Genomic DNA, 62,798 nt, shown 5'->3' with positions numbered 1-62,798 from the left:
GGGACACCTCACACTAAACCATGTCACCCAAGGCTTCGTCCAACCTGGCCTTGAACACTGCCAGGGATGGAACATTCACAACATCCTTGGGCAACCCATTCCAGTGCCTCACCACCCTAATGGGAAAGAATTTCCTTCTTACATCCAGTCTAAACTTCCCCTGTTTTAAGTTTTAATCCTTGTCCTATCACTACAGTTCTTAATGAAGAGTCCCTCCCCAGCATCCCTATAGGCCCTCTTCAGATACTGGAAGGCTGCTATGAGGTCTCCATGCAGCCTTCTCCAGGCTGAACAACCCCAACTTTCTCAGCCTGTCTTCATATGGGAGGTGCTCCAGTCCCCTATCATGCTTGTGGCCCTCCTCTGGACTTGTTCCAACAGTTCCGTGTCCTTTTTATGTTGAGGACACCAGAACTGCACACAATACTCCAAGTGAGGTCTCACAAGAGCAGAGTAGAGGGGCAGGATCACCTCCTTCGACCTGCTGGTCACACTCCTTTTGATGCAGCCCAGGATACGGTTGGCTTTCTGGGCTGCGAGCGCACACTGAAGCCGGCTCATGTTCATTTTCTCATCGACCAGCACCCCCAAGTCCTTCTCTGCAGGGCTGCTCTGAATCTCTTTTCTGCTCAACCTGTAGCTGTGCCTGGGATTGCTCCGACCCAGGTGTGGGACCTTGCACTTGTCATGGTTAAACTTGATGAGGTTGGCATCAGCCCACCTCACAAGCGTGTCGAGGTCCCTCTGGATGGCATTCCTTCCCTCCAGGGTATCAACCGAACCACACAGCTTGGTGTCATCGGCAAACTTGCTGAGGGCGCACTCAATCCCACTGTCCACGTCAGCGACGAAGATGTTAAACAAGACCGGTCCCAACACTGATCCCTGAGGGACGCCACTTGTTACTGGTCTCCAGCTGGAAATTTTCGAGCCATTGACCACAACTCTTTGTGTGCGGCCATCCAGCCAGTTCTTTATCCATCGAGTGGTCCATCCATCAAATTGATGTCTCTCCAATTAAGAGACAAGGATGTTGTGTGGGACAGTGTCGAACGCTTTGCACAAGTCCTGGTAGATGACTTCAACTGCTCTACCCTTGTCCGTCAGTTCTGTAGCCCCATCAGAAGGCCACCAAATGGGTCAGGCAGGATTTCCCCTTAGTGAAGCCATGCTGGCTGTCACCAAGCACCTTGTTAATTTTCATGTGCCTTAGCATGCCTCCCAGGAGAATCTGCTCCAAGATTTCACCAGGCACAGAGGTGAGACTGACTGGTCTGTAGTGCCCTGGGTCATCCATTTTCCCCTTCTTGAAAATGCGGGTTATATTTCCCCTTTTCCAGTCGTGGAGAACTTCACCTGACTGCCATGATTTCTCAAATATGATGGCCAGTGGCTTAGCAACTTCATTTGCCAGCTCCTTCATGACCCATGGATGGATTTCATCAGGTCCCATGGTCTTGTGTACATTCAAGTTCTTAAGATGGTCTCGAATCAGATCCTCTCCTACAGTGGGCTCAAGGTCTTCATTCTCACAGTCCTTGTGTCTGCCTTCCAAGACTTGGGTGGTGTGGTCGGAGCACTTGCTGATGAAGACCGAGGCAAAGAAGTCATTCAGAACCTCAGCCTTCTCCAAATCCTGTGTAGGTAGTTCTTCCGAGAGCTTCCTGAGGGGGCCTACATTCTCCCTAGTCTTTTATTCGCTATGTACCTATAGAATCCCTTCCTGTTATCCTCAACATCCCTAGCCAAGTTTAATTCTAACTGGGCTTTAGCTTTCCTAACTTGGTCCCTAGCTTCCCGGACAACATCCCTGTACTCCTCCCAGGCCGCCTATCCTTGCTTCCACCTTTTGTAAGCCTCTTTTTTCATTTGAATTTTCCTCAGGAGCTCCTTATCCATCCAAGGAGGTCTCCTGGCCCTCCTGCTGCACTTCCTTCTGGTTGGGAGGCAACACTCCTGAGCTTGCAGCAGGTGATCCTTGAATATCAACCAACAGTCTTGGGTCCCTCTGCCCTCTAGGGCTGTATCCCATGGAACCTTACTAAGCAGGTTCCTGAAGAGGCCAAAGTCTGCTCTTTTGAAGTCCAGCGCAGTGAGCTTGCTGCACGCTCTTCTCACTGTCCTGAGGGTCTCGAACTCGAGCATCTCATGATCGCTGCAACCAAGGCTGCCCTGGAGCGCCACATTTCCAACGAGCCCTTCCCTGTTGGTAAGCACGAGGTCAAGCATGGCACCTCTCCTTGTCGGCTCCTCTATTACTTGCAGAAGGAAGTTGTCTTCCACACAACCGGGGAACCTCCTGGATTGCTTGTGCCAGGCTGTACCGTCGTGCCAACAGATGTCAGGGTGGTTGAAGTTGCCCATGAGAGCAAGGTCCTGTGAACGTGAGGCTTTTCCTGTCTGTCTGTAGTGTGCTTCATCCGCAGGTTCTCCTTGATCAGGCGGACTGTAACAGATCCCCACAGTAATTTCTCCCATCGCTGTTCTCCCTTTAACCCTGACCCACAAACTCTCTGTGGACTGCTCACCTGTCCCCAGACAGAGTTCCATGCTCTCCAGCCTATCCCTAACATAAAGAGCAACTCCCCCTCCCCACCTGCTGGGCCTGTCTTTTCTAAAGAGCCTGTAACCTTCCATTCCAACACTCCAGTCATAGGACCCATCCCACCATGTTTCTGTGATGCCTATTATACCATACCCCTGTAGATGTGCACACACCTCTAATTCCTCTTGTTTGTTCCCCGTGCTACGGGCGTTTGTATAGAGGCATCTGAGCCGAGCTCCAACTGAAGCCGGCTCATTGGCTGGAGCAGCTGGGATATCTCTACATTGCTCCGAGCATTTATTATAGGTGCTGGCAACTGACTGGGTGTGTTGGGATGGAATGATGCCCCCTCCCCCAACACATCTAGTTTAAAGCCTCCTTGACCAGCCTGGCAAGCCTCCTCCCAAAACAGCTCCACCAGCCCCTACTAGACCTGGCCTACAAGCTTGGGTCCCATGTTCAAGACACCCAAACCCCTGACTATGACACCACCCTTTTCTAACCAGTTATTAACCTGGCTGATCATCCTAGCTTTTTTTAGGTCCTCCCCTGTACCCTGGAGAATTGATGAAAAGACTATCTGAGCTCCAGAGCCCCTAACCACCTCTCACAGGGCTCTGTAGTCCTTCTTTATGTTCCTCAGGCTACTACTATCTATATCCCTAGCACCCACATGTATCACTAGAAGTGGTGATACTAGAAGTGGTGATGTCACACATCTCTATTCTTCTTCTGGCACTTACAAGTAGTTCTGAAAGAATTTTATTTAACTTTTTTTTTAATCTAACATAGGTGGCAACTTGATACCAAGACCTTATTCTTACAATGAATCACTGAATGGTTTGGGTTGGAAAAGACCTTAATATCATCTAATTCCAACACCCTGCCATGGGCAGGGATGCCTTACACTAGACTGTGTCACCCAGGGCCCTGTCCAACCTGGCCTTGAACACTGTTTAAGGAAACTTAGTTTCAGAAGAAGATCTTTCAGAGTGCAAAACCTTCTTTTTATGTGTATTTATCTCCTGATCTGCAATTTCTTTATTGAAATTTGGAAGAGTTACTGTTAAGTGATAGGTTTTTTTTCCTTCACTGTTTCTCCTGACAGATTATCCAAAATACTGAAAAGAATTATGTAGTCCGGAAAAAAAAAAAAAAGTGATGCTGATTAGCTGAAATACAGCTTTTAATCTAATGACTTTTCATGGTCTTGAAACTGAGAGCTGATCCAATAAGCAACCATATTGGAAGTATTTTAGTGGTTTCTGAAAGAGCTGGATTTTGGCTCAGTAACATTCTCTGAAAACAGGGGGAGTGAGGCTGACCTCTACATGAGTTAAACAAACTAAATACTCCAGCCAAAGACATCTCAGTACAAAATTGCTAACACCCAAATACTCAACCAGCTGTACTCTGCAGAAGTTATGAACCTTACAAAATGATGGCAGTTGCTCAGTTTTAGTTTTGTCCTAGCTTTGCAGTGTGGATGTTTTATTTTTTTCTCATGGTAAAAACGAATTACATGAATGTCTGTTTTGCTAAACTTGTTAAACTGGTGTAGGAAGCTCTGCTTTCAGACTTGCAGCCTTGTTCAAAGCAGGGCAAAATGCGCTAAAGTGACTACAAGGGTTAGCAGCTTTCTAGTGCCTTAACTTTTGAAGATCTATGTGTTTGCTGTGGATGGAAATGGTCCAGTATCCTCCACATACAGGACCAGGCATACAATTTACCTGCTTCATATTCCCATTTTTGTGTAGCAGTAGAATGGTCCCTCAGGCTTTTTAGTTTATGAAAATTGCTATCACTTGATGTTCAGCGAAGTGGCTCCCATTTGTAACTTCGAGTTTCTGTACCTGTGTAATACCATGCATTGTTACACATGAACAAGACTAAGAATGTATTCAGACACACTTGAGAAATGTGATACTTTTCTCATCTATAAAACTGCCAAAGCAAGCTGGAGTATTGGTTTTGACCAATTGGCATTGTCCTAATTTATGAGACTGAAGAGATAGTTTCAAATGCTGTGCCAGCGAGAAACAGCTGAAAGTAAAGAGGGTGTCAGTCGGTGTGCTACTACCCTGTGCCCCTTCAGCTCCTGCACCATGAACTGTGACAGCCACTTCCCTCCTCTGTAGGGAGTAGGGGCAAAAGCATAAACACCTTTACATTATGAGAAGTCGGAGGTGGTAACACCCATTAAACATGGAAGGGATCGCTGGGGGAAGCAACAGTTTTCATTAGTGATTGTGAAAGGCTCCTGGAACCGGCTTTAGCCATATTAATTTGATAGATGGACCACTTGGACAAACAAATGGCTGGGAGGCCGCACACAGAGAGTTGTGGTCAGTGGCTCAATGTCCAGCTGGAGACGAGCAACAAGTGGTGTCCCTCAGGGATCAGTGTTGGGACCGGTCTTGTTCAACATCTTTGTCTGTGACCTGGACAGTGGGATTGAGTGCACCCTCAGCAAGTTTGCCGATGACACCAAGCTGTGTGGTTCGGTTGATACCCTGGAGGGAAGGAATGCCATCCAGAGGGACCTTGACACACTTGTGAGGTGGGCTGATGCCAACCTCATGAAGTTTAACCATGACAAGTGCAAGGTCCTACAGCTGGGTCAGAGCAATCCCAGGCACAGCTACAGGTTGGGCAGAGAAGAGATTCAGAGCAGCCCTGCAGAGAAGGACTTGGGGGTGATGGTTGATGAGAAAATGAACATGAGCCGGCTTCAGTGTGCGCTCGCAGCCCAGAAAGCCAACCGTATCCTGGGCTGCATCAAAAGGAGCGTGACCAGCAGGTCAAAGGAGGTGATCCTGCCCCTCTACTCTGCTCTTGTGAGACCTCACTTGGAGTATTGTGTGCAGTTCTGGTGTCCTCAACATAAAAAGGACATGGAACTGTTGGAACAAGTCCAGAGAAGGGCCACAAGGACGATCAGGGGACTGGAGCACCTCCCGTATGAAGACAGGCTGAGAAAGTTGGGGCTGTTCAGCCTGGAGAAGAGAAGGCTGCGTGGAGACCTCATAGCAGCCTTCCAGTGTCTGGAGGGGGCCTATAGGGATGCTGGGGAGGGACTCTTCATTAAGGACTGTAGTGATAGGACAAGGGCTAATGGGTTAAAACTTAAACAGGGGAAGTTTAGATTGCATATAAGGAAGAAGTTCTTTACTGTAAGGGTGGTGAGGCACTGGAATGGGTTGCCCAGGCAGGTTGTGAATGCTCCATCCCTGGCAGTGTTCAAGGCCAGGTTGGACGAAGCCTTGGGTGACATGGTTTAGTGTGAGGTGTCCCTGCCCATGGCGGGGGGGTGGAACTTGATGATCTTAAGGTCCTTTCCAACCCTAACTATTCTGTGATTCTATAACATGCCCTGGAGTTTCCACATAAGATTAAGCATTTGTAAGGTTGGGTGTTATTCCTTTGTGGAAAATGCTCCCACAATGGAAGCAGTAGTTGAAGGTACCAGACACGACGTTTTTTGATGAATATGAGGCAAAGACATGGAAAGGTGCAAAACATGAACAGCATGAACATACGCCACAGTACCAAAGAGCAAGTGTAACAGACTTCCTGGCTAATGAGTGTTCTCCACAGAAACACAAGATTATATCCTGAAAAGGGCGTCATGCTTCCATTTTTGCTTCATGCCTCTTATTTTCTCTCAATTGAATATGCCTTCTTAGTTTTTGCTAGCTTATGTTGAGCTTCAGAAGAGTAACGTGCTGGCTGCATGGATGCTGTAGTGGGCCAGTAAGAGTAAAATGAAGATCTAAAAAAGAAAAATTTTTAAAAGCCAAATACAGACTTTCCTTCTCAAAAAGGGAGTTACTCTAGACTGAACAAATAAAGCCATGAAACCAAATTGTGCCTTCTAGAAATAGAATAATAAAGGTTTTTCCCTTATGCTCTTCTCCTATTACATCAAATGATGATGGCAGCATCAGGAAGAAGAAAACTGGATGATTCTTCCTGTGCTGCTCCCTTCTGTTTCCCTTCTTGTTCAAGCTGCACAACAAACCTCTGCAGAACCATATGCTCTTCTGGTCCCTTGGATCCTGTAAGGCTTCAAGACCCAGCCTAGGGGCTTAATGAGGAAGCAAGTCAGGGCTTAAGCCAAGAATTAACTAACAAGGTAAGTGTAGGCTGCACTGCTCAAGTACACAGATCTCTGCTATTTCTCAATGGCTTGAATCATGCAAGATGTCACATGGCAAGTAGCAGTATATGCTGCATTCTCCAGCTGATCTGCGTGTGTGTGTTAAGTCCCATGGACCTCACTGTAACTCCTCTCATCCTTTCAAGTGTGTGTGGATACTGTTAGAAACATTAAAATGAAATTTCCCAACAGCAAAAAAATTAACCACTCTCGGTAATAGACTAATAAGTATGTAATGGTGTATATATATATATATATATATATATATATATATAGTAAGAATATAATACATTTTACTTCTCATTCGCTGGAGAGCTACATCATGTGTCCTGGTAGAAAGTAAAATAGAAATGAAAACCCTTCAAAATGATCATCCTAAAAGTGAGTTATATGTAACAAAGTAAGCTCAGCATGTCACTGTTAATTACTAAAGAGCACGGTAAAAGAAGGAATGCATGCCTTTAATTAGAAATTATTTGGTAGACCTAGAAACTGTCCTTCCGGTTAATAAGTTACTACTTTTAAAGTATGTATTTGTGAAGTTATATACTTTACATACAAGTCAATACACTTATACACAAATGAGGTAAAGATACATCATCTTGCTAAGAAATTAAGGATTACTGTGAAAGTAATTTTTAAGATAAAAAGATTCGATATTCTAGTAACAGATGCAAGACCTTTATCCCCTTTTAGCCTCAGTTAATTTCCAAAGTGTATCCAGCTCAACTGAAATTTTTACAGGAGTTGCACTTTGTTGTGATGGGCTCTTAAGAGCATCAAAAAGGTGTTTAGTGTTCTCACTGCTACTCGTGGCATACGTCTGTGCTTTAGAGGGTGATTGCTACACTGTACATTAGCTGACACCTCTGTTGGTAGTATCAACAACTTGTTAATAGAAAAATCACTTGTCTGTGCTGGAAGGGAGTAATTGACAAATGTGGACCTAGAGCTACTGATGGCTGCAGTGAGAAGTCAAGGTTTTGAGTTAAGGAAGGAACGTTTGTGTGTTTAACCATGGTGATATCAAAAGTAAAACTATGAGCAGTTGGATTACACTGGGTTTTTGCATGATATGTTTCTCTTTTCTACTTGTCCCTTGTCTTAGAATATAGGATCCTTATGTGGAAAGCACTGAGTATATTTTGAATGCTGTCAGAACATGACAAAGCTGACGAGACAGCTGGTTTATCCCAGATGTGAATGCAGTAATGCCTTTGCTGCAGTTAAAGGTAGGCAGTGGGAAAGCACAAAGAACTCTACAGTGGTATCTGTCCTTAACATTCAGTTTGTTTTCTGAATGTAGGACTTCAGATCTCATAGCTGCCAAAATAGCACCTCTGACAAATGCTGAAAAATGACCCATCTGAAATATGAAAAGCAAAAGCAGAAGGTAAGTTTCACTCCAAATAAAACAGTATTGACAAATACAAAAATCTGTTCAAACCCCTTCCCCCTCTTTGTTTTTTCAAGTTGCAAAGTGAATAAATTAGAAAGAAAGAGTATTGTTATGAATGCGAGCTACACTTCCTTCATAAAGGCACTGGGAAAGTTCCATCCTCATGACCCCTTTAAAAGCCACTTAAATTAGTTGTTTAACAAATACATGCTAAAAGTGACAGGAACATGAGATACAGATTGTGTGCTTTGGACACCAACCTAGGAAAGCTATATACCTGCCTGACATGTCTCTTCCAGCTGTGCTTTGTGCAGAGCATTTAGCAAGGCAGGCTCACAGTGGTAGATGAAGCTGCTTAACAACTGAACGTTGAGTTTTCCCAAGCCTTTGTCATTGTGTATTTTCTATTATTTCTATTGTGTATTTCTACATATTTTCAAAAGAACTTGGAGAGGTCTGCCAAACAGCATTATTTTAACTTAAAACATAACACAAAACCCTTCAAGAGGCAGAAAAGCAGTTTATTTTATGAAGACCTCAAAAATAAATTCCAAACAGGCTGACAAAACCACAGTGGCAAGTTCTGGTATTTAAAAATTAATTTATTTTAGTGAATAAAAGGTGCATGGACAAACCATGTTGGGTTTTGGTTTATTGTTTGGTTTTTGGTTTGTTTTTTTTTAATATACAGCAAGTTTATCATGAAGGAGAACATCAAAATAATCCATCCTTTCAGAATTGTGTTTTCCAATGATCAGTGTGAGTGGGTAACTGCACAGATATTTAATGGGCAGATGTTACAAAGTCATGTTAACAGGTATGTGCAACAAATACCTTTTTTTCCTACTGTACTTACAAATGTGTGGCAAGTAACTGTCATTGTATTACTAGTAAAGGGCTGTTCTTGTTTTCCTAACAAAAAAAAGCAAACCTCAACTGTAAATAAGAAATGTAATATGACATTGTGAAAGCTCAGACTGTAATGGTTAAGGCAGAGGATTAGAGATCAAGTTTCTTAAACTGTATTTCTGCACAGGCTGGTGTAGTTTATGAACTGTGGCAACATTTTCAAGCTTCTCTGAGCTGCCTCTCTAATGGAAATATTTATTTCACAAGTGTGTAGAAAAGCCAAATACCAAGGGAACGAAAAACACTGGCATGCAAAATGAAGCTGAAACTTGGTATAGGTTCTTACATGAGGAACAGCCAGGAGCTGATCATGCCAAAGCTCTTGATGCTCTGGCCTCAGCAGCAGAAACTTCAGCTCCTTTTTAAGCCTTTCTGACAATGTTTTGGAATGTGCATAATCCACTATGGCATGTATTATTGTTGTTCCAGGGAGATTTTGCAGAGGCAACCTTCTCCAGCAGTTATTCCTGCCACCAGGGTACACAGGGCTTTCAACCAGATTACTGGTAGGCTGTAAGAGAACAATACAACTACAGGAAAGAGAATATATTTGTGTTGTTCTTCTCTATAAAGGTTTTCCCATTCATTTTAATCAGTCAGATCAATCACTTCAAAGATTGAAGAAAAAAAATGCACTGAAGATGCTGGAGCAGATAAAATTGTTTGGTTAAAAAACCCAAAACCAACCATCTGTTCTTAAGGTATTTACATCTGTATTACATAATTGTATCAATAATTGTGCTGTCACCAAATATAAACTGATCACAAAAATATGTATTTATAATATATGCACCATTGTATGTCCATAAACAATTGGAATTTTCTTTACTGTTCTTGTACCAAACTTAAAAAGAGAATGCACTTGAAATTTTCTTACATCTCTCCTCTGTAAAATTGGGGAACAACTGGCTCCAGCCACAGCCTGGGACTTCACTTTGGTTGAGAACTAACAAGAGCAGGCAGCATTATTCACCTCAGTGCCATCACTCCTCTCATTGCTTTCCTGTCATTTTGAGCTTTGAAAATGTTCTTTCTCTAACTCCTTGAGGATGAATAAAATGTATCACAAAATGTGACTGCTTTGAAACTGTGTGGTCACTCTCCGCAATCTCACAAAACTACCATAAAATACTGCAAAATTGGCTTTCTACAACTATTTGCTGCACACTGGTTGCTTGTTTTCCACAGATACAGCTGACTGTGCAAAGCATAACGCAGTGAAGAAAGAGGCCCATTAGCATGATTCACCTATTGGTCACATGCATTTTAGATATAAATATTCCTCTCTGAAGAGGGAATCTTCATAACCAAATCTGTAATAAAATATCGTTATCATCTGTTATCCTGTAGTTTGGGTATTGAAGCTTGTCTGGTGCCATTTGTTCATGGTATTTCTGATATTCCATTAACTTGCAAGGATCAGCTGCTGCCTGTGAAATACAGCAGGAAAATGCAACAAAGCTTTAAAAAGGAAAGGCACAAACCTGAAGTCATCTTACTTTATCTCAAATTGATCCTGACAATAAGCCACTGTGCCAGCAAACAAGAAGGACTGTCTGCTGACTTTACAGACAGCTTGTTGAGAAGCATCACCCAATACTGCAATGCAGTGGTTAAACATCCCCATTAGTCTAGAAAGTACTTGTTCCTGTTAATGCTGGTTCTATCAGGTCTATAAAGAGACTTCAATAAAGAAATGTAGGATTTTTCTTTATGAGAGAACAGAAAAAGTCATCACAAAGAAAATTTAAGATGGTAAGAGGGTGCATACCTCGTCTGTCTTCCTACAGTACCCTTCCTGATGAACTGTTTGCTACCGTATTCCTCATGTGCTTTACCTTTTATGTAAAAATTCTCTTTTATAACATTTTCCAGCACTAATAGCATGCTATGCTTCATATTCTAAAATCAGTATTAACTGTTTTAAATTACTGTAATATTTTGGGGACTTGAAAAAAAATCATAAATAGAGGATTCATGTTATTTTCTTGGTGTTCTTATGTGTCTAAACCAGGAGCGTAGGCTTCTCTCTCAGCGGTAGGGAGGAGGTGAGAGTGCACTTCAAAGCAGAATTGGGGTGCAGTGAACCCACCAGTGCAGCCTGTGTCCAGTTCATCCCAAGGCAGCAGAGGCTTGGTTTCTAAAGGCTGTGAGGTTTCAGAAGTTGGGCAGCCTGAATCACCCCTTCAGCCCCACTCCTGATGGAGTGGCCCCCCAGCAGAACCAGGGTGTCTAGTGTATGGCACAGTGTATGGAGCCCACATTTTCCACACATTACAGTTAATGTGAACAGAAAATACAGACTAATGCTTTCAAGTGTTGCTGTACTAAGCTTCAAGGTAATTTTTTCACTGCTACTGAAAAATGAACGTTATTCAGCAAAAGCAAGGCACTTGTTTGCATTTGAAATGCGGTGTTACATGACCAAAATTTAAGTATGAGGATAAATATCTTTAACAATGTTAAAAAGAAAGATCCCAGTAACTGATCAGAAAGTTATGACACATGAATTAATTCACTTAATTTGATGGATTTACTGTTCTTTTTCCACATTTGCTGCATTGGCCCTGGGTGCTGAGAAAGATCTTAAAACACAAAAAAAGGTGGAAATTCCTGACCAGCAAATAAAAAAAAAAAAAAAAATAAGCAGTTTATTAACTGACATCATGGGAACAGATCTCCTGGGATTTAAATCGAAATGCAGTATTACCTTGGCCTGTTTTATCTGACAGGAACTTAGTACTTGTCATTTCTGATGTTCTAATACTGCCAGGTAACAAGCTGGACAGCGTGGGGATAGGCACAGCAGATGCAAGTGTAAACACTTGCTCTTGTCCAACTTGCTCCAGTGAGCTGGGAGATGCCACATCCTCAGCTGCAGAAACCAGGTAGCATTGAGACACAGAAAAAAGGGTAGTAGTGGTGGGTTTTAATTGATCTTTTTGAGATTAGAAAGGCAGGGAACCCCATCTTGGTCTCCATGCTCTAGCCCCGTCCGAATTCTGCTGGCACTGAGACATCTCTGAATATCTGAACATCATAGAACGGTTTGTGTTGAAAGGGACCTTAAAACTCATCCAGTTCCAATCCCCCTGCCATGGGCAGGGACACCTTTCACTAGACCAGATTGCTCAAAGCCCCGTCCAACCTGGCCTTTAACACTGCCAGGGATGGGGCAGCCACAGCTTCTCTGGGCAACCTGTGCCAGTGCCTCATCACGCTCACAGTGAAGAATTTTTTCCTAACATCTAATCTAAATCTACCCTTACTCAGTTTAAAGCTGTTCTTCCTTGTCCTATCCCACTACGTGCCCTTGTCAAAAGTCCCTCCAGCTTGCTTGTAACCCCTTTTAGGTACTGGAAGCTGCTCTAAGGTCTCCCCAGAGCCTTCTCCAGGTTGAACAAGCCCAACTCTCTCAACCTGTCTCCATAGGAGAGGTCCTTTATTAAGGCCACCATTCCTCAGACCCGCTCCTACACTTTTATCCCCACTCTTTCCCCACTCGGCAGCCGCTGCCGGCGCTGAGGGGCGGCCCCCCTACCCCGCGCCACATGGCCCCGCCCCCTCAGTGTTGCCAGGTTACTGCGCCGCCGGTGGGCGGGGCCGAGCCGGCTGCCTGGTCTCATTCAAGCGGTCCCGCCTCTCCCGTGGGTTCCTTTCCTTCGACGTCATAGTCCAGCGACGTGGCTGGTGGTTACCGCCCGCTCGGCGCCGCCATGTTCAAGGTGAGGAAACCGTTGCCCTCGTCGCAGTCCGTTGCTGTTCCTCGCCCGTTCGTCCGCCTCCCCCCTCCACAGGCGGGGCTCCCCGCCGCCCGGCCCTGCCCCGGTGGAGGCAAGCAGCGGCCTCTTCCTTCAGGCCTCGGCGCCTCCTCGGCCTCGGGCCTTGCGGCCGGACATGCCAGTTGCCGCGGCGGCGATGAGGTAGAGGCGATGCCGTCAGGCTATGGCTCTGGAGGTGGCCTTGCCTGGCGTGGCGAGGCGAAGAGAGGCCGGCAGGGGGCGATGCGGGAGCGCGGCCGGAGGTCCCGCGCTGAGGCGGCATCCGGGGCGTGGGGGGCTCCGGCCCGGAGGAACCCTTGTTCCTCCTGCCGCCCGCTTTAAGGCGGGTTTTGGTCACTCGGTTGGCGAATTGTTTCGCGTTCTGTCTAAAACCGTCCTAAAATCCATATTATCAGGCGGCAGCCGTGCCCCGGGTGTTTTGTGTGTGACTTCCACAAGCGATTGGATTTACTCGTGGCAGCTACAGGGTCTCTCATTTTAACATTTCAAAACTGCGTACCCCGGCCCTGTTGCACAAAAAGGCACACATGGAGGCCTCATTTCGTTATTTAAAGTTAATTCTCGGATATGGCGGCATGGAGCTGTAGTTAATGTTACTGGATTCGTAACAGCTGTGACTGGCTTCAAAGTCTCTGAAGTGAGGGTTGTTAGCTACATCTGTGGAAAGGAGTAAGGTGGCTGCCCTGGATTTAAGTCAGGTAGTTGTCTCAAAAATCTTTGTCTCTGGTGAGAGCAGCCTGAGATCTCCCCTCAGGGTAAAAGCAAGGTGTATTTTTAAGTCATATTGAAACTGATGATGCTTGATTCTTGGAATTAATTCCTTTTTTTTTTTTTTTTTGGCGGATATTGATAATATGTCAGTGTATTGATATGTTGAGCAGTCTTTTGCCACAACTTAATCTTTTTATATATATTAATGTTGCGACAATTGCTGAATGTACGTAGGGATTTTATCTCAGAGTTGATAATTCCATAAGCAATACTGAATTGTCATTAAAGGCATTATGTGTGAACCTGTGGATTTAGGTACTGAGTATAATATTACTGCTTTTATACAGCCATTGAGGTTAAGCAGATTTCAGTGTTTCAGGCCAACCTGTTTTTTTACCTCTAAAGCAAAAGGGGAAGGAGGCTTCTTGTCCTTGATAACTGTCCTTAAGGGAACAGGAGGGATCAAGAGTCTGAGTTCTGGGATTTTGTTATTTTAGTTGGGGTTGAGAGAAGGAAGAAAAGAAAAAGAGAAAAATGAAGCAGCTTCATACATTAGGACAAATATCAGCCTTCACAGAAGTGTGATTAGGGACTTGTTTTCCTTTTGTTCTTCCTTTCTCTGGTTTTGACAGGGTGACAGTAACAGTAACAAGTGAACTGAGAAGCCACAGGCAAGAGGGAAAAAGACAAGTTCTGGTTAATCTTTAGCTCTCCATTCCCATTTGTATTGACAATAAATATGGGATTTCTTCTTCCCAGAGGCATTTTTTAGTTAAGAATCAAGAAATTTGAGGAAGACAGTGAAGCAAAACAATAGAAGATGAAATACGATAGTCTTTTTCCCTCCAACCTTCAGATTTTGCTTACAAGTGATCTGATGTCTACAGATGAAGGTGAATTCTTCAACTAGAGAAAGGAACAAATTCCTTATCTTTATTAAAGTAAATGAAGAATATTGCCTAGAGAAAGGAAAGTCAGCTCTTTTTTGGTACAGCTGCACAGCTGTAAGACGGGCAGACTCAGGCAAGGTTTTTTACTGAACCAGTGTGTTTAGTAATGCATGGTTAAGATGGAACTAAGAAATGAGATCCCAAAGTGAGTCTTGGAAACGAAAAGCAGAACAGTTAATCTTTACTACCAAATACTACCAATACTACCAAATAAATCTTTCAGTGTGTGCATTTATGTAGTGCTTTTGTAGTGGTTCTATCTGTCCTTAACTTAGCTGATGCAGCGGACCAGTGCAACATAGCTTAAACAGAACATTAAGGAGAGATTCATCTTGCACTTTTAGTGGTTAATTTTCTTTTGTTTAAAATGTAAATATGGAACCTTGGGAAAATGTCTTTGCATCAGTATTTTGGTAGTATGAACAGTTGATGTGTTTGGTCCAAGTTGTTCTGTGATCACTGATTTGTTTGTGAAACCAAGGTGCTTCTGTTCTTCAGCTCTGCTGTTTGCATCTTTTATGTAAATATCTCAAATATTTAAAGCATTTGGATTTACTTTTTCTGCTGGTGGCATGTAGCACTGTTTACACTGTTTGAAAATATTTTTCAGAATGAAAATGCATTTAGATTTCTGCGTTTTCAGTTTTGCACTGGAAAAAAAAAGAAAGATTGAGGAAATAGATTCTACAGCTATTAATGGTTAGTGGTGTTCATGTTTTTATCTTGGTAATAAAAGTATGTGAAAAGTCTTTGTTTAAGCAAACACTATTAAAGATCATTCATGTCTTTCTTGGCTGTGAAACAGCTGATCTTGTCATTGTGATGTTTCATTGTGGTGTTGTAATAATGAGTCCATAAATTCAAATAAGGAAAAACTTCAATTTTAAGCAAGTTTTTCTGTACCTTCTGATCCATCAGATTCCTTATGTCTTTCTGAAAAGCAACCCTATGACCTAGTTCTTGTGTGCTGTTTCACCACACATAAATGAAGATTTTCAGGAAGTTTGACAATTGTAGTCTAATTTTGAGTTTGAGGAGTGTCTTGGTTATGTTTAATAAATATTCCATCTGCAAAGCAGTGGAAGAAATTAAAGCTACAAGTACTGATCTGTACAGAATAAGCAGTCTGGATAACTTTAAAGCTATTTTGTAACAGTTCTGCAGTGGACAGAAACAAAATTTATGAGTAATTGTCCTGTGGATAGGTCAGTAATCATCATAACAGCATGAAGGATGTATTGGTTTGACCAAGGATTCAGTTTCACAAGCGGCTAGGTCAATGTAATGTACCCTTACTATTTCTGAAAAGGAAGAGGGCTTGCTGCCTTCTCCTTTTTCATCCCCTTTCCTGGCCACACAGTTCCTCTGGTGCTTGTCAGCCTCTTTCATGTGTGAGTTCAATTACTAAGCCCACAGAAAGCTCTCTGCTTCTCTTTCAGGATTAATCTTTTGCCAAATTGGTGAGGTGAATTGCCTCGTGGTGGAAGTGTCCAGCCACCAGAGCTAGGGCAGGATGAGCAGCAGGACTTCTGGGAACTGAGGCCACCAGCACAGCCACACTGCTCCACTTTGGTGGCCACAGGCTGTTAAAACTCGTGCTGTATCCTGTAGACCTCATGTCGGATACTCATGCCGTAAGCTGACACAACAAAACACAGGCTGTTGTGACTCCACGCTTTGTCTGAGCAGTAACAGAAATGAGAGATTTAAAGGTTACCCATTTGAGCTGCTGTTTCTTGAGTTAAACACTGCTGTTAATAAGGATGTGTGTGTGTTGGAAGATGCTTTCTGTACATTCTTGATTCACTACACAGCTAAGATTTTTATCTTTTGTTTTTTAAGTTAAAACAGTCTCTCTTGTTAAGAAACACAATTTGGCGTAAGCCCTGAGTACTGGAAGAATGATATCCACCTTACTCATGCTGGCTATGTTGTGTGACTGGATTGAATCTGTTGTGTTCAAAAGCAGTGAAGCATCTGTCACGATGAACTGTAGTTCATCTTTTTCACAGAAAAGTAGAAGACATTCCTAAAATTCCTAGAGAACAGTAATTATGTTCTGATAGTTTCAAGTGTAAGTCTCATTTATTTCCTAACTCTAGATGCTGCACTTCTGGGTTCCAACTATGGACATTCACAATGTTGCTTAAATTATGAATATAACGTTGTTAGTATCTATACAGAGAAAGCTGATGAAAATCATATTTCAAGTGAGACAAGACAGAAGATGTTTCTGTGAGATGAAAACTGATGAGATTAGCTTTCGTATCTGCTGTCTCCTTTAGCTTTAGGCTTTTACAAGTACCATTCGAGCAATTTAGGTGTTATCACTTGGGTGCCCTGAAGGCATTAAGGTTGTGTACCACAGACTCCCATTTCTCTGAACTCCTAAGCATCTTAATATATCACTTATTACCATATGTGGGAACATGAACGTTGTCTAAATTGATGTGTTCAAACATGTTGCCATTTTGTTTGAATTTAATTATTTTCATGTCTTCCTGTAATGTTTCCAGATAATTCGGCTGGGGGCTACCCCTGTTGGCCTGAGCTTGTTCTCTATCCAGGTTTATGCTGCTGCTTCAGAGAAAGAGACTTCCAAAAAGGAGTTGCTGAAAACTGAGGAGGTAAGAGCCAGGAGGTTAGAGCCCCAGTGCTCTCTTCTGTCTCTATGGAAATATCAGTGGAGTTTTGAAAGATGTTGTATTTTGATGTGTGAAAGCATTTGGGTGCAGCTCTTCACCTTTTGTACTCTTGCCTTTAAAACAGCTTCTCAGTTTTTGGTATTGGAGATGTCTATAGAGTTTTGCTTCTTTTACCTGAGGGTTGCATTTCATGCCCTCTGTTTGATAGCATCAGGCTTGTTTGTGTGCAAGATATTTTTTCATATCTTTTTTTTTTTAGTGTAAAGATATTTACATTAAAGATTTCTGTTCTTCATGCCAAAATTGCCTTTTGATGTTTGTAGATTTACTTGTGGTCTTATTTCACATCCACAGGGGTTTTTTTGTTTGGTTGGCTTTTTTATCCAGGTTAACACCATATATTTTTTTTTATTACAAGTACTGTTGGCACATTCTAATAAAACTTCATATATGTTCTCCTGTAAAACTGAAAATCACAAGGTTTTAGGTTTTATTTCTAAAAAATTCTTGTTTGGCTGTGCTTTGAATCAGATATAGTAGCCTAAGGTTTTCTTTCTTTACAGCATTCAAACCTAAGCAACAACAAATACAATAAGTAGTGATAATAAAACCCTGTTACTTTATTATTTCTCTAAGATGTTACAAATATCTTGGCTATATCGCAACTGGAACTTTATAGCACCCTGTCAAACTAGAGACTCAGCATTGTTGCATAGGCTTTTAACAGTCTCCAACATTAAACAATACAATAAATATTGTAGTTCATAACTAAATACAGCTGTATATCTATGAGAGTCTGCAGTTTTTTAAAAATTTTAAGTACTTCAACCCAAGCTGAAGTGTTGTTACATGAGCAGTGAAACTGAATGTACACTCAGGTCTTTGGGATGTGTCTGAATGGTCAGTTCAGTGGCCTAATATGACAGGATCAGTAGTTGAAGCGGTCTCTTGGCTTCACCCCAGTGAAGTAAGCTTAGGTAGGGCTGTCGCGTGCCTATACCACCACTGGCATGAGTCAGTAGTGAGGCAACAGTTTCAAGTTACATATGTGCTGAATAATTGGCTTGTCCATCAACTTCAGCAAAGCAGAATGTGCAAGCCCTGGAGTTTTGGCTGCCTTTCTTACCATTCACAGACTATGTGAGTTTGGATCTCTGTCAGCGGTCTAGTTTCATAAAATATATGGGAATTTCCTTATCTCTGATGCTTCTGTCTTCATGCCAGACATGGCTTTTATGTTGTGTAACAGGATCAAAGTTAAACTGATTGTGAATATAATTGCCAGGGATGACCGGATTTCCTAGGGAAGTGAGAATTAAAGTGCCTGTTGTTCAAAATAGCATGGGAAATCCAGCTGCACGAGCTATGAAATTATTTGACAGATTCTCTGTCATATATTTTGTTATGATTAGCAGCTTTTTTAATTGTGACAGAGGTACAGATGTTTTCCAGCTTACCCTGGAAAGAGGGCTAGCCACACTTCGATGCAACTATATGGGTAAACAATCAGTTTATAATAAACTACTAAATGTGGTATAAAATACAAGCTCTTTATGCTAAACATCAGTATAGCAGCCTTCAAGTTCCTAAAGAGGGCCTGCAAAAAAGCTGGAAAGGGCCTTTTAGTAAGGGCATGTAGGGACAGGAGAAGGGGGAATAGCTTTAAACTGACAGAGGAAATTTAGATTAGATATCAGGAAAAAATTCGTTACTATGAGGGTGGAACAAGCTGCCCAGAGAAGCTGTGGATGGGGCTTTGAGCAACCTGGTCTAGTGGAAGGTGTCCCCCTGCCCATGAGCTTTAAGGTCCCTTCCAACATAAACCATTCTGTGATAAACTGCTAGGAATTTTAACCGGTTTTGTTTTGATCCAAACTTTGCTGTTGATCTTCAACAGTATAGACTTTGGTCTATTTTTAAATGCAATACAATTTTAAATATATTTAGGTAACTGTAATAAATACGTTGTTACGCTAAACCCTAAATATGGTGGTTTAGTATTTATTATGTGAAGATGCCCATTGGTCTTCGGGTGGATGTCACAGTTCCTATTCGTTTAGCCCCATGGTGCTATTAATGCTGTCAGTTGCTGATGTGGTTAATGACTGCAGCATTAGGATGTCCTACCATTTTCCTGCTCAGTAACAAACAGGCAGATTTATATCGGATGTTACCTTTGTTAGAAGCTACTTAAACTCCTTAATGATGGCTTGTGCAAATATAGAAAATGATCGATTGCGATTTCTAGTACATTTAGCATGTTAACTGAAAACCCAGAAGTGCTGATGAAGACCAGAAGCATTTTTCACAATTATGTTTTGTGTTCTTATTAAACTCGTTTAATATTAATTTATAACCTGTGACTTGGATCATACAGCAGCCGTGGATGAATTGCATAGCAGTTAGAAGTCATCTTCATCATAGTATATAATTAAACTTTGCTCATAATGGTTGTCTCACAGCTGTGCCCGAATTTTTATTGTGCATTGTTTATGTAGTAAGCGCTGTGTTAGGTGTTTTCTGGTTAGACTGTTTATGCCCTGAAGACCTACTTATACAATTACACCTTTGTTTTTTAACCTCTTGTTTGCTAATATTTACAGCTGTCACTCTACTCCTCTCCAGCTTGTGAGACTAAATATGTGGAGAATCCACAAACCCAATTGGAAGAGGGGGTTTCACATTTACGGCATGTTATGGAGCCATATACAGCCTGGTGTCAGGTATAATGGGTTTATATCACTTCTGGTAGTGGTTCAGTTCAGGGTAAGAGTTCAGATGGGATTTATTTTTTTTTTTTTTTCTTAGCAACAGAATTAATTTTCTAAAATGCTGCATTACTTAAAAGTTTCCAGAGTTTGGGTCATAATATTTAGCCCCTCCTCACACAAACCCAGTTATTTCTTTCCACTGATTTGCTGAACTGAACCTGTGCTTTTTGTATCTTGTATCCAAAAGAATTAAAATTAACTAAAGGTTAGAATTGTTATCTGAAATAAACTTCAAGCTTAAAGATATCTAGGAATATCTGGAGTTAGGTACTGGCCTGCCACTCAGGAAGACAAGAGAGTGATTAAATTTGCATTTTCCATGGTCAAAGAGAAGGCCTTAAATTATCAGGCAGTGTGTTTTGGAGCAGTAGTACCGAGTTGTCCTTGCTACAACTGTAACAAAACACAGTTTTGCAGAAAATAAATCAATATTTGCTGAACTGGAATGTTGAGGGAAGGAATATGGCTCTCTGGAAGAGAGAAAATCCCAGGTCACTAGTAGTGGCAAACCTAGCTCCCAGACCTTACCCCAGAACTTTCTTACATATTTTATTAGGTACCGTGTTTATTCTCAGAAGTCACAAAATACTAAAATAGTCTCTGGAGCAGAGAGAAAAATCAAGATCTTTGTAATCAGGGTCTAAATTACTGGTATTATATTGCAGACTCGCATGATGGCTTTCTTGTTTCTTTGCTGACCCAGCAGATATTGAGGCCTACTTTTGAAACAAGGGCATCCTTGCTGTTGTGAGTTGTTTTCTTCAGCTGCAAGCTGGTTTTCCAGTTCTCCGTAAAAAAACTAAGCTGTTCAGATCAGGGTGGTGTTCTGCCTAGAAAAGTAGAAAGGGTCTGTGTTGTAGTACTAACTTCTAACAGTACTGAAACATTTTATCAGAAAACCCAGGGTTACTCAGCATAGCCATGTGTCTCTGAAGTGCCACCAGCAGGAGCAGTAACTTCAGTTTTGAAGCGGAAGGGGGATTTTTCCATAGAATAGTTAGAGCTCTCATTTCCTAAATGCGTGGGCTCTCCTTGGTCGCCTGCGGTAACTGTAACTGGGAATGAAATTTGAGTCAGTGTTAGTTGCCCAGTTGGACTGGCTGCAGGTAAGCTTTGAACAGTGCTTTGTCTCTCGCTGGCCTGTTGTCTTCTTATTTGCTTAATTTTTTGTCTGTGTGGTGATCATTTACATAAGATGTGCTCTTCTGCCTCACACACAACAAACCATTTCCTGGCAGTGGTTTACTGACTCATTTTATGAAGTGGGCATGTAAACTTTATGGGTTTGGGGTCATCTTTCTTGCTTAGCTCTAGTCAGAGGTAGTTTTGGCTTAACACCAACCCTGCCCCCTGCTGTATTAAAGAAAATAATATTTTAGGTGCATCTTGGTTATCTTTAAAATTAAAAACATAACCCAGGATAATGTGAATAAAATTGGTTATGTTAGTATGTCCATTTTATTTTTTCAAAATTGCTTTCTTAGCTGTAGTGGAAAGTCAGCTCAAAACGCAGGTGTAGAAATGAGCCAGTCATGTGTGAGCTGTGACAGATCATCAGACTCAGTCTCTGGGGTCTTTAGACCATGTTCCTTTTTCATTGCCCAGCATCCATCTAGAGTTATATTATGCCACATGCTAGCTTTTTTTTTTTTTTGACTCTGAGTCACTCTTGCCAGTGAAGAAATGAAAGTTCTACAGATGATATCCCCATGCAGTATCCTGAACAAATGCTTTCATTTCTCCACAGATACAGCTCAACTTGTGTAGTAAGATCATTCTCCACTTTAGCTTTGGGCATACAGCCTTATGAATTTGTTCCCTGACTGACACAGTCTTACAGTATCTTTTTGAAGGATTGTCAGCATAATGAGAATTAGCAACATTGTTCTTCTTGAGAACTCTTTTTTTTACTTTTTAAAAAGGCAATGTGAATTCTATCACCACTTCCTGCGTATTTTCAGTCTGAAATAAATCTAAAACTAGTTTGTGAGGTCGATGCAGTGCTGTTGATTTATTTTGTGCAGACATCTTGTTTACCAAGTCACTTCCAAAATGCTATTTTGTTGGCCTAAGGTCTTGATTTTAGATCTGAAATTTTGTTGGCCCAATCTCTTGCAAGTGGAATTTATCACCTTGCAGAATGAGTTGTGTACTCCTGTGAAGTGCTGTGAAGGAGTTGTACTTCCTTTCTTTGCATCAGCTGAAGTATTTTTGTGATATTTTTCTCTATACACACTGAGAAACCTGAGATAATCCTCAGTTTTTGCTACGTGATCAGGAGCTTGATGAAATACTGAATTTGACTTCTGTGTTTTGAGGCATTGTATTTCACCTGTGTGCAAAGACTGCTTAGAGAAAAAGCTGTAAGTTATGCCAAACATAACATTGAGCAAGCATAGCGCTCTAAATGAAGGGTGGAAGTGGGAATAAAAAGAAGTTATTTTAGGGACCCAACGCTTTTTCTATTCATCAGGTCAGTTACAATCTTTAGTAAATATTTTACTCACTTGGTATCTATTTACTGTTGTTTTCTCTTTTTTTAGGATCTTTATGCCCAAGCTATGCCCAAATTAGAAAAAGCTGTTGAGCATGGTAGAGGTAAATCAGTTTAGTTTTCTTAATTAGTAATTTAAAATGCAGGACTGTACTGTATCTTCTGTTAAAAGGGAGTTCCAGTAAGCATCATTCTAGATATAATTTCTAATGCATTTAGGACTATTTGCACTGTATTATTGGTTTAAATTACCTTTGTAGGTCATAATAACACTATATTTCTAACAAATTAAAATCTGAGACATGCATCTCTGTTGATCAATATGCAGAAAAACGAGGGAAAAAAACCCTCACCATTTATCCCCAGCCATTTGCTTGGCCCAGCCTAGGAACTGAAACTTCCTCAGTGTTTATTAGTTGTCAGAAGCATTAGGTCTTTCATTTGTAACGTTTAGCCCTTTTGTTTTGGTTTACTTCCTTGGATCTCTGAGGAATTTTGAATTAATCAAAAATAATTTGTTTTTTTTTTTCTTGTTTTGGAAGGATATTGTCATCCTTAGGCTTGTCAGGACTAAGCCTGGATGCTATCTAGAGCTCATTCAGATACTGCACCTCTTTTCCTTAAACTTAAGAGTCTCAGTCTTTTGAACTCCTTTGTACGGAAGATTTTACCTACTGTTCCATTCACCCATCAGACTCCCATCTTGGAGTGAGCTTTGTTTAGGCTGTGTCTTTTCTCTGTTCTGTGATTTGTGTTTTGTACAGTGTTTTATTGAAACTAATTCTTGTTAACATGTAAATGTAAGAATCCATTTTGCAAAGCTTTTTTTTATCACTAATTTGAAAAAGACACAATTGAGATGCAAAAGAGCAAAACAAAACAGATGGCCCAGGAGCAAAGGCTTCTATGAAAATTGGTAAATACAATATGATCTTCAGTTTCATTCATGTGTCACTGAGAAGATCTCAAAGGCTTTGAATTTTATGCCAGCAAATTTTAAATTTGCATAATAGTTAAAAGTGTTTTGATAACTCTTTTGTTTTGTAACAATTGCCAGCATGTATTGATGATTCCTTATCAAAAACCCACTTTCACATTACATTAAAGCACTTCTTTCTGACTCCTTTTCAGAGGGCTATGAATTTCTCCAAAACCCCCCTGCTGGATTTTATCCAAGGCTTGGTGTGATAGGTTTCGCTGGAATTATTGGATTGTTTCTTGCTAGAGGTAAGTGGGAACCTTTTGAACTGCTTATGTTTTGATTTTAGATAAGTAATTTACTTGTGGGGTTTGGGATACTAATTTTTAATTGTGAGATCTGACTTAGCTGTACAAGCATGTTTCTACAATGTTCTTCCAATTATAAAGAAACTTCAAGTAAAAGGTGTTTCATAACCATCAGACTACAAAGGAATAAATTATGGTAAAATACAGAGGTTTCTGAACTATGATACATTTACAATTAGTTGTATATTCAAGTTCCTTCAAAGTATTGTTTACCCAGGCACAGAACTGCTGCGTATGGTGATACTCAGCAAAAACACTTGTGAACTGATTACACTGTAAGTACATGCACATTTTGTGCTATAGAAAAGTGATACAGTTAACTTCATCACGCTACTTGAAGAAATTAATACATTCATGTTTTCATAGAAATGTTAATTGTGGAAAAGCGTTTTGTATTTGCATTGAGATATTCTTAATACAGTGAAATGAAGTAACACAAAAAGAAGACTTGTAGAGAATGGAACTATAAAATTCTATAATTTAAATACCAGTGGGACTTGCTTTGGGTAGAAATACACTTTTTTGGGGCCTGTACATGTTGAACAAACTTAGAAGTGTGTGCTTGGCTATGTAGAAACAGAAAGCATTCTGTAAATACATGCCCATCTCAAAATACTCAGTTTTCCAGTGAGGATGATGAAAGCAGTATTTTTTTAAAAATTACAATCAAGGTCTCCAACTTCACACATTTGAACTTTTCAAATCTCTGCTATCTTGAGCAACATGATCATGAACGAAAGCAACTTCCAGCCTTTACAATTGTAACAAAACAGGAGGGGGAGTGGAGTGCAGTCTTGAGTATGGATCTGAAAGATTGCAGGGTCCCAAGTTTAATAAAAATCCCTCATAATACTAATGTCTGATTTGTAAATCTTTTAGAATGAGAGCCATAATTTAAAACTTTTTGTCTGGTTATATATATATGTATAACAAATATAAAATATATATATTTTGTCTGGTTTCCACTACTGATATTTCCAGAGAGTATCCAAACAATAAAAGGAAGTGACCTTAAATTTTGATGCTACAGAAAACTAGAACCAAGTATCCTCTTCCCTCCTTGGTCTCACTTTAGAGATTGTATAGATAAAATCTTCCAGGTCTGGCTATAACACTTGAAGATACAGCTGCCCACTAAGTAGAAAGTACGATAGTCGGAGTTTAATCACGTTAATGTTATGTAGCCATACAGCTTGGTTTAAAGTAACATTGAAGATGGCTTGTTCTAACCTTGTGATGCACACTTGTAAGACAGAGGAAGCAATGTGTTTATTGGTACCAAATGGCAATTTAACGAAGTTTGGTAGTAAATGCAACAGTGATTCAGTAAGGTTCAGTGGCAAAGTACGCTTGATTATAATGTATACTGCATAGAGGACAGGGTAAATCAGATGTGTCAGGGAGACCTCGGAGTCACAAGGTTCAGAAAGGACCCCTTTGTTTTCTAAACTCCTACTCAGAGGAGTCTAGGTGCAGGTAGATCCAGTTCTAGTACCTGACTTGGTCAACAGTGTGTGCCTAAAGATTTATATGTGCAAAATCAGCCCAAAATGTAATCTTAGTGAAGCTTACAAACTTTAGCAAGCTATTAGTCACTTACCAAGGACCTGTTATGGTAAGGAATCTCTCAGTATTGAGGACTAAGGATCTCTACAGCAGGCGTAACCTTGAGAAGTGTCTCTACTTGAAGGGAGATCTTGTCATGCAGCCTGCTGCTGCCCAGAACTCAGAGGGCTCTTGGACTGCTCTCTACTTGTGATTGACTTAGTCATATTTGCATACCAACTACAGAAGTTAGTTTATTCCAGATTTTTTGTGAGTCAGGTATTGACCAGCACTGCAGTTAAGTGAGTGCATTGCTTAAATTAGCCCTTGGCTGTTGTGTTGTTACGTCTCCCTTGATTCCACTTTGAGCATCCATTAGAACCGCCAGTGGTTATCACTTGAGCAGGTTATGGGAAATAACAGGTCACATGGGGGGAGGAAGGAAGCACCTTGTTGAGTAGCACTGAAATAGATATGAGAGTATTCCTAAACTTCAGGTATTAAACATCCTCTAATGGGCATCTCCGGCAAGTAGCAGCCTGCTGGTAGGCATTAGTGTCTCCAACTGTTACATTTACTCTGAAAGTGATACTATAGGCACACTGATAAGCTATCACTAAGGAAGATTTACTCATTCCCAGAAACTACAAAAGAATTGGAATTTTCCTGGTTGTAAAGATGCAATGAAGTTTACCTTTTCTGTGCTTTCTTATAGCTGATTGATACCAGATTCCTTCTTCACAAGACTAGCAACATCGTTTTATAGATGTCTCTTGTTTATTGTGAAATTTCTCATCTCATTATGAGCATATGTTAGTGGAAACATTTCTAATATGCATTTCCTCTTCAAAATTCTTTATTCCTTTATTGGATGTGCATATGGCTTCACATATAGAACAGGTTGTTCTGTGAGGAACAGAACCATTGTGTCCTGACTCCTGATCTGTGACCTCTTTTCTCCTGTACTATTTGCTTTTCTCCTTCACCTGCTCCCTTATATGTTCCTTTCTGACTGGATAAACTGCAGCATGCCCCGTGACTGATAGTGATGCTTGTTGTTAGTGGCCAGCCAGGATACGCAACCTGTGCCCAGCTGTAATAAGAGGATGAACTTTCCAGACAGTTAAATTATTTTAGACTTGTATGATTGAATAGAAATTCAAATTGATTAAAATGTTCAAAATTTAGTTGGGGACTGAGCAATAAGCATGCACATAATTGGAAGTACTTTAAAAGTAATTTCAAATGCTTTGCAAATTGCCATAGTGAATCAAGACAAATTACTTATAAGAGCAGTTGTGGGAAAATCAGTATTTGTGAGTCAAAGTAACTTAGAAAGTTTGTATTGGAATGTCTCTTGTTCTGCTTGATGTATCAAAAGAATGGTATCCTAACCTTTTTTGTGCCTGAGTTTTTCCTTTTAGTTTAGAAAGGAGTATCGGTATAATTCTCTTAAATATCTCTTTAAGTGTGGCTTTTATTTCATTATTCAATGTTCTACCTCAGTATGAAATAAATTATGTATTCCTACAGTAAATAGAGTTGTAAGGTACTTTTCATTATGGAAATATGTTAATAAAATTATTCTTTTATGAAGGGTAAAAGAATAATAACTCATCAGAGTAATCATCTTTCTTAAGAAACCAGTTATCACTGAGCAGAAAATATGATAAGCTGTATTTAATAAAATTGTTTTGATTATAAGTAAAAGGTTAGGACCATTTGGCTGTCATAGTTAACATATACTCTAACAAAGTTTTTGTTTTTTTTTTTTCATGAAACAGGCTCAAAAGTAAAGAAGCTAGTGTATCCTGCGGGTCTCATGGGTATTGGTACCTCCATATATTACCCTCAGCAAGCGGTTGCTATTGCAAAGGTCAGTGATGATACCTTTTTTTGGAGAAGTGTTTTTTGCCTCCTAGCTTCAGATTAACTGGTAATCCATTTTTGAAAGCCACATCAGTGTGCTTGGCACTTAAGACAGTGGTTACTTCGTCAAAGAACACGCAGTCTAGACTGGAAAGACGGTCAGATGTTCTGTTTCTTTCAGTGACTTTTCTAACGTCTGTAGTAGTTTCTTCTTTTTGAGGAACATGATTTTCTTTCTGAATCTATAATGTCAAGTAATTATAAATTAACATAAATATGCTTAGTAAGTACAGTTTGCATGTTTACTTACAGTATTAAGGAAACTTGAAATCTTGAAAGCAAATGACAGCAGGGTGTGAAAGAAAGGAAGAAATAAAAAAAGGGGAGGGACACTCCAGCAAAATCATAGGAACAACTTTTTGAGATAAACGTTGATGTTTTCTGCTTTTTGTTGGGTAGAGTTTTAAGATAGCATGCACATTCTGGAATGAGATAAGGATTCTGCTGCTCATTTGATGCCTTTCCTGTTTATGCATTGTTTCAGGCACATAAGAAACAAAGTTTCTGAAGTGGATTTCCTGTGACAGAACCAAAAAGACCAGGCAATTTGCTTACAGCCCCCTCTGATCTCAGTTCATGTGCCTTGCTGTCCACACTGAGTTGTACTAGCAGTTCCTCAGTTCTCCACCACATTCGTTTTCAAATACAACTTTTAACCACTCACAGTGCATGTAATTTGGTGTGTCAGAAATATTTTATATTTCAGGCTTTGGTAAATTGCCTATCTGGTTGTTGATGACTTGTGAATGACACAGATGTCAGGGTGTAAATACGACATTCTCAAGAACATATGATGTTCTTTGAAAACTGAAAGGTTATTGATGTAGGAAGGAGTCAAAAGCACTGTTTTTGAACTCTGCCAGCACTGAGATACCCTTGTCTTTGATGGAATGTTTTTTTAGTGCTTCCAGGATTCGGATGCTCTAAATACAGTTCTGCTGACTTGTTCTCAGGGAGTGAAAATTATGCAAGTAGCAGAGGAAAAAAACCCCAAAACTGAACCATCAAAAATGAAGAAGCTGAGACATTTCTGATGGAAACTGTGTATTAAAATTCTAGCTGCCTTCTAAACAATGAAGTGGAAAGTGATTGAAGGTTGTTCAAACTGATGTTATCGTTTTTATAGAAGCTTGGTTCAGTCTTAACTGTGGATTTGCTACAAACAGCTTCACAATTCTTTGTTTATTTTATGAAAACTTTGAAGTGCGTGATTGCCCTTTGATTAATTCACAGTTCTTATTCTGACTGTAACAAAACATCTGATATGAGACCATGAGCCTGAAACTTGGTTCCAATAGGTTTAGCTTTGTTGACTTGGTTAGGACACTGGATGTAAGAGTTTGGAAATTTCTGTGGAGAGAGTGATATCTTAAATACTGTTTTGGTTCCTCTAATTGCTCTCACACTTTTCTTTGAAGAAGCAAAATTTTAAGCATGTCAGGTCTTACTATTCATGATTTTTATGTTTTAATCTCAAATTGGAAGCACTTTCCTCTCTAGTAATTATTGTGTAATGTTTCATAGGCCTTTCATAAAATGAAAGCCTAGAAAGGGATGCCTACATTGCAGAGCTCACTTGCCAAATTAATAGAACCGTATAGGAAATATTCTGGAACTAAACTTGTATTATTTTTTTTTAATTCTCTGTATTATGTACTTTTTTTTTTCCACACTTGAGTATTTCATCACTGCTTCATTTTGTAATCTTTCAATTTTGAACATACTTTAGAAGACCAAGTTTTCCTGTGTTTTGGTTTTGTTTTTTGTGTGTGGTTTTTGTTTTTTACTTCTGATCTTTATTAAAGACTGTCCATTGGAGAGCTGGAAATAAACACAGTAAAATATATTTGTAGTTAAGGTACAACACTTGCTGAGTCTCTCTGGAAGAAAACCTTTTTCTTTCAATTAAAATGTATGAGTTGCTAAGTGAAGTCACAGTAACAGATCATAATTGGTAATGGTTTTCAGACACTGCTCCTCTAACTAGAGATAGAAGAAATGTACAGACTATTTTTTTCTGCTTTAGTAATCATTCTTATAAATCACAAATTTGTAAGGGATTTATTTCCTTACTGCTAGTATTACTTCAATTTGTTTAACTTTGAACAAGTGGTCAGATGTTATATGTGGTAAGGGAACTGAATTTAATACTGAAATGTATTTTCTAGTGGAACTTTAAATAGTGTTCTGGAGCTGTATTGCTTTCCAGCTAATCATAATATATTTAAATATTTTTCTATCAACTGTGGCTTATCTCCCATCTGGAAAAAAACTTCATTATGAAATTACTTACATCAGTGTCTTAACTGTTAGAATTAGTTTTTGTTCTTTGTTACTAGAAATTCTGAAATTTCCTAAAGTAATGTGTGTTATGCTTACCCTTTTCTTGAAAGAAAGAAAAGCTCCCTAATACATAAGTTTATTTCTTTGTTAACAAACTAAATTACTTCTATGTCTCTGGAACCTACATCTCATCCCTTGCCCAGTTCAGTCCATGCAGCATACGTTGGTTGTACTTGCGCAACTGACAGCATGATATAATTACAGGAACTGAGAGTGGGACAGAAGGAGTTGGGCTCCCTTGATCCATGTTTACTGCAGAATGAAATGCTTGTTAACAGAGTAGTCATAATGCAATTTCACAATAGAAATGTAGAAAAGCCAGCAGATTCTTGGTTTCCCAGTATGCAATGTAGATAAAGAATTGCTAACTGTAGTTCTGATCCATAGGGAGCATTGAGTAGTTATAAAAATTGCCTGGCTCCGTTCCTGTTGACTTGAATTTGCAGCTTACAGTCTATCTTGAGCTGTGTTTTTCAGTACTTCAACAGACTAGTTTTGAAAGTCAGATGAGCCTATGACTCATCTGAGGAGATAGTGTGACCAGTGGTTTAAGCAGTACAAACCTACCAGGACTGAAAAATGTTTCTCATTTTATGTTGCTAGCTGTGTCCTCAGTCATATTACAGACAACCCCCCCACCCCCCTTTATTGTGGTTATTTTTCAGTCCATGTGTGCCCAGCAGTGAACTACTTGGCACAGGATGTTGTGGATCTAAAACTTTGCATGGAGTTCAAGAGGAAGTGCAGCAAGTTCTTAGGAGGGAGATTCTTCAGCATTGTTATACACATAGAAATCACCTCTGTCTCAGGAAATCTCTGAGCAGCAAATTGTTGGAGACTGAAAGAAATTGAAAAACCTCATTCAGGAGCTGTTTCAGAAACACCATTTATGCATGCTCTTTTCTCATAGTCCTGGTTTTCCAGCTTTGCCTGCTGTGGAAAATCGGGTGATATTCTTATTTCTTGATTTTATAAGTTTTTAATTTAATAGCTCTCTAGTTGGGCACAATCTCCATTTTTGCTGTTCTTATAAATAAAGAGTGATATGAAAGTGAGTACTGACCTGAGTCTGAAGTTGTAAGAGTCTTAACATCTTGAGTTTTAAAGGATGCTGTGAATATTACAGTCTCGTATCATATAAGAGGTAGGAGGTACTCTTTTATTAGACTTTGGGATCCTTCTAGTCATAAAATTTCTTGTTGGTGTAATACAGCAAACACCATTTTTTCTAGCTGTCTTCTGATTTGTGAGGTGATAGCTGGTTATTTGTTACAGCCATCTATCAGCAAATTTATTCTAAATAGTAAATGAAAAGAAACAAAGGAGTACTCTCACTGTTCTCCCAAAACAGGGAGAATGTGAAGCTGCAATCTAGTGACAAAATAAGCAGGTTTGGCATTGTCTTTAAAATTAGTATGGTCAAATTAAGAAATAATTTGTGTATGTTAAGTCTGTAGAACGTTGACTGCTAAGAAAAACAGAATTGTTTCTGTGTACCATCATTCCACCCCTTTTTTATACAGCTGTATTTTCAGTTAGTCTTCAAACAGGTTTTTTTAGCAAATTGGGTCGTCTTATTCCTCATGTGTCATTTGTTTTCAAGATATTTATTAATGCTGTACACCTTGAGCCTTAACAGGAGGATGTTAAAGATCTTGTATTTTGAGTCTTCTTCTACTTAAATAAGAAGCAAGATAGTATTTACCAGATTATTAAGTTTGTGCTTTCTGATACCTTTTGTTTCAAAGGTTGCTGGTACGCAGCTGTATGACTGGAGTCTTCAGGGATATATTGCTGTAGAATCTCTTTGGAAGGATAATCCTAAGAAGAAGAAATCTGTGGAAAAAAGTGGTAAGGTAAGAAGTCTCAGACAGAGAAGTCTGAATTTTGTAGCATTTTCAGGAAAATAATATTGAGCAATAGTAGGGGTTTTTCCACTCTGATTCAGCTTTTATTTCAGACAGAGATTTCATTCTCTCTCTCTAAGCTGTGGAAAATTATTAAGCTTATTTCAAGTTAAACATTCAGATACGCTGTTTGGAAGTTTTCTTTAGTATGATCTACTAAGTGTTTAATAAGAAAGTTGGGATTATTGCAGTTGTAGTGTGAAGGATCAGGCACTGAGGGTCTTGATGAATTTAAAAACCCCAAACTTTTCTTTACAAAGTAATTTGATAACAAGATCCATAAAATCTGAAATAATTTTTTCTTTTTTCATTGCATATCTCCTATTTGAAAAAGAGAAAATAGACTCTTGTTTGCAATTTACTCCCTTTTTGGTTTTTTTTCTCTGAATATTTATGAATATTTGCTCTGGCATGATGATGCCATTGTGTGCTGCTCTGTTAAACGTTACTATCTAGTCATAAACCCAGCAGTTTATAGGGATATGCAGTTCTTGGGGATTTAGTCATAAATAACTAGCTGTTTGGTCTAATACTTACAGCTGTATTTTAGGAATCTTTGGTTTAATTGGTTCTTATCCAGAAGACTGCCAATAAAATACTGGGTTTCTTTTGAATCTGCCTTGAACCGGTCATCCTGGTGATATGCCAGGCACAGTTGCTGCTGAAAGTTTCTGCTTTCTATATTTCCAGTTGTTAAACATTATATGAGGAGTAGGGCTAACATTCACATGATTTTTTTGTTTGTTTTATTTTGGTCTGGCATTTCTGTTCTTTGTTACACTAAGCAGGCTGATGTCTTGCCTTAGAAATGCCTGCATCTGATGACAGAACAAATGCTAACATAGTGACTTTGTTTTCCAGAGTTTGGCAAGCACTGAGGTTTCTTTAAACAGCATTTTTGAATTAACGTTGTTAACACAACTAAGTGAATGTCTGCATGCTTATTTTCTGTTTTAGAACAGAGCAGCTTTCCTTATTCCCTCTACAAAGCATCAATGATACAGCAGGATTTCCCTGCCTACTTCACTAGAGAAGGGAAGACTTTTGTTTTTTTTCTGGCAGCACTCCTGTGGCCCATGCTTATACTATACCACTGTTTTAAGGCATCTGTGCCTTTAGTTACTTTAAATCTCAGGATCTCGACAGCCATGCTCTTCCATAGTTGATTTATAGTCAACAGAGTAGTTGCACTACATTTAAGTAATATTATTCAGTGTACGTTACTTGGTTTTGAGTTAGTGTCTGTATTGGTATCTAACTATTTGCTTATGTTTGTGTGTTAAAGTAGTGTATATTAAGAATTTATATTAGATTTTTAAAATATGATATACATATTCCTACATAAAACCACTGAATGGTTGAGGTTAAAAGTCTTAGTCTTTTGCTGTGGATGTCCTGATTGAGCCATAACTCACAGCTGGTAATAGTTCACACTTTATTGTAATCCAGAAGTCATATCTGAGCACAATATGGCATATTCAACCCACAGGCCTAAGATGTGAAGGGAACAGCCACTGAGATGTTTTGGGGAGGCAGTTCTGCTTGAACAGACTGAAGGTATGAGACCAAGTTCCCTAGGTAGGTCTAGGTGTGGGACTAGTTCCAAACAAACTGGGTTGGAGAAATGCTCAATTCAGTTGCTGAGTTTTATGAGAGTGGAGACTTTCATCAGTGAATGCTCATCCTGTATTGGCCCTGAGTGCTTCAGTAACTGCACTTGTATAGCTCTTTGAATAAACAAAGGCTAGTTAATTGTACTGTACTTTTCCTAAAACCTAGGCTGCCAAGAAGTATCACAAAAAATAGGCAACATTAAAATATTTCAGAAAGACAAACTGACAGCATCAGTAAAAATTAGCTGAGCTTTTTATGTTTTTGTGTCCCAGGCTTTCAAAGGGAAACACATGGTTGTTATTGGAAGGCAAAAACTTTTGAAGCTTTCATCTTATTGTAAGGCTTATGCAAGCACTTGCTACCTCAGCAAAAAAACAAACGACAGGCAAAACTGCAGAGACCACTAAGTAAACAGACTTCTTTCTCTTCCTCCTTCCAGAATCTTTAAATCACACCCCTTACTTGCCAAAATATGATACTTGTACGAAGGAGCAAAATGCCATTGAATGGTTTTCTCCTGAAGTTCAGGTATCGTTAGTGTTAACTTGCCATTTAACTTGATGGATTAAGGTAAAATACAGAAATCCTGTGACTCAGATGAAGAAGCACTATGCACTTGATGAAATTGCCTGTGTTTCAGATGTTCAATGATCCTTTACAACTGGAGCATACAACCTACAGCCTCATTGGTTTTGTCCTCTGAAGCTATTAAAGAGAGGGTTTTTGTCTCCCTGGTGTCTGGAGAGGCTGAACAGCAGTTGTCAAAAGTCTCATGCTTTAGAAATCACTAGAACATGCACTGACAAATATCTCTAATAGAAAAAGTCTGCTCTGAAACTTCCTTCAATCTGCAGCAGTGAAGCAATATAAATAAGTATTTGAGAATTTTTGGTAGCCTTGTGGAAGAATTGAGTTGGTTTTGTATGTATATTTCTTGTAGTACTAGGCAGCTAGATTCCTTAACTAGTAAAGACAAATATAAATGTTATTCTTGAGTTGTTGTTACAGCATATGTAACCCCTTCGGTGAAGCTGTGCCAGAGCAACTGTTCTTTTTGTTTGTTTGTTTTGTGACATTCATATTATCATTTTCCTGTTGCTACACAAAGGATTCTTGCAAATAGTCAAGCAAGATACGGGTGGCTCTTCTTGGCTTTTGTTAATTTGTTACATTGCTCATAATTTGGTAGTCATAGGTACCACAGCTGTGCATAATTTCATGTTTGTGCAGCAATATGTCATTGAAATAGATGTGGTATGTTAATTTTCTGAAAGTTTTATGAAACAAAAACCTGTGCCAAATTGAGGTCACATCAACTGACATAGAAGTTCTGCCAAGAAAGACGAATTCCAGGACCTGCATTTCAAAACACTGTGGCTGGAGCTCCTCCATGCAGCAAGTCAGTCTGATAAGGTTTTGAATATGCTGTTCACAGTATATAGCATTCTGGTATCCTGCAGCTGGCTTTTTGAAGGAGCCAGCTCTTCAGGATGTCGCGATGAAAGCCCTCTGCTAAAACTACACAAGTACCATTAATAAAAATCAGTGTTCACATCTCTCATTTCCAGAAGGATGAAACATTTTCCTAATAAGGGACAACAGTAGTAGTTATTCAGCTTCTTTATACTTTATCTCAATATAAAGGGCAACTTTTTCCTACCTTCTCCTCTACCTGGGGGAAGAAGTAGAAATGTAGCCATCTTGTTGGGAGGCCAGGTATATTTAAAGGGTTTTATGTTCTGAAAATCTTTTGTTTGATTGAGTGATCTTTACTCACAAGAATTAATTTCACAAAAATCAGTGGAATTAGTGTTAATGTTTCTATTATCAGGTTGTAAATCTCAGGGGAAGTGACAGTGAAATGGAAGATGTGTCCCTCAAACCTTGTTGATCTTAAACTTAGTGTACAGAATTTTTAGAGAATCATACCAACCAGTGATTTTATGCAGTTTTTTAGAATGATGTGTTTGAAACCCTTCTGAGGAGCGTTACGTGACATCAAACTTTCATTAATGGGGTTTTGCAGTTAAGAAGGCTAATGCTCTGCACTGCCTTCAAGGTAGTCTATGTGAATAACTGGTCCCTTTGCCCAGTATCATCATTCATTCAAGATCTTTTTCTACGTTTTGTTTCTTCTGCGCTTGCCTCCTACTGCCTACAAAAGTGTTGAATTAGCTGAAATGTTAGGCCAGTAAATTGCAGTTTCTCCTCTTCCCCCCCTCACCCCTCAGTCTCTCTTTAATACTGTCTGAGTTTGGCAGCTTTAATACCTGTCCTTAGGTCAGAGGGATGGACAAACCAAAGCAGCTTGAGGATTTTGTGCAGCAGCATAAACAGAAGGACTGTAGTTTTCTGTACAAAGGATAATAACTTATTTACAGAGAACTGCTTAAAAATAAGTATTTCAGAGCCAGTATTTCAGTGCAATACATACTACATATAAATATCTAACAAATCTGGTCCTTTCATCAGTCAGCTCATTTGATATTTTTGCAGATCTTTTGCCCTTCCTCTTCTGATTCTGTAATTTGTGCTGTTGCATTGTTCTGTAGGGTTATGAGCTCTTGTTATAATACGACTTTGTCTTCAAGTGGTAAGACCATGTGTTACATCACCAAATCACGTAAACCCAGTTTTTGTTCCAGACAGTGAGCTAATAATGTACTGAAGCACATAGAAAAACAATTTTCTTCAGTTAGTTCTCACTTTGTCTTGTCTTTATACCACTCAAAGACTTCTGCTGTCCTTTCAGCTCTGCTGGATTCTCTCAGTTCCCCTGACACTTGAACTGGGTACCTGTTGTTTTTACTCAAGTGGCCGAAATGTGGAAAAGCAGAACAGCACTAGAGCTCTAAAATCACCCTCCTTTTCAGGTCCTGTTCCTTTCTTCATGTGTGTGCTCTTCCCACTTCAGTCCACCAATAATAATATCTTACAGAAACTGTTGGGTTTGTGTTTTGGTTTGGTTCCCCCCACCACTGTCTTGTCATTTCATTGTTTAAACAGCTCCAGAGATTGAGAGAAACTCTTGTGGCTTACTGCTTGGTTTTCATTCCTGCCTGGTCTGTTGATAGAAACCATCTGTGACTTACCAATAATAATATATTTTTATATATGTATAACCTATATATGTGCTTATCATACCCATAAGATATAAATATTAAAAATCTATGTGGCTACATCTGGGTATTTTCTTAAGTGCCAGCTGGTGGCAGAGTGCTTCCAGGCACAAAGACTGCTCAGTTTTGGGTGCTGGTTTTCTGCACTTTCTCCAAACAAGCATCAGGGGAATTGTGGACCTGAACTTTCCCACCTGAAAGCTCTAGTGGAAGCTGTGGTGTCAGTGGAGCTTTACTGTCAGCATCATAGACTGTGACTGTAGCAAACTTAGATTGTGCTTCAGAGGAATATTTTTAAGTCACTTGTGTTTTGAGCGTCCTTTAAAAAAACAACATAAGCAGCTGAGAAAGCTTCTTTCCACAGCAAGTGCTTGTGGGACTTGTCTTTGGTAGCTTCTGAACAAACAAGCAAAACTTTGGTCATCATAGAATGATAGAATCAACTAGGTTGGGAAAAGACACTTCAAGACCATCAAGTCCAACCGTTATCCCAGGACTGCCAAGATCACCACTTAATCATGTTGCTGAGGGCCTCATCTACATAGTTTTTGAATGCTTCCAGGAATAGCAATTCCACCACTTTGCTGGGCAGCCTGTTCCAGTGCCTGGTCACCCTTTCCGTGAAGAAATTTGCCCTAATATCTAGTCTAAACTTCCTCTGGCACACTGTTCCCTGTCATATGCTCTCCTTTTATTGTTTGGTAGTAAGATCAACAACAGAGTAAACCTCTTAAAAATTATTGCGCCTCTTGGATTGGATCCTTGCTCTGGGCAGTGGTGAATTGAAATGTTAGAGGTGGGAAAGACAAGTTGGACTTTTTAAGGGCAACTCTGAGTAATGTTTTTGAAAGTGCTTCGTATTTCTGAGAGAGTCAAGTTAAAGCTCAACTAAAATAAAAGGAGAATAAGTTACTGATTCACTGGGGGAGGATGAATAAGATAAACCAATGATGTTCACTTTATTCAAAGCACATATTACAAACAAAAGAGGACAGAAGAAAAAGTAAACTATTAATCTGTGAGTCTAGGCAAGCCTTTGTTTTTCTTTTGCAACTGCTGTTGTTTTCTGGTGGCCACTCTACCTTGCAAGAGTTTTCCATAAGCATGAGAGTGATGTATACCTGCCTTTGGAGTTATAATTTGTAAGGTTAGGTGCTAGTGTAAAGGGACCTGACCATCTGCGAGACATTTTCAAAGGCAGCATCAGAAGCTAATTTCTGTACTTGGCTATTATGTAATGTGAGAAAAGCCACCGCACATTCAGGGTTTTTGACATTAGGCTGGCTTGCTTTTAGTCATTTTTCTCTGTATGGAAGGAAAATTTTCAGAGAAATAATTGCAATATTTTTAAGTTTGTTGTTTAAAGTTTAGGTCTTTAATGTATCTGTTAGATACTATACTGTATCTAAGTTGGGGTGTACTGAAACCTTACAGAGCAGTGTGTAGGGTCGCCTTAGTTGAAATATTGTATGAAGTTTCAATTAATGATTTGATTTTGATAATTTTTAAACCTATGGAATCCCAGTGTATTGAACACTTTACTAATGAATGCATTAGGGGGATTTCTTGTCAGTCACACCTGTCAGAAGCATAAGGATGCAAAATGTTTCCCCTTCTGTTATGGAGTGGAGCTTTGATGTGTGAACTGTTCTGGGCACCCAGACATGTTATGGAGCAGTTGTGTGGAGCCAGGACATAGAAAGACTGTCTTGAATATGTGCCTACTTCTAATTATGAGAGGGCATCATGGCACAGAGTAGGTCTGTTTTCTGGGTCATTGATCTAAACACATTTTTTGCTTCTGGTTCTGGTTCTGAGTGTGGCTAGAGGACTTTGACACTTTGTTGTAAAATTAGGTGCGTTTATTTCCTATGCTAGCTCAAAAGACATCCTTTTCTGGCTACCCATATTGCTGCTTCATTGATCTCACTGGGCTCACTCTTTACATTGTGGGCACATACAGTGGATGGCATCAAAAGAACATCTTAATTGCTTATTCAGTAAATGAGTTTGTATGAGGAATGGCAGTTTAGCAGTGGCTTCAGGTAAATGACTTGGGTTTAATACATGTAGTGAGACAAGCCCTGGATGAGATCTACTGAGCTCACAGAAACAAAGGAACTGAGCAAGACCACTATTTTCCTGTAGGTTTTGTATGTGTTGTTTAGGTGTTCTTTTTCCGCTTTCCAGTCAAAAAGGCAGAGGGGAGGAGGAAGCTCACCCAGATCGTGTTTACTTTTTACAGGACAAGCAAGTGGAGAAACGGAGCCCTCTGTGAACAACTTATTTTTAGCTCATTTGTTCAGGATTGAGTAATCCTTAAAATGGGGCATCATGACTCAGATTATTCACTATAAATTGTAGTAAAACGTCATAACTTACATATTCCTGTACAGGAAAATTATGGAGTGGATCATTATTGTGCCGTGGGTGTAGTTTGTGGGTGTGATTTCCTATACTATGAAATATCCAGGGTAGTGATCAGAACAAAATGGGGTTTGAAAAGAATTATCTTCTGAAGATCTTGCCAGGCATGTATTAAAATAGAAATCTAAGAATCATCTTCATAATTAAATCTTGATGTATTGAGTCTATATCCCCAGCACAGCATATGTAAGATCTCACAGACTCGGTGCTTTATTCATAGTGTTTACTTTGTGCTGGGACATAAATCTCACCCACCCTGTAAAATATTTGTTTTCCATTCTCTTCTGGCTTCTTTTGTTACGTTTTCCATCACATTTAAGTCATATTGGTAAAATTATATTTTTGGATAAAAAGAAAATGCTATTTAATTTTCATGTGTAAAAATTTAAGAATAATTGGAGCTGGGTGCAACCTCTGATCACTTCCTCCAACCCCCCTGTTCAAAGCAGAGACAGCTTTGAAGCTAGATCTGATGTTTTGGGCCTTGTGCAGTCAAGGGTTGAATATTTCCAAGGATGGAGGCTCAGAAAGTTCTCTGCAAAATCTCCAGTGCTCCTGCTGCAGTGTGAGACATTTACATTTTTTTTGCTCCTTAGATCTCATAGAACTTTGCCATGCTCCTGTGTCCTTTGCTCCTTGTCCTTTTGGTGTGAGACCCTGGGAAGAGCCTAGCTCTTCTGAATATGTAAATGGCCATTAAGGAAATGTGGATAGCAATTAGGTTCCCCCTTTGTCTGGTCTTCACCAGGCTAAACAGACCCACATCTCTCAGCCTGTCCTTGTACATCATGTGCTTCAGTCTCTGAGCCATATGTGGCCATTTAAGTATTATTTTTTTATTTATATCTATTTAAAGCTATAATCAAATGCCTGTTTGTTACAGCATACTTGGCAAATAGATAGACAGATGCTCTAACAAGCTTCTTTTCATTCTTTGACTTTATCATTTATTTCGGGGAAAGTGTGAGAACACTCTCTCAAAGGATATGTACTAAAAGAGACCTATTGTATAAATCCAAACAGAATTCAGAGAATGCGAAACAGCAGTTAATCTGTGGGAATTCATCCTCTGTTATTAGTGCAGGCAAAATGAGTCAATTAAAACATTTCTGTTGAACTACTTGTTCTTTCAAATGGTTTAATTGCTCAGCTAACTACAGGAAGGCTAAAATCTAGAAACCGTTTTGTAGAAGATCATATCTGAGTATGTTATACTGAAATAGTCTCATCAGCCACTTGACTCTGCAAGGAGTTTTTGGTTCAGCTTTTGAAGAGGGTTTCTGTTCTGGCAAAAACAGTAATTGTGGGTTGCATCAATTTAAATTTCATGTGTACTTTTCCCTCAAGGGTGATGCAGATGGTGACAAGCCCCTGGAAATCCATGCTTCAAATGAAGAGCGAGCCAAGAAGTAGAACACTGGATCACTTGGTATCAAACAGGTAAAGGATAAAGACTGATAATAGTATATGGCTAAAGAAGAAAAATAACCTGAAAAGCTGAAGATTTCAGAGTTTGACCAACCTAAATTCTTAAGTTTTAAAGCATAGCAAGTAAATATTTCTCTTCCTCCAAGGGTTCAGAGTTAATTTAGCGAGGCCTTGTTCATTGCTTGGTTTTTGTTCTGTGAAGGTTTTTCATTCCTTTCTGATTTCTGCCTCCCATACTAAAACCTCTTTGCCTTCATCACACCTGTACAGGTATGAAGGAGGCGAAAGAAACCTCTCCTTGCTTGTAGGTTTTCTCTAAAGTTTCTCAGTTCCACTGTGCAGCGTTTATCTTACAGATTTTAACTGTCAGTCCACGACATGCCTGACCTTTCACGTTGATGCACCTCCCCAGTGAGATGTGCTGCATCAGTTGGGAATGAATGATGGAGAAAATGAAAGCAGCATTTCCCAGTCCTCCGAGCCAGAAACTGAAGTTGAGGCACCAGTCTCTTTCTGACTTGGAGACTGGGCTGCTTTCAAACTCAAGCAAGTCCTGTGGTGCTTACAGTTTCTAGAAAAGCAAGAAAATCAGACCCAAAACCATCCTCTCAGCTTTTTTAAGATGGTTCAATTTTATAGGACAAAAATTGCTTTATACTTGAGGTTTATTATTACTAATGATAATTTAATTGGACATGATTTGGTACAAAAAAAAGCAGATAATGTCTGCTCTGTAATCAGTTGATAAAGGATGTCTTTTCTGAACAGGTTTTCCAGTTGCTTGTCCTTGCCCTCTATTATTTTCACATTGTGTTAAAGACTTCTTTTTCATCAGAAAGTGTTCCTAGCATTGTAGGGGCTCATTATTTTTGTATGCAGTGTTCCATTTACCAGAAAAATCCTTTTTTTTTCCTAACTGCCAACAGGGTAAATAGAGTCTGGATTTAGGAAACTGCACCAATTTTTTCTTCCATGCATCATCACCAGTCACAAGTGTTTGCAGATGTGATGGAATGCACACATATGCTGAGCAACATCGTTCCACTCTTGCATGGTCAGCGTTAAAAGCAAAAGTAGTTTCTAATGTTGTTTCCCTTAATGTATTGTTAATTGCTATAGCTAATTCTCACAAGGGCAAAGGTATGCTGACTGGCTGATTTACTGAGTATGTTAGTTTTTCCTTCAGACATATGTATTTAAAGTCTTTAAGAACACCCATTTTCCAAGTATTTTACAAAATAGCCATGGAAAATAGAAAAGAGTTTTAAAAAGGAATAACAGTGGGATTGATTGTTTTTCGTGTAAAGATACCCAGAAGAACCAGGAGGAAGAAAAAGCTGTTTTAAATTCACTAAAATATTGTGCTTCTTGTGAACTAGGACATGGCTACTAAATGGTAAAAAGCCAAGAAAGCTGAACTTTTGTTTATGTGGGGACACTAGAAATATCAAGGTTCATTACAAACAGAAATCCATAAATAGCTTTTCTTTTCTTTTAGCATTTCTTACTATGTAAATATAATTTCTGTTAGGTCTTTATTCACTTTTTGAAATGGTAGTGCTTTTTGTTGAAAGCAAAAGCGGGGGGCTGGTGGAAGAAAAGGAACAAAAGCTGTCAGAAAGACTTGCACTAAAGTTGGTGTCCAGATCCTTTGTCTTCAGGATTTTAATCATAGATATGCTATATAAGTAAGTTTTGAAGAAAACCTCACTAACAGCTGCTGTCACAGACCTTCAGCTGTCTGTTGGGGCACTTTTAAGAGTAAAGACTCTTAAAAAAAAAAGCTCAGATGCTTATAGTACCTGTCTGCTGCTGGTATTGAAATCTGCTTGCTCCACCACATGCTGTTTCTGGAGGTGGTGCTTACATGGAACTGCTGGATTTTTGACCTAGTCAAAGGTCAGCTCAGTACCAGTTTAGAGCTGTTCTGCGGGGGTGGTAGTTTGTTACTTCTGCTTGAAATCAAATCCAATAATTTAGCTCCATACCCAAGTCCAGATGTTCTGTTGGATTCGGATGATGCCAAAAGTTGCAGAATGCTGCTGTGATCTTGGAAAGGACATATTTGTTTCTTCTGAATGAGATCAGTCCTGAAAGTCTCACTGTATTTTCACTGTTGGCAGTACTCCTTGCCAACACTCCTGAATGTGGTTACTAAAATGAAGACAATCTCATTTTCCTCAATGATTTGCCACAGCACAGGTCTCTGGGTTGTGAATGGTCAGCCAAGGACAAAATCACTGTGTTGGAGACAGTAACTTATCTCTCTATTCCAAAAACCAGCAGCATTGCACCTCCTTTATTGTAGCATGTTTGTCATCAATAATTATATGCAAACTACAGCTCAAACCACATCCCATCGTGGGAGAAGCAAGCTTTAATTTTATCCAGCTGTTGTGCTGAAGAGTGATACGGCTTTGTGTTTTTCCATGAAGATAGCATATCTCATTCTCACTCTGTTCTTCCATATTTATGTAATTCCATTTCTTTGAGTTGAAAATACCCTAGGTTTACACCAGAGTAAAGTGAGATTAGGAAAAAATGCATTTGATGGGAATCAAAAAGGATTCTTTTTGAGAAAGTTGGTTTGTTACATGAGATTCCATTTGGTGTTTTGTTGCTTTGAAGTGTTTTCTCTTGTGTATTTCTGTACAGTTCAACTATAGGAATCAAATTCTTAAGAGCAGGCATAATCATTAGTGCTCTAATGTCAGTAATATGAAGAGTTAACAGTCTTAACTAGTAATAAATTGGTATTGAGAATGTTCCTCAAATATGTTTTGAACATCTTCCCACATCAAAGAAAAGAAGTTTTAACTGCGCTTCAACAATGGAAAGAAAAGGCTTATGATAGTTAACTCTGCTTTCTCCCTCCTCCCCTCTCCCCCTTACCCTTCTGTCTTTGGCTGTAGGTGAACAAAAAAAAATACAGAGCAACCATTTCCCAAGAAAAAGGAAAACCATCTGAATCTATTTCGATTTTGAATGTGACTAATCTGCCTTCTGCCTCAGGAAAGACTGGCGGTGTGCTGCTTGGCCTTCTGGTATGGAAACTGAAAGGACACTGTATTTTGGGGCAGTGTTGAGACCTTGTCCTCAGTTCTGCAGTGGAACTCATGTCTGCCCATGCTTGTCCCATTGCAGGATCAGCATTGCAAGTAGCAAGTCTCAAAATTCCCCAGCCTCTTGTTGTTATTTATATATAAAATATAATTCAGTCACACAAAATGATCCTTTGTTTTTCCCTCCTCCTGTTTTCTTTAAGTTCATGTAGTTGACCTTTGCACTGTCTGTGAAAGGTTCTTGAGATGCTGTTGACAATGCCTGTATTTTTTAACAGTGAGGAAAAGCTTAAAGTAGCATGATGTTTTGGCTGACATTAGCTAATAGAATTACGAATGAGGACAATTACAATGACTCTTGTGTTTTGTCCAAGTCTCCCTCTCCTTTCTATACAAATCTTCTACCTCATCCATGCCAGCAGGAGGTATATAATGAAGCATCTGTGATTTCCTGTCTAGTAGATTGATGGGAATGCAGCTGTAAATGGTTGTTCTTGTTTCTGCTTGAAGGCACAGCTCAGTGGGAACCAGAATGTTATGGTGGTGGGAACCAGCTATAGAATAACTTGGCTGTTTCCTTATTCCCATCCAGGGAGGGGAGGAAAAGGTGAAGGGAAATACAAAGGGATTTCCAGCATTTTGAAATCATTGCACAATAAAAGCCTTTCATCATTTGTTGCCATTTCCATGAGTGTCTCTTCTGGGTCATGGTGCTTCACAAGTTACTGTAATCCAAGTAGCTCAGAGAATTTAAAGCACTGTTGGTGAGTCTTAATGTTCCTAAATTAATCAGAATATGAGGAATGGGGGAAGGATGGAATTAAATGTGTGCTTGTTCAATACATTAACTTTCTAAAAAGAACAGGGAAGAAAATACCATGTAGATTGGATTAAAAATGCTTTTAAACATCTTCGTAAGTACTTGGTTAGATATTCCAGATGAGTGTATCCCACAATTTTAGAGGAAAAAACCCAGACCTTGGCAATGCAAATGCCAGTCTGTGTGGGCATTATAAACTGGGCCAACTCTTTTTTAATACAGGCAGAAGGCGTGTGGTTACCTCAGGCAGAAAAACAGTATCTCCCAACATGTTCAATATGTGTTTTTATGATTGCTTTAGGCTGGTTAAGATGGATGTTGATTTAGCAAAGGGAGCAGAGTTCTTGTGTGGGGTTTGGGGTATGTGTTTTTGGTTTTTACTTTAAATTCACCAACATAGTTCAAACAGGCTTGGGAGGATCAAAGTAGTGTTTTTGTCAGTAGTAGAAAGGAAACTTGGGAAATACTGGTCATAGCTCTTAACTGCTCTGTTACACCATTCCTGCAGTACAAGCATAGATTTGTTTCTTCCCTTAAAAATAGTCTTTAGATGCCTGTATTTTTCTTTTCAGTAGTATTTGGCATATGCCACATTGGCATTTAAGAACATGATTACTTGGTAATTCAGGTATTTTCACCCCCAAACTCCCCCAAGGGGTGCTTTCCTCATTCTTCATTTTAATGCAGTTGTTAGTTGGTCTGTCTCCTTTGCTGCCTGGGAGAATAAAGTGAAAATTATCATGTCCAGTCTTTTTCATTAGCTAATCCTCATACAAAAAAAACCCATGGCTTTTAATTTTTGTTTACATCTGTTTAAAAAGTCCTGGGTTAAATAAGTATCACTTGATTTAAATGCTTTTCACTTGATCACATCTTCTTACTGCATATTTACAGTGCTGCTTGAAAATGTCCTAGGCAATTGACATCAAAACAGAATGCTTTTATCTAGCAGGAAATGACTGCCTTGGAGCACCTGCTTCCACACATGATGAGGAGATGGTTCCAAAATGTGAGCAAGATATCCTTAACTGAAATCCTTTCCTTGTGTCTTGTATTTTTTACAAGTACAGAAAACAAAACTTTCATGCTGGTAAGAGTGCAAAGAGATCATAAATATTCAACTTGCTTGGCACAGACTTTCTAATGAGGAACAGGAGAGTAGTTGACCACTGTTCATGTATGTATCTACATTGATGCACAGATGTGTGGAACTAATTTGTGCGTGCACATGTTCCCCTTTGCCAGTGGGTATTACAACATAAGTGAAACCCAGTATATTCTCCACCCAGGATTCATGTCAACAGTTTGGTTGTTGAGCCTTTTGTCTTAGTAACTGGAGTCTGCAGCTGAGGAAATCATGTTCTCATTGGACACCCTCAGCCATAGCGGCTGTCAGCAGATCTGTTGGGGCCAGGCTGCAGTGCTCTTTCTTAAAAACATGATCTTTAATCTCTGCAGGATGTGAAAGTTGTAGAACTTGAGATCGTCAGGTTGGCCCATGCACCCCTCAGTGCTGCCATGACAGTTCCTGTGTTAGTTGTCTTAAGTGGACGGTGTAGCCTCTCCTTGTGCTAGAAGGAGCATCAACAACTTGGAGTAATCCTGTTGGCCCAGGTAAATATCCACAGTCTTGCAGCCATGAATAAAAACGTGAACATTTGTGCCAAAATACCATTGCAAAAATTTTTAGATTTGGTACTCTAACTGCAGAAGGCCCTGGACACAGACTTACTAAATGTAATGTTTTGGATTGTTGTTCATTGCCTCTGTCACCTTCAAAGAGAGCTATAGCTGCAGTACAGGAAAGAGAAAGATTGAGATTGAGGGAATCATGTTTTAGACCTAGAGAACAGAATGCCCTGGGAGTTGGAGGGGCTCGCTACTGCTCTGTTTATGAGCCCTGGTGAAAAAATGTCAGTATGAGCACATTTACCTCAGAACAAATATGAACTCCTGCTGCATGTGTTTCCTTTCTGCTTTTTCAGTTTTTTAGGAGTTATTTGTGTACCTTCCCATGGATCCCAAGTTCCTTGTAAAGCCAGTTTTGTCATAATAAACTGATATTGATAAACAGCATTTTGGCTCTTCAGGCATGCTGGGGAAGCCTGCATTGCTTCCTGCTGGACCCTCCTGGTTGCAGCATCTTAAAGCAGTGTCAGCTATTGCACCTGGATGGCCTGGCAGCTGGCTAGGTCATCCCGCTGCCGAGCGTTTATCACAGGTACAAAAGCTTCTTGTTTACAAGGAAAACCTTTGATAATAACTATAAAGGAGAAGTTGTTTTACAGAATAGAAGATGTTTCTAATTGCATAACAACCTCCTGGCCTCTTAACTCTGGACCATTAGCTGAGTCTGCTATTCTTTGACTGTGGTTGGCTCTTAAATTGAGTGGGGCTGACAGCTTTGTCAGGGACTTATTGTAAGCAACATTGATGCACTGATGCAGTGGTGGTGTTTTCTCTTGTTTGTGGTTAGTGCAGTTCATTACTGGCAATCTCTGGTTAAAGACTAAAGTCTGATCTGGACTTTCATCTTGTCCTGAAGCTTGTGGGTTCCACCAGAATGCTGCTCTCACAGTCACATTTTCAAGCTGTTGGTGTTTCGAAAGCTGGAGAAATCAAAGATATGCTCAGGATATATCACAGCTCATTACCAGTCTTCTTCCTCTAAAAATATCTTTCTGCATGGGAAAGGGAGCTACAGTGCCTGGCACAGAATGAGCTGCCAGGCTCTCGTGCCTCCTTGCTTTTTATTTTTTATTTAAAGGTCTAAATCTACCAACTAACAGCCAAAGCCAGTCAGTCAGGTGGGCTACATTCATTTCTGGCAGGCAAGTTAGATGCGATGATCCATCACTAGGCATGGTTACTGAGGCATGATGTTGTTATTGGTAAGCTTTGCTGGGTCTTCCAGAGAGAGGATAGCTGGATCCCAGGTGATTTGCGGCTGTGAGCCCAGGAGTAGCCCTGAACTGTGCTCGGGTTCACAGTTGTGGAGTCTCTGCCCACTGTGAAAACAGCAGTGAGGGCAATCATAGAATTGTTTGGGTTTGAAGAGATTCTAAAGCTGATCCAGTTCCAACCCCCCTGCCACAGGCAGGGACACCTTCCAGTAGTTCAGGTTGGTCAAGGCCCCATCCAACCTGGCCTTGAAACAATGGGACAGCTTGGTCAGGGAACTTCCTTATTTGTTTATAGTGTGAATGTAAACCTGCACAAGACTCAAGAACTTAATTTGATATAGACTAAAGCTAAAGGACATGCTCTGTTTATAGTCTGAGTGTCCAGATCTTGTTTAGCAATACTGGCAAGTTCATAAGACAGCCCCATGAAGGAATAAGATGGGTCATTTGCTGCACATGTTTTGGCAGAGAGGGCTGATGCTATGGCAGGAAGGCTGTTGCTGCAGTTCTTTACCCATTTGGATTCATCAGTCCTTCCACTCAAGGAAGGTGGCCTGCAGCCCTGAGACCACTGTGCAAACGCTGGAGGGCTGCATGTGAGCACCTCATCTCGCTGCAGGGACTTGCTCAGCAACCACACGCCTGGGTAAAAGAATAATCTGAAGAGGAGAACCTAATTTCTGCCTTGTGTGGCTGTTACAATGTGAAGGCCATAGGACCATACCACCTCCCGTAACAGAAACCTTGCAGATCCTCCTGTCTTCTGTGTCCTACTGCATCCAGATTTTCCAGGTCGAAACCCGAAGTACCTTTAGGTACTCCAGGGCACAGCACCCGTGCCTTTGAACTGAAAATGAGCCGCATCCAGCACTTGGCCAGGAGTGCTGGGGCGCCCTGCGAGCCTGCTGTGTGACCGTGGGAAAGACAGATGCCCTGAGCAGAGGGATGTGATGATGTTCCCTCTGTCCCAATTCAGGACTTTACCTCGGGGACATAGAAAAGCTCTACTTTTTCCAGCAGTGGGTTGGACACTGAAGCATGAAGGCAGAAGAGTCTTCATGGCTGTATGCAGGCAGCTGTGGAGACAGCCCTCACCACCACAGTTTTAGCCCCCTCCCTTTTTTTTTTTTTTTTTTGGTGTTAAAAATCATGTAGAGAAACATGCACAGTTCTCATATCAAACCTCAGTGAAAGAAAAGGGATTCTTCCCTTCCCCCCATCCCCTGCCCTAGATTAAGTTCCCAAATGTCCTCTCTGTAAATTTAGCAAGCTTCAGACTCACTTCCTTTTGTAAGGAGACCTGAAAGAGCCATTTCCTGATTCGTACGGCGCTCTTGTATGCACCCACTAAGTGCTCATTCATGCTGTGAATCATAAAGGTAACCTCCGTTCAAGTCACTGCTCGGTGCCATACAGAAAAAAAAGAGTTTTGTTATTCAACACAGCCACTGAAGTCATCATTCACTGAGGAGCAGCACCAGTGGGGTTTTGCTCTTCTGTCTCAAGCACATTGTAACTGCCTGAGCTGAAACAGGCTGGCAAAGGTGCCAAAGCCAGCCCGAAGGAATATACTGGCTGTCATGTGCCAGGCTTGATGCATTTTTCATATCCTGACAGAGATGAGGAATGGCATCAGGAGCTGTGAGCAAGTCAAGCCCCGGCCCAGTGCCACGCACCATGCTTACGCAGCAGCCTCGCTGGCAAGACCGGGCAGGCTCAGGGCTCTGGGCAGCCCTTTCTATGCTAAACTGAATGGAGATGCTGGAGGAAACTCAGCTGCTGCCAATGGCAAAGGACTTCCTTTCCTGCCTGTGGTTTGGTAGGGGATCAGTGAAGCAGAGGCTGTTGTGTTTATCCCTCCTGTGCTCGCCGCCAAGTTCATCTGACAATAAAAAAGATGAGCTGTTACTGGCTGATGGAGGAAGAAAATGTGCATCTGCTCAGCACTCCTCCATCTCTGCCAAAAGAGAGTGAGCCAATTCATACATATTGCTGGAGTCCTCTGCCATTTGTAGCTTTTGTACAGCATCCAACTGTACAAGGACGTGTCCTGGGGCCAAACAACCTTTGGCTGTACTTTTGCCTTGGTGGAGTAAGATCAGTACAATCTATCCTGGTACAACAGAGCAAAATACACAGATGCTAAGATCAGCAGCTGTATTTTGACCAAGAGGAAAACAGTAAAGGGGAAGAAGTCTTAGCTTGTGGAAAAAAGAGGGAACTAAACATGAAAGTGAGCACATCCTCTTTTATTACTATGACCCTTCTCAAACTCTTTAAAAAGCCAAATGTTTACAGGTTACTTTTGAGCATTATTGTTTTTACATTATTCTATTTGTAGATGAGGTTAGCCTGCTAAGGAGACTCTTGTTTGAGGAATGTTAGAGGAGCAGTGGTGTAAAAAAGCCCTCACCTCTTGCCTAGCCTGTGACTCACACTCAAAAGTAGAAGAACTATGGGAGAGAAAAAACCCAAGTGGTTTTTAGGTTCCTGGTGGGTAAGCTAAGGTGTAACATAGATGTGTAGAGCTTGTTACATACCTCAGGCCACAACTCTCTGAGCTAAGAACGTGCTGTGCTCGGGGCCTGGTTTTTGTCCTGGAAGGCTGTAGGGTTCACTACCATGAATAAATTTATAGCCATCAATCACAAGTAAACTGCCATAAATACAATCGCAACCACTCAGGAGGTGTGGATTGGTAATTTTAATTAGCGATCCTGTGTGTCTTCCCGTATGTTTGTCTTTTCCTCACTGAGTGAAAGCCATGAGGGAAACGGCTTTCCTTGCACATGAGTTCTCTCTTCCCCTGCAGCTGACGCTGCTCAGCCTAAAGGAAGGCTGAGGAGCATTATGTGAACCACACAGCTCATCTGCCAGCCCTGGAGGGATGCTCTTAGAGCATGGAAGAGCTCAACACCATCCCTCCCAACTGGGAAAGAGGGATCCCTTCTACCCACATCTACAGGAGCTCAATGCTGGGGTCCATAGGCAGAAGATCTTGTAATATTTCCATGCTTGATCGTTGACTTGAATCTCTGCACCATCTTATTTCCTCTCACCGTCTTTGTGACCCCTCTCTCTGGCAGACTTTCATGGCTTCGTCCAGAGCACTGCCCTGCTTGGGGTTCCTGCTAAGGCCTTCCCAACATTTTTCCCTCGCGTTGGTCATTTTTTGAGGAATTCCAACACCTCATCTCCTGTTTTCAAGGTTTCTCATTTATGGATTCAAGTTCCTTCTCATGTATGGTTACCACTAGCAGCTTTTATCGCTGATTTTGGGACAGTGTTTCCTTAAAACCTGGTCAGTTACTATTTTGGGAGCTGGAGAACACTACACTCACTCTCTTTAATAAATACAGATTATTTTAAACATCAAGGATTTGAGCTAGGTTAATTTTTAGCAGTGCTAGCCCCATGCCCTCATCTGACCAAGTACAGTGGGGCCTCAGCTCTGTACCAGTATGTCTGGAGGACAACTTGTGCCCCCAGAGCCGTTATTCCTAAACATGTGGTGCATGGGGCTGTGGCACGTCACCCAGTGCTGACGTGTGTGTGTGTGTGCAGTTTGTCTCCCCACACTGGCACAGCAACAGCTTCTTCCTTGGGGGAGAGGCTGCGGATCTGGGCTGTCCCTGAAAGCCTGCCAATGGCAGATCTGCAGCCAAAACCTTCTGCAAAGGTGTTATAGCATGCCTAGCATAAAAGGGACATGTTTGAAGGATATGAGTGTTTATTTATTAAGAGATTAGGGTTGCATTTGTTTTTTTAATGCTCATTTTCCTGCTCATGTGAAGGCAATGATGGGGAAAGCTGTCCTGACTGGCAGATGTGGTGGCACCATTGGGCAGGTGAGCTTGGATCTGACCTTCCCTCTGTGCTGAGTGCGGGGATGAAGGCAATGGCAAACCAGAGAAAAAAAAAACCCTCAGGGCAAGAGATGGCAAAAGTGTACTCTGTGATCAGACAGGATGCAGTGACAATGTGCAAAGAAACTATGCATGATTTTTTAATGTGTGCTTCTCATAGACTTTCCATACCCATTAGTAAGGATTGGTTTCCTGCCTCTCCCCCCTCTCTTATTCCCAGCTCAGCAGTACAGTTGGAGGGGTGCCACACTCTTCCCCAGGCTAAAGCTTAAGGGATATTGTGGGTGACTTTTAGTCATGTAAGAGGAAAACTTGTTTCTCCCAGATACACAAGGCAGGCACACAATGACACAGCCCTCCCAGCGCTATTTCACTCAGGGTGTTGCAGTAAGTCTTGTTATAGTCACTTTGTCCTGATGTACTCTTTTAGTCTCAGAGGGTCTTCATATTTATTTTGTGTTAAGGAATAGCAGAGGCTGAGTACTAATTTGTGTGCAGAGGAGAAACCCTGCCTATTAATAAATCTCATAGAGTTTTCTCCTTTCCTTAGGTAGGATTTCTTTTCAACAGTATGTTTCATAACAAATGTGAGAATTAGATCATTAGATTAGATTGAAAGGCAATGCTGAAATACATATTTTGTCATGAGTTTTCTTTGGCTTGTTCAAGGTAATCTTTAAACATTTTGACATTTAAGCATTTTGACTTCAGGAAAAGGAAATTGATACGAGGCTTTTAAAAACATCATAGAAGGTAACTTATTTGTAACAAGGCATACAGAAAAGCTGCTTGCTTCTCCTGGGGTGGGGATTTAGCCAGTGATTTATTCATTTGATCTATTTAATTTGACCTAAAAAAAAAAAAAAGGAAGGAGCAAGCAGAATTGAGCTTATTAGAAAGAAGCAGCTATCTGTGCCTCCTCAAGCATGCCCATGCAATTACAGTGTCCTAATTCTCTTTATAGATTAGTGAGCCTGAGCCATTGATTATCTTACTGAAAACAAAAGTAGACACCCTGAAGTAATATGATAATCCCAGTGCAGTGGTGGTTTTGGATTAACAAATGTTAAACACTTTGCTGAAAAGTGACCTAGGTGTTTTTCCTGGTGCACGCTTCAAGGCTGTGGCTGTATCTCATCACCTTTTGGCAGCCATAGCAGAGGTGATGATTTCCTGCTGAACACCGGGTTACCTGGGCATTATTTATGTTCAGATGAGTCAGTGAAATGAGGGATTATTGCCGGACAGGAAAGGACAGATAAAACCGAGTGTTGCGAGCCTCTGATTACAAAGAAATTGGAAGATGGCAGGTGCCCAGCCGATATTTTTAGGGCTCACTTGCAGGAAGCTGGTATTGCAGGGGGAGCTGGTGCAAACTTGTGGTGTACCAGGTGCACCAGGGCCTCTCGCAAGGTGATGAGCTGAGGAAGGTGGTCCTGAGGTGATGCTGAGACCCCACACACTGTATGTCAGGGCAACATAGGCAGCCAAGGGGCTTGCCACAGGGTCCCTTGCCCTTTTTCCAAAATGAAAGGCAAGAAAAAAAACCCAAATGACGCTCAGCCAGCTCCTGCCCTCCAGGAAAATAGGGGAGATGGGCTCTCTGTAAACTAACAGTTGCACTGAAGGCTTGGCTCAGCCATTAGACAGCCTCACCGCAGGGCTCAGCAGGATATAGGCTCTCCTCCCATACCAAAAACCCCTGCAACACCTCCAGGGATGCAGTCAGCAGGTACTGGCCAGGGTCAGGGTGCTCTGGGGCTGTTGGTCCTTGCTGAGGGGATTAGCTCCTCGATGCCCTGGGATGCGGCTGGATACACACAGGGGCTGCTGAGCAGAGTGTGTCTTTGTTGGCTGGGCAAAGGACGTACAAAACACAACACCTGGTTGCAGTGAGCAGCAATTCCCACAACCGAAGGTGTAGTACATGTTTGTTACAGATGGTTGTAAAAATCTCTTATTTAATGCTCTAATTATGCAATTGTTTTTACAGTTGCTTAAGAAGAAAACACGTAGAATAAATTACTTTATGCATAAATACAGTGTTTTGTGTCTTCAACACACTTTCTGTTGTCTTGTGAGAATGGAGCAGAATTATTTCAAGCTGCAAGGGACCTACAAGGATCAACTAGTCCAACTGCCCAACCACTTGAGGACCGGCCGAAAGTTAAAGCATGTTGTTAATGGCACTGCGCAAATGCCTCTTAAACACTGACAGGCTTGGGGCACTAACCACCTCTCTTAGGAAGCCTGTTCCAGTGTTTGGCCCTCTCAGTAAAGAAATGTTTCCTAATGTCCAATCTAAACCTCGCTTGGCACAGCTTTGAATCATCGCCATGCATCCTGTTACTGGATCCCAGGGAGAAGAGATCAGCACCTCCCTCTCCACTTCCCCTCCTCAGGAAGCTGCAGAGCGTGATGAGGTTGCTTTTCAACAGCACAAGCCCAAGCCATCCTTAGCTGCTCCTCATAGGACATTCCTTTTTCTCCTTTCACAAGCTTTGTTGCTGCCCTCTAGATGTATTTAAAGACCTTCACATCCTTAAATTGTGTTCCCAGAACTGCACGCAGTACTTGAGGTGAGGCTGCACCAACACTGAATACAGTGGGATACTCACCTCTTTGGAAGGGTTACACTGTATTTGATGCACCCCAGATGCGGTTTGCCCTCTTGGCTGCTAGGGCTTGCTGCTGACTCCTGTTGAGCCTGCTGCCAACCAGCACCCCCGGGTCCCTTTCTACAGGGCTGATGTCTAGCCTCTCCTCTCTCAATTTATACTTGTGCCTGGCATTACTCCGTCCTAGGTGTAGAATCCACGATTCCAACTTGTAAAATTTCATCCATTAATCAGAGCCCACTGTGCTATATCTAGATCCCTCTGCAAGGCACCTTGTCCCCTTAGAGAGTCAACAGCACCTCCCAGTTTAGTATTGTCAACAAACTAGCTTAATAGTGCATTCAGCTTCTTCACCCAGTTCACCATAAACCCACTCATCCCACAGTTGGGCATGGGCATTAGAAGCTCGCCATTACTCCTTTACTGGAAACAACACAAAAACCACATTGTGACTTAGGCACTATTTATGCACATTATCACTTAGGCACTGTATTTACTGGGAATGAAGTAAAATTCCACTATATTTAATGGGAAAAGTCTTGTAACTATAGCTTTAACAGAGCAAAAGAGGAACTCGCGTGTGCTCACTCACACATCACATGAGTCACACGTAACTGAGGCTATGGGAATTAATAAAGTATACTGAAGAAAAGGGGATTTTGTTAATGGCAGCAGCTCTGCCGAATGCCCGTGGAGGTCACTCCAGGTGCCACAGCGGGGGTTGGTGCAAGGTGAGCCCTGAACATCCTCCTGGCTGTGCTCCCTGGCTCAGGGACACCCCCGGTGCTCTCCCCAGACAGGGGCGTGCAGGCCCAGCTGTCTGGCCAAGATGGTGGCCGATCCTTGGAAACAGTATTTACATTTCATGCCAGCCGTGTGGTGAAAAGCTGGTTTTGGGAACACCTGCTGTTTCACTGCAGGGCAATGTATGTTTTACCCAGTGGTGTATGTTTTACCCAGTGTGCCAGCATGCAGCCTGTGAGACAGCCCATAACACGCGCTTTGTGTCACATTCAGGACCAAAAGTCACTTCAGACACTTCCTTGTCTGAAGGAGGAGTGTGTGCTTCCTCTCCCTGTGATGTGAAATGGCTGCCATGGCGCCCAGCATGGAGCAGACACGCTGCCAGCCTTCCCCTGTCCTCAGCACACCCGGGCCTCCCCGATGGCTGGTCAGGTGCCCCAGTGCCTGAGGACGGATGAACCCACACCTGCTCCCCGCGTCTTCCCATGCTCATCTCAGCTGATTTCTCCTCTGTCACGCTCCCACCATGGACCACGACAAGCCCACAGCCATGACTGTGTTTTTTATATCCTGCAGGCACTAAATCTGTCTGCCACAGCTCAGCCCTGCTGCAGAGAAGCTGTCTCTGATGAAACCGGGCTCTTCCCAAATGCTGTTTGCCATGTCATGAGATTGCTGGGGCCCAGCCTCGCTAGAAAGGGATGTTGTTTGAGCTTTGACTGTCAGTGGTGTGTGTCTGTCTGGTGTGTCATCAGGCCCTGAGCCTGCAGATGTTCCCCATGCCGCAGCCAGGCAGGTTTTGCTGGCTGCAGTGGCACCAGAGACAGCGCTGTGCAACTTTAGCACTGGGAGTTGTTCATGACCATTTCCACAGGCAGTCAGGGGAGTACACGTGAGGATCTTCAGCACAGGGCAAGTGCCTGTGCACCAAGGGGTGGAGGGCTTTCAGCCACTCAGCTACCATGCCCCTCCACCCTGCACCAGCTCCCACAGAAGCTCATATGAAACAGGTATTGCAGTGCCTGTGCCAAGTTTGGGGGGGGGAATGAAAGTGCTGTTTGGAGCTCCACAAAGTAGGACCACTGTGGCTGAACTTAGACCATGAAGCAGAAGGACCAGCTGCAGCCCATAGCATATTGTATTTCTAAACCTTCTGTTGCAAGTTGTACATGGCTTTAGGTAGATTCGTATTTGTTTTATGGTTTTAAATTCTGCCAACAGGAGCACCTGGTGCTTTATATAGTAAATGAAAGAACCATTGATTCTTGTACCCTAAGGGCTAAACAGCTCCTCTAAGAATGGGAGATCAGAACAAGAGACCTAGCTTCTCAAAGTCAAGTCCCCTTCTTCATGTCATGGACACTTCTTGCTTTTTGACTCGTGTTAAGAGGAACTTTGACTTTTGCAGTCCTGAGCTTATTCCAGGAAATATACTAGCTGAGTAAACCAGAGGGAGAATGACAAATTTCCATCATGTTTTGTCACCACTGATGTTATTTTCTTGTTTGGCTGACAACAGTGACAGAAAATGAACCCTGCTGTATTTTGAGCTGGTTTAAGTGAAGACCGGTGGGAGAGGGAGAGGGAGAGAGGGGTGGCTGTAGGGAGAGATCGTGAGGGGAGAGCAGGGGCAGCTGTGAGGGGAGAGCAGGGGTGGCCATGGGATGTGAGGGGAGAGCAGAGGCGGCCATGGTATGTGAAGGATCACCATAAGGGGTAGTTGTGAGGGGAGATCGTGAGGGGAGATCTTGAGGGAAGAGCAGGGGCGGCCATGACAGGAGAGCAGGGGTGGCCATGGGATGTGAGGGGAGAGCAGGGGCAACCATGGGATGTTGGGGGTAGTTGTGAGGGGAGAGCAGGGGCAGCTATGGGATGTGAGGTGAGAGCAGGGGTGGCCATGGGATGTGAGAGGCAGCCATGAGGGGAGGGCAGGGGCAGCCATGGGAGGTAGGGGGTGGCTGTGAGGCGAGAGCAGCGGCGGCCATGGGATATGGGGGGTGGCTATGAGGGGAGAGCAGGGGTGGCCATGGCACGTGAGGGTCAGCCATGGGATGTGAGGGGAGAGCAGGATCAGCCATGGGATGTGAGGGGTGGCTGCGAAGGCAGAGCAGGGGTGGCCATGGGATGTGGGGTTCACCATGAGGGGCAGTTGCGAGGTGAGATCATGAGGGGAGATCATGAGGGGAGAGCAGGGGCGGCCATGAGGGGTGAGGGTTATCCGTGCAGGGCAGGGGTGGCAGCTATACATTGTGGGCCGCTCTGGGAGGCAGATGATGGTTGGCTGTGAGTGGAGATGGTGAGAGGCAGCCATGAGGGGAGATCAGTTTGCCCTTAGTGGCATGGTTTAGTTGTGGGCTTGGCAGTCTTGGGGTAATGGTTGGACTTGATGATCTTAAAGGTCTTTTCCAAAGTAGTTGACTCTATGATACTATGAGAAACCAGACGTAATTGTGTGAAAAGGAAGTCCAGTTGCCTGGACTGTGCTGGAGAGTCACATGGCTATGGGTACATAGAAGCAAACTTGGTCCTGCCTGGAAGTATAGCAGGGATGTCTGAGCATGTTGAACTGCAGGGGTGAAAAGTGCTTTGGCTTTTATCAGCAAAAAATAATGCCTCGCTGACACCAAGCCCGAACGGCAGGAAAAAGAGCTCTGGTGTTCTGGCTCCCCCCCAGGACTTCTGTAATCAAATTTCAGTCGAATCTTGTTGATGGCAAACTCAGCATGGAAATGCAGGAATATTTTATTGCTTTCCTGTGCTGAGAAGGTAGTCAACTGATGCCTATAAATCCTGAGTATTTACTTAGGAAAAGTTTGGTTTTCTTTTTTTCCTCTGGGATATTTTCCCCCTTGTCCTCACTTCAGTGTCATTTGAACCAGCTGTACTTTGTAATGTGGTGGACTTTGTTTTATCAGCCTTTTTTACAGTCTGGAAGCTTTCAGAGATATGTAGTTACACTAGATGGGTGTGCTTCCTTGCCTGACTAATAAACATACGCTGACTGCTATGATCCTTTGGATTTTCAGCTAGTTTTGGTTTTGTTTAAAACTGGATTAATATAGTGTTATTTCTTCGATGCTGACACTTGTTGCTGCCTGTCTGCTGGTTCTGCCTGTTGCTCTTCAGCAATGTATAATTGCTGGTCCTGCAGCAGTAAGTCCAGCGCTTGCTAATCCACTGAGTTATGGCTAATGAGATCAATGGAAGGTAAAAACAATCTAGAAATTATTAACATATCCCAGGAATCTACCTATGAGACTTATGATTTTGTAAAATGAGAGCCTTCTAGTTCCTTCTGATTATATTTACCTGGAAAGAATGAAGCCTAAGCTGATGCCAGTTCCTCATTGAGGCTTCGTGTGGCAGGGTATGTGGTCAGCCCCTGCACCTGGCATCCCTTCACCTCTGCATACCCCTCTTCCTGCCTCTTTTTTCCTTTCATTTCCCACCACAATGGTAAAGCCACAACCCTATACTGGAGGTTATTACCTCTAGGAGTGGCGAACACAGGTTTTGATCCTTCCCTCCACATTAGCTCTGAAAAAAAAATGGCAATAATAAAAAAGACGCATGTTCCTGCAACTGTAGCTAAATCATATTCAGGCTATGTGGTGGGAAATGTTCTTGTACGTCTATGATGGCCTGTGGTAGGAAGGCGGCTGGGGAAAAAGAATGAAATTGTACCATATGAATTGACTGCAAAAGGTATGTGACTATAGACAAAAACTGCGAGTCCTTTTGTTTCTTCCTGTACAAGCTGTGCAGTAGTGTTTCTCTTCTGGTGACTGAAACGGGTCAGATGTGAAAGTTCAGGGAGATGGTGAAGAGCCCAGACTGGAGTTTTCTCATCATGAGAGAAATTAGAGGAAGACTGTTCAAAGGTATCATTGTGGTGGTATCTGGGTGCCTAATCATAGGAACCAGCTTTGAAAAACTCTCACCCTGCACTTTTACTAGTGTGTTTTGAAAACACCACTGCAATATCCAGGTTACTTGGAAACACAGATGGGCTTTCAGATGGAAAGGTACCATCTCTCTCATGCTTTTTTCCCCAGGTGGAGGAACGTTTCTAGTAGGCATGTCTGGGGCTCATGTCTATTCCCTGCATGGTGGGCTCCTGGGAGGTGATTTGGAAGACGTACAGCAGACTTTCAAGAGAGGACGGGCATGTGGTTTCCTCTTACCAAAGAACGGGGTTTTTAAACCTGTTTTGGAGGAGAAGGAAAACAGAGCTCAAGAAAATGTAGCTGCCTTTTCCCTTAGAGTAAACTGACTAGCTGACACCTGCTCTGCGATCAATAGTAATATACAAAGGTCTAAATGCAAATAAACAAAACTATTTAACTTAGAGGAGTTTCTGCAACTGGTGTTTGTTTTTCATCCTCATGAGCTAATTATCCCCTGGGGCTTTTTATTTCTTGCTTTGGCCTTCAGTAGATCTGTGAAATGAAACCAAAACTGGTTTGAAGATGAAATTCACCCCTCTCTCTCTCTCTCACCCCACCCCCCCCCACACCTATTTTTAACAGAGGTGTGTAGCTGTGCTTTATTCTGTTATCAGCTGCGGTGAGCATTTCTGATTGCAGAAGTCAGAGGACACTGGGGTGAGGCACTTGTGCTGGGCTGTGCTCCTACCCCAGTGCCCTCATCCACCACCTTCACCCTCGCACCCCGTCCTCCACAAGCCCCCTATGGGGACTAGTCTGAGCTCCTAAAGCCCTCCATTAAGGTTGCACTTGCTAAAAACCTGCTCAGCAGCAAAAAGTTAGGTCTTGGCGGGAGAAGGAAGAGTTCTGGGAGGGAGTCGCACCTGGGTGGTGAAGTTACAGCCTGCTCTGTGTTGACAGTGAGATTGAATGTTACTGGCAAGCACCTAGTTGTGTGTTGCTTTACTTCAGGTCGCAGCTAATGCCTTTACTTACATTGTAGCCACTTCTCTGAAACATGAGTTCCGAACAAGCGAATAAAAAAGGCATATAAGCAATCCTGTCCAGGCAAGCAAAACAACTGGGCAGCGCCAAGTCAGTTCAGTGGGATGAATTCTTTAAGCCAAGCAAACAGACACACACTGCAGTTCTCATCAGTGCTGCCATCACTCGTATGTATGTGTTTGTTTGTGTGCATTTCTCCAGTTTAGCAACCCTCAAGGTGTGTGGAGGGTTGCTCAGAGGAGCAAGGGGAGCGGGGGAAAAAGGAAGGTAGCAAGGTGGGTGTCTGTTTCCTTTCCCAGGTAACAAGTGATAGGATGAGAGGAAATGGATTGAGGTTGCTCCAGAGGAGATCTAGGTCGGATTTTAGGAAACATTTCATTACCAAAAGGGTTGTTAAGCACTGAACAGGATCCCAAGGAAGTGGCTGATACCACTATAGAGTGCTAAATACCCTGGAGGTATTTAGCAGACATGTAAATGTGGCCCTCAGGGACATGGTTTAGTAGTGGACTCGGCAGTGTTGGGTTAACAGTGGTACTTGATGATTTTAAAGGTCTTTTCCAGCCTAAAAGATTCTGTGGTTCTATGATTCTAAATAAACCTTCTGGTCAGCTCAAAAGAGAGGCACGAAGCACGTCTCCGGGCTAGCCTCCAGCTCCAGGTAAAACTTACGCAATGTTTTCCTGAGTTCCTGCTCCATACGTAGCTGGTGTTTTCTCTGCAGCTGGGACCTTGCATTCAGCTGGCAAGGCTCCAGGATAGCAGGGGTTCCAAGACAAAATGCCATGTACAGGAATGCATTAAAGCACCTATATACTCTTTAGGGGAAAAGTTTGCATTGGGGTTTTGAATTATGTTGCAAGCAAAGTCCCTTTAAAAGAAGAGGGGAGGGGGAAGGGTTGTTTTTCTCACATATATTATGTTTTAACTCAAATCATGTAGACAAGCCTTGTTCCATGCCGTTGCTATGGCTGCGGGTCGGGTCATTGTGCAGGAGCTTGTGAGAAGGAAAATACCAAGCGGAGAGGGGGCAGTGAGCCTGGTGCTTCTTGCAGCCAAGGACAGCCCTCTGCTGCGTTTTCTGGCCGTGGTTTTGTCCGAGGCCACCTTTCCATCCCCACCTGATGGGAACATGGAAACACTGCAACTACAAAGTCTTCTGCTGGCTGGCTCGGTGTAAGGAGAACTTACTGGGTCAGGAGCTTGAGAGCAAGGAGGATCTTTGCATCTCACTTGCAGAGATGTTATTAGGGTTGTGACAACACCTGCTCCCTAACTCTTCCCCGGGGGCAGTCACACTGCAGTGAGGAAATAAATAGGGTAACACAGAAGGCTGACATACCTGCAGGCTTTACGCAAGCCCTGTGCGCTGTGATGGATTCCCACTGGGAATCCATCAAGGCAGGTGATTCTACCCTTCTACTCTGCTCCTGTGAGGCCCCACCTGCAGTACGGCATTCGGCTCTGGGAATCCCCCAACACAAGATGGACCCGGACCTGTTGGAGCGAGTTTAGAGGAGGCCACAAAGATGATCTGAGAGCTGGAGCACCAGTCCTACAGGCTGAGACTGGCTGAGAGAATAGAGCTTCTTGAGCCTGGGGAAGAGAAGGCTCCAGGGAGACCTTAGAGCAGCTTTCCAGTACCTAAAGGGGCCTACAAGAAATCTGAGGAGGGTCTTTTTAAAAGGGCACGTAGGGATAGGACAAGGGGGAATGCCTTTAAATTGAAAGAGGGGAGATTTAGACTAGATGTTAGGAAGAAGTTCTTCCCTGTAAGGGTGGTGAGACATTGGCACAGGCTGCCCAGAGAAGCTGTGGCTGCCCCATCCCTGGCAGTGTTCAAGGCCAGGCTGGACGGGGCTTTGAGCAACCTGGTATAGCTGAAGATGTCCCTGCCTATGGCAGGGGGTTGGAACTAGATGAGCTTTAAGGTACTTTCCAACCCAAACCATTCTTTGATTCTATGGTGTGATACCAGTGAGCAGCTCAAAGCGTACTGGTATTGCTTAACCCCAGACAAATGTCCACACTGCAGCTCGGTGATGTGATCAGGATCCTGGAAATGAAGAAAGCCAAGCCAGATCAGGTTTCTCCCATGTCTAAACCACAGAAATACTCTGCTGTACATCTGGACTGTAGTTACAGAGTCACTCTGGTCCCCCAGAAAGGAAAAAAAAAAAAGTTATTGAGTGGATTTAAAATTGATCTTTTCTTGAGACATTACCGCATCGCTGTGTCACAGACTCTGTTACCAAAACTGTGAGAATATTTCTGCTGGTTTTAAACTGCCTACCTCTTACTAGGATCTCAGTGAAAATCTCATCTGAAAGGTTAGTCCTTGTCTTTACTTTCACATGTGAATGTTTAAAATTACCACAGCTGACTAGAAAAAGTCTTCTAATTTAGTACTGTCTCACTTGTTTTCCCTGACTCCCTGAGAATCTGTTTCAGCAGAATTTGTTTAGAAAATGCAATGGCAAATTTCATTGGCAGAAGATGAACAAGACATGATAAACACTTAAATTGATTGAAAATTTGACTAAGCTGCTTACTTTCCTAATTAAAATGCCTAATTAGTTGGCTTGTTCCATTCAGTCATGCGGCTTTGATAGCCTTTATTGTGCACCAGAAGTCTGGGGCCTGAGATTTAAGCAGGTCTGTCCTAGTTATCTGATGAACTGTTAATTTGAAAATAAAAACATTCTTAAACTACTCTTCTAGTAATTATCTTCTGGACTGATACACAGAGCCAAAAGCACTGTGTAAAATAACTTGAAAACAGACTCCACTAGGACTGAGATGCACGAGTAGGTTGCTGCTGCTCACAGAGTTGCCAGTGAAGTTCCTGCAGCTTCACCAGAGAGAAGATATGACACCCTGATGCTCAGTGAGAGCCACTGGAGACCATTTTATCCTTCCTATACCACCTTCAGCACTAATTCCTGGGCTGGTTCACTGGGTGTGCTTACTCCCACCTCCACTGGCCTACTGTATTGTGGAAGAGGACAGGCACAGCAAGTGCAAGCTGGGCAGTCTGTAGCCTCGTTTCATCCGCAGGCAGGTGAGACACACATCCTGCTCCTCTCAGGCAGGAAAGGAGTTTAAGCCTCAGGTTCCTGAGCTTAGCAGCTGAGGTGCTGCACAGACACAAGGAGCGTCTGCAAGTGACTGAACCTGATCTGCTAAATCAGGGTAATTTACATGACAGATTCTGGGCTTAGCCCAGCCTGTTTGTCCAGACAACCACTCAGACATACACTTCCTTCTGCTCTCTTCCAAGAGCTCCTGTATTTCTTACTGGTGTTCTGGTTCCTGAAGCAGCAGCTGACAGCCATACCTCACACCTGGGCAGAGCTGGCACTCTGATGCCTACGCCTTCTTTAGAAACAAAACCAAACCAAGAACAGTTTCATGCTAAATGCCCTTCATGTCCTGCTGTTGCCACCAGGCAGAGGGATATCTTGTTCTTAAAATTCGTGTAGCATTATTCATGGCTGAAGCAGTCACTGCCCACTGCTCTTTAGGATGAGTAAACATCTTCCTGATGACATGGGATTTACACAGTGATCAAAATCTGTGTAAGACCTTGTTTATTTAAAGCAGTGCACCTTACAAGGCAGGTAAGTCTCTTCTCTTCCTTTGAAGTGAAAGCAGCACTGGCCGAATGAAGCTCTTTATGTGGGGGTACTACAGAGCAAGAGAAGAGCAGCATAAAACTTGCACGTCCACTTTCACCACCAGCTTGTGAGAAGGTCAGACACAGTACTGCAAAGTTGACAAATTTGTTTCAAAGAAAATTAAAAAAATGATACACAGCATTGTTTTCATTTATTTCTGTACAATGGCTCACAGATCCTGGAAGCAGGATCTGTTTTCAACTGCTTGATACA

General features: G+C 41.6%; 1 protein-coding gene and 1 long non-coding RNA gene across 5 annotated transcripts; one reads left to right on the top strand and one right to left on the bottom strand.

Moving 5' to 3' along the window:
- Positions 1 to 8,754: 8,754 nt before the first annotated feature.
- LOC130604810 (uncharacterized) lies at positions 8,755 to 11,038 on the bottom strand. Of its 3 annotated transcripts, XR_008973535.1 has the most exons (3): positions 10,784 to 11,038; positions 9,986 to 10,442; positions 8,755 to 9,542 (listed from the first exon to the last, which is right to left on the bottom strand). It is a non-coding gene; the product is annotated as an uncharacterized LOC130604810 (long non-coding RNA). The 3 variants fall into 3 exon arrangements; XR_008973533.1 differs by having other exon boundaries at positions 9,986 to 11,038; XR_008973534.1 differs by having other exon boundaries at positions 8,755 to 9,523; positions 9,986 to 11,038.
- Positions 11,039 to 12,668: 1,630 nt separating this feature from the next.
- Positions 12,669 to 39,988, top strand: APOO (apolipoprotein O). 2 transcript variants are annotated; one of them, XM_057419717.1, is made up of 8 exons: positions 12,669 to 12,737; positions 16,972 to 17,082; positions 19,704 to 19,823; positions 22,415 to 22,469; positions 23,497 to 23,592; positions 26,982 to 27,073; positions 31,218 to 31,325; positions 39,884 to 39,988. In XM_057419717.1, exons 1-8 carry the CDS (start codon positions 12,729 to 12,731, stop codon positions 39,947 to 39,949), a joined length of 657 nt encoding a protein of 218 aa, XP_057275700.1. In that variant the 5' UTR covers positions 12,669 to 12,728; the 3' UTR covers positions 39,950 to 39,988. The 2 variants fall into 2 exon arrangements, with proteins under 2 accessions (XP_057275700.1, XP_057275701.1); XM_057419718.1 differs by lacking the exon at positions 12,669 to 12,737 and adding an exon at positions 15,131 to 15,154.
- Positions 39,989 to 62,798: the final 22,810 nt, after the last annotated feature.

Source organism: Pezoporus wallicus, unplaced genomic scaffold (genome assembly GCF_028554395.1).
Source record: "Pezoporus wallicus isolate ANWC-B61680 ecotype Strahan unplaced genomic scaffold, APGP_CSIRO_Pwel_v1 contig_5767, whole genome shotgun sequence".
In the NCBI taxonomy this organism is placed as follows: domain Eukaryota; kingdom Metazoa; phylum Chordata; class Aves; order Psittaciformes; family Psittacidae; genus Pezoporus; species Pezoporus wallicus.
Note: the sequence above shows the minus strand (reverse complement) of the source record. Positions and strands in the feature narration are given on the sequence as shown.

What these genes read in the sequence shown, in the direction of transcription:
- APOO (XM_057419717.1), top strand. An exon ending in AAGCGGTTGCTATTGCAAAG is followed by an intron (nt 27,074 to 31,217) that starts GTCAGTGATGAT and finishes TTTGTTTCAAAG; the next exon opens with GTTGCTGGTACGCAGCTGTA. An exon ending in CTGTGGAAAAAAGTGGTAAG is followed by an intron (nt 31,326 to 39,883) that starts GTAAGAAGTCTC and finishes TTTTCCCTCAAG; the next exon opens with GGTGATGCAGATGGTGACAA.